This window comes from Pelophylax lessonae, assembly GCF_965119305.1.
Source record: "Pelophylax lessonae genome assembly, chromosome: 10".
Classification (NCBI taxonomy): Eukaryota; Metazoa; Chordata; class Amphibia; order Anura; family Ranidae; genus Pelophylax; species Pelophylax lessonae.
Genome location: NC_138777.1, coordinates 100,396,687 through 100,468,775, shown reverse-complemented (window position 1 = coordinate 100,468,775; position 72,089 = coordinate 100,396,687).

The window sequence follows — 72,089 nt, the reverse complement described above, 5'->3', positions numbered from 1 at the left end:
TTGAGATCTCTATTGACCGTAGTTTGTCGCCATCCCATGGGTTTGCGCAATTTTAAACTGTAACATATCTATTTACTCGGCGTGACGTCATCTTTCACAATATACAAAAAATTGGCTAACTTTACTGTTTAGTATTTTTTAAATGCAGTGAAATGTGATTTTTCAAAATTTTTCCAAAAAAATGGCGTTTTAAAGACCTCTGCGCAAATACTGCGTGACAAAAAATATTGCAATAACCGACATTTTATTCTCCAGAGTCTTTGCTAAAAAAATATATAATGTTTGGGGGTTCTACGTAGTTTTCTAGGAAAAAATACTGATTTTAACTTGTAAACAAAAAGTGTCCGAAATAGGGCTGGGGCTTAAGTGGTTAAAACACCTCAGTGTGTTCTGATTTTTAGGACACTGGCTGTTTAACAATGGAAATACTTAACATGTTTTTATTGACTGTGGTGTTGAAACATGACCGGATGAAGGATTTTGAGCTGTTTGGGCATTCAAAGTGTTTCTTTAATAAGAAAAAAGCACTAAGCAGTTTTGTTAATGTTGAAAATAAAACAAAACCTTTCCTGACCACTGACTTTTAGCTGATTTAAAACGGAGTTCCACCCTGGGAAATTTTTTTTTAATAAAAGTACCCCCGGGACAGTCAGGGCTAGTACATTCCACAATGGCTAGCCTCTGATCTGTCTGATCTGTCCCGGGTTGCACTTACCTTTTAGAAGAAATACTTACCTTGAAAATGTATTGTCCAGCGCTGCCATCTCAGGTGTGGGCAGCTTGAAGCCAGCGCGATCCTCTTCTGTGTCCTCTTCCGTCTTCTTCGGTCCCACGATGCACTGCACCGGCCCGCCATCACTTCCGGTGCCGCAGCGTCATCCCTGCACAGCTTCTGGGCATGCTCAGAAGCTGTTTAGCAAGGTATGACGGCGCCTGCACCGGAACTGACGTCGGGGCCGGTGCCGGGAGCGATGACGTTCAGTTCCCAGGAATCAATGCAAGCCAGGAAGTAACGAATCGCCGTGGCCGCCGAGGGGAGGAAGTAAGGTAAGTATATTTTCTTCTAAACCAGGTAAGTAAAAAAAAAAATTGTGATTATCCATTTGTTTTTCAGGTGACCCGGAGCGAGAAGATGGAGGTAAGTATAATTTTAGGGTGGAACTCCGCTTTAAAGGTGAAAATTGGGGTAGATCAGTATTTTGACTTGATTTGTGACTTGACCAAAATAAATGACTTGACTTGACTTGCTTGACTTCTAGCAGGGACTCGACTTGACTTGCTTGCTTTTCGCCACAGTAACTTGGGACTTGCTTGAGACTTGAAGGTTAAGACTTGAGACTTGCTTGGGACTTGCATGTGTGTGACTTACTCCCATGTCTGGTATTGGCTGCGCTTACCCACATGGATACCCAAGAACTATATATCATATTTAAAATTAAAACACCAAGCGAATATGCAAATATATCTAGTACCTACACATATATTCTCATCCCATACATAACAAACAACTCTTTACATATTTGCTATTTTATTTAGCAAAACTAATCAAGGGTATTCACAATAAAATTAATTAATTATTCTAAATACCTAAAATGAAAAACATACCCACACTAACAATAATATATAGATATATGTGTCAAAGAAACTCTTTGATCATTCACAGTGAGTGCAATGAAGTGTATATATACTTAATGAGCTAAAATTAACATATACATATTACCCCCACTCCTCACCCATATTGATGTCAATGGATGCAAATTGCATATATAATGATATGCAAATGCACATGATCACGATGACACAAATATTGTGGTGCGCATTCATTATACAAATCCTAATATCACATACATAGTATGTATTAAACATGTATTAAAAAATATACTTAAAATATTTTATTAATAGCATATGCAAACTATACACATCCTAGATCCCCTTTCCCATTATCAATAAAACAACCCAAATCAAAATCTTTGTTTAACCCCCCCGCCCCTAGGCGCCAAAGACCCCAGCTCATATATCCACCATAAATCCCTTTTACTGAGTTCCCGGATGAAATTACATCCCCTTCATTGTTTCTTGAGGGCTTCAAAACCCCAAAATTGCAATCCCTTGTGGTCTTTATCATGTACATCCCTGAAATTCACAGACTAATAGTGCTTCTCATTACCTTTGCTAATATTCCTTACATGTTTCTCTAACCTCTCCTTTAAGGGTCTTTTCGTCCTACCTACAGTATCTCACAAACGTAAGTACACCCTTCACATTTTTGTAAATATCTTTTCATGTGACAAAACTGATGAAATGACACTTTGCTACAATGTAAAGTAGTGAGGGTACAGCTTGTATAACAGTGTAAATTTGCTGTCCCCTCAAAATAACTCAACACACAGCCATTAACCACTTGCCAACCGCCGCATGACTATATACTGCGGCGGTCAGCCCCTCCTGGGCAAAGCGACGTACCCACGAGCCCACAAGCCTCTAGGGGGCGAGCGCGTGCCGTCGGAGGCACGCTCCCACCCCCGCTCGTTCCCTGACATCCCCGCGTGAGTGACCGGCGGATCCGATGTATGCCGGTCACTCGCGATCTCCCGCTGGAGAGGGAGAAAGGCAGACTGCTGATGTAAACACAGCCATCTGTCATTCTCCCTGATGTAACTGCAGAGATCATACGATCCTGCTATGTAGGATCATATGTCTCTGTGGTTACATCACAAGCCACACCCCCCCACAGTTAGAATCACGCCCCTAGGGATACATTTAACCCACTGATCACCAATAAAGTTAACCCCTTTCCTGCCAGTGTCATTTTTACAGTAACAGTGCATATGTATTGCACTGATTACTGTAGTAATATCACTGGTACCCCCAAAAGTGTCAAAAATGTCAGTCAAGGGTCTGATCTGTCCGCCGCAATGTCGCAGTCCCGCAAAAAAAATCGCAGATCGCCAACATTACTAGTTTAAAAAAAAACAATAAAAATTACATAAATCTTTCCCGCAGTTAGTAAACGCAATAACTTTTGCGCAAACCACTCAAAATCCGCTTATTGCGATTTTTTTCACCAAAAATATGTAGCAGAAAACAAATTGGCCTAAAATGTTAAAAAAATTAGATTTTTACATTTTTTTTTTTGTAATTTTATACAAAGAAATGTGAAAAATATTGTTTTTTTTTTAAATTGTCGCTCTTTTTTTGTTTATAGCGCAAAAAGTAAAAATCGCACAGGTGATCAAATACCACCAAAAGAAAGCTCTGTGGGAAAAAGGACGTCAATTTAATTTGGGTACATCGTCGCACGACCGCGCAATTGCCTGTTAAAGTCACGCAGTGCCGAATCGCAAAATAGGCCCTGGTCTTTGAGACGCCAAATCCTCCAGGGCTTAAGTAGTTAATGTCTAAACCATTGCCCACAAAAGAGAGTACACCCCTAAGTGAAAATGTCCAAACTGGGCCCAATTAGTAATTTTCCCTCCCCGGTGTCATGCGACTAGTTAATGTTACAAGGTCTCAGGTGTGAATGGGGAGCAGGTGTGTTAAATTTGGTGTTATCGTTCTCACTCTCTCATACTGGTCACTGAAAGTTCAACATGGCACCTCATGGCAAAGAACTCTCTGAGGATCTGAAAAAAAGCAGTGTTGCTCTACATAAAGATGGCCTAGAACAGTGTTTCTCAACTCTGGTCTAGTGATGTCGCGAACATAAAATTTGCCGTTCGCGAATGGCGAACGCGAACATCGGCGAATGTTCGCGAACCGGCGAACATTGCGAACCGCCATAGACTTTAATAGGCAGGCGAATTTTAAAACCCACAGAGACTCTTTCTGGCCACAATAGTAATGGAAAAGTTGTTTCAAGGGGACAAACACCTGGACTGTGGCATGCCGGAGGGGGATCCATGGCAAAACTCCCATGGAAAATTACGTAGTTGACGCAGTTGACGTAGTTGAGTCGGGTTTTATTCCATAAAGGGCATAAATCACCTAACATTCCTAAATTGTTTGGAATAACGTGCTTTAAAACATCCAGTGTGTGTATACGATCAGGTATGATGTTGTATCGATCAGGTAGTGTAAGTGTTACGCCCGCTTCACAGTGACAGACCAAATTCCCCATTTAATGCACCGCAAACAACCGCAAACAGACCAGAACTGACCAAAATGGGACAGGAACTGGGCTTTAAGGGTTAGGGTTAGGTTTAGTGTTAGGGGCTAGGGTTAGGGTTACGGTGAGATACTTAGGGTTAGAGTTAGTAACCCTACCCCTACGCCTCTAACCCTAACCGTCTAACCCTAAGCACTAAAAATAACCCTAACCCTAGCCCTAACCCTAACCCTAGCCCTAACCCTAATTCTAATTTTTTTTCTGGTTCTGGACATGCTACAGAGCTGAAACTTCACAGGTACACTTTTTAGACCCCCAGACACTGAATCACACAAAAAAAGTTCTTAAAAATTGTAATTTTTTGTTAGAGAGCCAATTATTGGAAAAATTAAAAAAAAATTAAAATAAAAAATTTCTTTGGATTTAGCATCTGGGGGGTCTAAAAAGTGTACCTGTGAAGTTTCAGCTCTGTAGCATGTCCAGAACAAGAAAAAAAAATATGAATTAGGGTTAGGGCTAGGGTTAGGCTTAGGGCTAGGGTTAGGGTTAGGGTTAGGGTTAGGGTTAGGGTTAGGTTTAGGGTTAGGTTTAGGGTTAGGGTTATTTTTATGGCTAGGCTTAGAGGGTTAGGGTTAAGGTTAGAGGGTTAGGGTTATGGTTAGAGGGTTAGGGTTAGGTTTAGTGTTAGGGGCTAGGGTTAGGGTTACGGTGAGATACTTAGGGTTAGAGTTAGTAGCCCTACCCCTACCCCTCTAACTCTAACCCTCTAACCCTAAGCACTAAAAATAACCCTAACCTTAGCCCTGACCCTAACCCTAGCCCTAACCCTAACCCTAGCCCTAACCCTAATTCTATTTTTTTCTGGTTCTGGACATGCTACAGAGCTGAAACTTCACATGTACACTTTTAGACCCCCTAGACAATAAATCCAAAGAATTTTTTTTTTTTAAGTTTTTTTTTTTTTTTAAGTTTTCCAATAATTGTCTCTCTATCAAAAATGACAATTTTTAAGAACTTTTTTGTGTGATTTAGTGTCTAGGGGGTCTAAAAGTGTACCTGTGAAGTTTCAGCTCTGTAGCATGTCCAGAACCAGAAAAAAAGATCATTTTTCAGTAGAGCAGGGATGGTGGGAACCCCTTTTACACCTATATGATCTTTTTTTTCTGGTTCTGGACATGCTACAGAGCTGAAACTTCACAGGTACGCTTTTTAGACCCCCCAGACAATAAATACAAATAATTTTTTTTTTTTAAGTTTTTTTTTTTTTTTTCCAATAACTGGCTCTCTATCAAAAATGACAATTTTTAAGAACTTTTTTGTGTGATTTAGTGTCTAGGGGGTCTAAAAAGTGTACCTGTGAAGAGTGTACCTGTGAAGTTTCAGCTCTGTAGCATGTCCAGAACCAGAAAAAAAGATAATTTTTCAGTAGAGCAGGGATGGTGGGAACCCCTTTTACACCTATATGATCTTTTTTTTCTGGTTCTGGACATGCTACAGAGCTGAAACTTCACAGGTACGCTTTTTAGACCCCCCCAGACACTAATCCAAAAAAAGTCATGCCTGCCACCGTATATATCAGTGGTGGGTGGGCAGTGGCACTGCAGTGGGCACAGTACACTCTGTGGACCTGACAGTCACTGGCACCCAGGCAACTGCAATTATAAAAAAAATATATATTTTTACTTTGCAAGCTGCTGTGCCACCGTATATATATCAGTGGTGGGTGGGGACGCAGTGGCACTACAGTGGGCACAGTACACTCTGTGGACCTGACAGTCACTGGCAGCCCAGGCAACTGCAATAATAAAAAATATTTTTTTTTTTCAATTTGCAACAAGATGCTGTGCCACCGTATATATATCAGTGGTGGGCAGTGCACTGCAGTGGGTACAGTACACTCTGTGGACCTGACACAGCACTCACTGCAATTATGACAGAGGAAAAAAAAAATATTTTTTAAAATGCAAGGTACTGTGCCTGTGCCACCCGAAATGAGTGTGGTGTGCACACAGTACAGTCTGTGGTGGGTCTGTGGCCTCTCACACACAGCGGGCAGGCAACTGCAGTGTACAATAGATATATATATATATAAAAAGAAAAAACTCAATTACCAGCCCTTAAAAGGGCTTTTGGGGACACTATATATATATATATATATATATATATATATAAAGAAAAAACTCAATTACCAGCCCTTAAAAGGGCTTTTGGGGACACTAGATATATATATATATATATAATTACACAAATACCAGCCCTTAGAAGGGCTTTTTGGGGTGCTGTCAGGATGCTGTCCTTACAGCAGTAGTGGACCAAGAACACTGACTAGCAAGACCAGGAACACTGACTAACAACTGTCCCTAGCTATTAACAGCAGCAGCAGCAGCTCTCCCTGCTCTCACTAACACACACTGCTTCAGAATGATCTAAGATGGATGCTGCCCTTGCTTATTTATAGGAGGTGGGAGGGTGTGGGAGGGAGGTATGCTGATTGGCTGGAAATGTGCCTGCTGACTGTGAAGTTCAGGGTCAAAGTTTGCCTTAATGATGTATTATAGGGGGCGGACCGAACATCGCATATGTTCGCCCGCAGCGGCGAACGCGAACATGCTAAGTTCGCCGGGAACTGTCCGCCGGCGAACAGTTCGGTACACCTCTACTCTGGTCCTCGGGGCACACTAACAGGCCAGGTTTTCAAGAAAACTTAAATACATCACATCATTTGCTGCTCAGTGATTGCAGTATTCTAGTCTGCATCTCCCCAAGGTAATATTTAAAATCTGGCCTGTTAGTGTGCCTTGAGGACCGGAGTTGAGAAACACTGGCCTAGAATTCCAAGACCCTGAAACTGAGTTGCAGCATGGTGGGCAAGACCATACAGCGGTTTAACAGGACAGGTTCCACTCAGAACAAGCCTTGCCATGGTCGACCAAAGAAGTTGAGTGCACATGCTCAGCGTCATATCCAGGGGTTGTCTTTGGGAAATAAACGTATGAGTGCAGCCAGCATTGCTGCAGAGGTTGAAGGGGTGGGGGGTCAGTCTGTCAGTGCCCAGACCATACGCCGCACACTGCATCAAATTGGTCTGCATGGCTGTCGTCCCAGAAGGAAGCCTCTTCTAAAGATGATGCACAAGAAAGCCCAAAAACAGTTTGCTGAAGACAAGCAGACTAAGGACATGGATTACTGGAACCATGTCCTGTGGTCTGATGGGACCCAGATAATCATATTTGGTTCAGGAGGTGTCAAACGCGTGTGGCGGCAACCAGGTGAGGAGTACAAAGACAAGTGTGTCTTGCCTACAGTCAAGCATGGTGGTGGGAGTGTCATGGTCTGGGGCTGCATAAGTGCTGCCGGACCATTAATGCCAACATGTACTGTGACATACTGCAGAGAATGATCCCCACCCTTTGGAGACTGGGCCACAGGGCAGTATTCTAACATGATAACGACCCCAAACACACCTCCAAGAAGAACACTGCTTTGCTAAAGAATCCGAGGGTAAAGGTGATGGACTGGCCAAGCATGTCTCCTGACCTAAACCCTATTGAGCATTTGTGGGGCATCCTCAAATGGAAGGTGGAGGAGCGCAAAGTCTCTAACATCCACCAGCTCTGTTATGTCACCATGGAGGAGTGGAAGAGGACTCCAGTGGCAACCTGTGAAGCTCTGGTAAACTTCATACCCAAGAGGGTTAAGGAAGTGCTGGAAAATAATGGTGGCCAAACAAAATATTGACACTTTGGGCCCAATTTGGACATTTTTACTTAGGGGTGTACTCACTTTTGTTGCCAGCAGTTTAGACATTAATGACTGTGTGTTGAGTTATTTTGAGGGGACAGCAAATGTACACTGTTATACAAGCTGTACACGCATTACTTTACATTGTAGCAAAATGTAATTTCTTCCGTTTTTGTCACAGGAAAAGATAGAATAAAAATATAATAAAATAAAATTTTACAAAAATGTGAGGCGTGTACTCACTTTTGTACGATACTGTATATACAATAAATTGCATGGGCATTTCAGGGCATATACAACCCCCTTATTGTCACATGGATTGAAATGCTTAATGGTGTAGGGTTTTCCTGTCATTGGGTTATCAAAGGTGTTCCTCTTTCTAATATTATTTGGAACCCTGATACAGCTGTAGCACCGACAACAACTGTGGAATCCCTAATATCCCAGAAACTAAGATTAATTATTTTTGGAGGCTCGATAATATTCCTACTAATCCTGTCCCTCAAATTCAGGGCCTTCTTATAAACAAACCTAGGTACAGGATGCAAGGTGTTCTGTGAATGGACAAGGGAAAAGGAGAGGTGGGTAAACAGCAGGATCCATTCCCTGTATGAGAGCCGCAGCTCCCATAGCACCCATACCTGCAGTGCGGGATGTACATAACTGGTTGTACTTTCTGGCATAAATAAAACCATGGTTTTTACCTAAAGCTGGCTATACACTAGTAGAATTCCATTCAAAATTTTTCATTTTGGTAATTTTCTAATAATTTGTGGGGTCAAATCAATGTTCATTTTTAACCTCAGTGTCTTGGGTGACTAGTCTTGTTTAAAAAAAAAAATAATAAAAAAATAACAAACACATTATACTTACCTGCTCTGTGCAGTTGGTTTTACACAGAGTGGCCCAGATCCTCCCCTTCTCAGGTCCCTTTTCTGTGCTCCGGGCCCCTTCCTTCTGTTGAGTATCCCCACAGCAAGCAGCTTGTTTTGGGGGGCACCCGAGCCGAGTCACAGCTTTCTGTGACCATTCAGACACAGAGCTGCGACCCCTCTCTCCTGATTGGCTGCCTGACTTTGATTGACAGCAGTAGAAGTAAACTGCACCACACTGCTATCTTAGCCAATGAAGTGGGGAGTCCCAGGGCAGCTGAGACACTCCTGCAACAACACTGGATAAAGATGGGATCAGGTAACTATTAGGGGGGCTGAGGGGGGCTGCTGCACACAGAAGGTTTTTTTTATCCTGAAATGGATGTAAATCCTATTAACGAAATTTGACATGGGCACAAATATCTATGGTGTATACTTACTGTATCTCTCTTCAAAGCATTAAGTACCGTGGCTTTCTCCTGCTCCGTTCTTCTGTTATCAGCACAATAACTTCTATAAAGTTCTCCATCAACTAAAACCAGGCTGAATTTTGTGTCGGGGTGGGTGCTATAAATAGATTAGCAGACAGCTGGTCTAGTCACAGCACACCTCTTCATGTGTATGCCTTTCCTCAAATCATCTGTCCCACAGTGTATGGCCACACCTCCCTCCCAAAGGTGAATCAGGAAGAGAAAATTCTAACAGGATGTGCACTTTCTAAACAGTGTAGAAAGCTGAAAACAGAACATATACAAATATAACGTATGTAGGGAGATTTGTTTCATCTCTGTGTATCATCTGAGGCTGTTAACTTCACTTGGTATATATGAGGGTTTACATCCACTTTAATGCATAGAATACATTAAGATAAAAAAAAAAAAAACCTTCTGCCTTTACAATCCCTTATGTGTGTCCTTTAGGAATCCATGAGTACAGTGCTGGTATTATTAATGAGGAGGAACCAATTAAATATCAGTTGCTATGGTAATATGGACCTTTTGCTTGATCTGCAAATGAAAAAAAAACAAACAACATAAGATTTGAGGTTATGCTCAACTACGTTGGTTAATTTGCTGGGTGAAAACAATGCCAATGTATATAATGTAAATATGACCTTTGCTAATTAATATTGATTCAGGACTTAGTTCCTAAACCATTTATACTGTTCTAAGGTGTATAATAATTTGATACCAATGGGAGCCCATCCTCAACAAAAAAAAAACACCTGAGTTAGGTCTCATTCACACAGGCATACTACAGCGTATGCTGGGACTAGAACATCCCCGTGTGAGTAAAAAGGGTCCTCGCACAGGTTTGCAGGCAGTCCTAGTCATGTCAGTTGAGACACAGCGCCTGCACTGACACAGCTGCTGCTTCTAATTTGATATCTGTGTGGGTGCGTGGTCCTGAACACACATTGTTGTGTACCTTCACAGATGTTAGGTTGGGTGCAGTAACTGTGTCCGTGCAACTCCTGCAACCTAATAACGTGAATGGGACTGCCTACACAGGGATGCATGTGTGCATTCCTCTGAGGATAAACACAGCTTCTGCAAGGACGTTACACTGTAGTATGTATATGAACAAGGCCTTAGAAGCATTAAAAAGCACCAGAAATTACTGCAAGCGCCCCAGGAGAAAGTTCCTGATGACGCGTTTGACGCGAAACAGCCGTAGAACAATTACCTCAATGCCTAAGGTCCAGGCATCACTCCATTTTAGAAGTGGTGGCTCTTGATGTGAGTCTTTTGTATTATTACTGCTTTTTATCTTATGTACACTGTACTGGCTTGTCAGTGTTGCAGCATCGTTTTATTAAATTAAATTTTGTACTACACAGCCTTTTCTTGTGGTGTGCTGAGCTATCTGCAGTGGTGGAAGGTGTTCTCGTGACTGAATGTTATCGTTTTTTCAGGCTTTCCAAGTTCTTGAGGTTTATGGATACATACCTTATTGCTGTCCTATAACATAGACAGCATTTGGCTCTGGTGAGTTTGAAATTCACTTATACGGTGGAGGATACAGCTGCACGTGTGATCATTACAGCTTATCATTGCACTGGGACACTTTAAACGAATACTTTAATAAACTTTTTTTCTCTGATTCTTTTTTAATTGTTTAATTGTATTTCATATCCCATCCATCACTGGGATACTCTATGCACTCTAACATGCACCTTATTGTATTTGAGCGCTGCAATTATTTTTATATTTGAAGATTTAGTGTATGTATACTTTGCACTTTTTTGCTTGCAGCTTTTTTCTCATATTTTAAGCGCTGATTCACTTTTTTTGTTTTGTTAGCAGATAGAACCACCTATAGCTTACTGTTGAGGAATCCTATACATGCGTTTAAAAGAGAGTTGGACAAATTCATTAAAAGAGAGGTGAAGAAAAAGATTCTGAATGACAAGGAAGAGGAATATTGGTTGTAAGATGCCTATCATTTTTTTTTTTTTTTTTACCAAAGATACATAAAGATGCCATTAGGCCACCTGGGAGACTAATTGTCAATGGTGTTGATTCACTGTCAGCCCGGTTAGGTCAATATATAGATATACATCTATAGCCGCTTGTGGTTAATACGAAAGTATACCTCAAAAATACAAAGCATATGCTGCAGATCATTGAAGAATTAATTGATTAACTGTCAATGTCACCTGGCACATCATTTTTAGGGCATCAAGATTTAAGGCATCAAGGGTGCCTTTAGCCAATCATGGCTAAGGGGCTAAGTCCACCCCCCCCCCCCCACACACACACACACACACACACACACTATATAAGGCTGCTGCAGAAACGGCAGCCATGTATAGTGTGTTATAATAGAGATTAGGCAGGAAGTTAGTGGATAGTGTGTTGAGTTAGTTTAGTGCAGTCAGTGTAGTGTACAGGCATACCCTACTTTTAAAAATGTATAGGTGAGTTTTAGTCCTGGTTCCCCTCTCAGTGCTCCCCAAGTTTTGTGTCCCTGTCACTTATAGTTCGTGAGCAGTGCCCAAGCTGGTCAGGATTTCCCATAGACGCCAATGTTGAAGACGGAGAGCAGTGCCATGCCAAGCTGACCAATATTTCCCATAGACACCAATGTTAACCACTTCCATATAGTGCAGTTACACCTCCTTCCTGCCAAGACCAATTTTCAGCTTTCAGCGCTCTCACACTTTGAATGCTAATTACTCAGTCATGCAACACTGTACCCATTCAAATTTTTTATCATTTTTTTCACACAAATAGAGCTTTCTTTTGGTAGTATTTAATCACCACTGGGTTTTTTTATTTCTTGCAATATAAGTTAAAAAAAAGTGAAAATTTTGAAAAAAAAAAAAAAACATTTTGTTTTAGTTTCTATTATAAAATTATGCAAATAAGTAATTTTCTTTTTCATAAATTTGGGCCAAAATTTATACTACTACATATCTTTGGTAAAAAAAAAAAAAACAACCCAAATTAGTGGTTATTATTAAGCCTGTGTGAAAGTTATAGAGTCTACAAGCTATGGTGCCAATCATTGAAAATTGATCACACCTAATCACACCTGATGTACCGACAGCCTTCTTGAGGCCCTGAAATGTCAGGACAGTACAAACAGTGGCGTAGCGTGGGGGGGTGCAGGGGGGTCCGGCCGCCCTGGGTGCAACATTTGGGGGGGTGCATCCCACGCTTCCTAGCGTGACACTTCAGCCGCCGCTATCTTCAGGCTAAACAATGGCCGGTCGGCGCCCTGTGATTGGGCCAACATTGTCATGTGTGGCAGCGGGGCTGGCCAGTGGCAGAGCCCCGTCTCGCTTCTGGAGCCCGCCTCGCCGTCTTCTAAGTCAGCCCTGCATGTGCCTCCGTCCCGCCTCCTCTAAGCTCTCACAATCCTCCCCGACCCGCCCCCTGTAAGTGCTCGATGACGCGGTGGTGTCCTCTATGTAGTGGGCAGTGTAGTGGGCAGTGTAGTGGGCAGTGTAGTGGTCAGGTAGGAATCAGGTAGGTCATTGTAAGGGTCAGTGTCGGGGACAGGTAGGTCAATGTAGTGGCCAGTACAGGAATCAGGTATGTTAGCGTAGTGGACTGGTAGGTCAGTATAGGAATCAGGCTGGTCAGCAGTGGCGGCTGGTGCTCAAAATTTTTGGGGGGGCGCAAAAAGAAAAATGTAATAGGTATTGCTTCGCGTCAAAAAACGCAGTAAAAAATTGCGTGACTTTGAAGTCATGATACAGGCATGGCACAGGTGATGGTATAGGCATGGCATAGGTGATGGTACAGGCATGGCACAGGTGATGGTACAGGAGATGGTATAGGCATGGCACAGATATGGTATAGGCATGGCACAGATATGGTATAGGCATGTCACAGGTCATGGTACAGGAGATGGTATATGCCCCCTTTCAATGCAGAGACCAGCGTACATGCCCCCTTTCAATGCAGTGACCAGCGTACATGCCCCCTTTCAATGCAGAGACCAGCGTACATGCCCCCTTTCAATGCAGAGACCTGCATACATGCCCCCTTTCAATGCAGAGACCAGCGTGCGTGCCACCTTTAATGCAGAGATCAGCGTGCGTGCCCCCTTCAATGCAATGAATATTGTGCTGTGCCCCCTTCAATGCAATGAACACTGTGCTGTGCCCCCTTCAATGCAATAAACACTGTGCTGTGCCCCTTCAATGCAATAAACACTGTGCTGTACCCCTTCAATGCAATAAACACTGTGCCACCTTCAATGCAATGAACACTGTGCTGTGCCCCCACAATGCACAGTTCAGCGTGCATGCCCTCTTCAATGCAACTGTGCTGTGCCCCCTTCAATGCAATGAACAATGTGCTGTGCCCCCTTCAATGCAATAAACACTGTGCTGTGCCCCCTTCAATGCAATAAACACTGTTCTGTGCCCCCTTCAATGCAATAAACACTGTTCTGTGTCCCCTTCAATGCAGTGAACACTGTGCTGTGCCCCCACAATGCAGAGTTCAGCGTGCGTGCCCCCTTCAATGCAATGAACACTGTTCAGTGCCCCCATCAATGCAGAGCGCCACAGCATTGTCCCCAATCACTGCAGAGCACCACAGCATTGTCCCCAATCACTGCAGGGCGCCACAGCATCGTCCCCAATCACTGCAGAGTGCCACAGCATTGTCCCCCAATGATTGCAGAGTGCCACAGCATTGTACCCCAATGATTGCAGAGTGCCCACAGCATTGTACCCCAATGATTGCAGAGTGCCCACAGCATTGTACTCCAATGATTGCAGAGTGCCCACAGCATTGTACCCCAATGATTGCAGAGTGCCCACAGCATTGTACCCCAATGATTGCAGAGTGCCACAGCATTGTACCCCAATGATTGCAGAGTGCCACAGCATTGTACCCCAATGATTGCAGAGTGCCACAGCATTGTCCCCCAATCAATGCAGAGACCAGCGTGTGTGCTCCCTTCAACCCAATGCACTTACCTGGCGGCGGCGGCTCGGCTATCGGCGGCAGCTTCTCCCCTCCTCGATCCTTCGTCCTCTTCTGCGGTGGCGGGAAGGTGAGCGGCTTCTCCCTCATCCTCTTCTGCTGCGTGAACCGGCGGGCGGCCTCTCCTCTTCTCTTTCTGGCGGGAACCGGCGGGAAGGTGAGCAGGCAGTGACGGTGAGTGACTGATGCACGCACCGGCACCGCCCCTATTGCGACCTCAGCGATCGGATGTCCTGGATGATGATTGGTCCAGGCTGGAGACTGGACCAATTACAGCCAGGACATCACGAAGGTGGGGGTGGCCAAGCGCTCTTTCCTGCGCCCAGGTTACGCCCCCAGAAGGCAGCCAATCGGCGCCTTTCTGGGTCGTAAACCCCACCCCCCCTTTAGCCACCACATAGGCCGGCGAACCGATTTTTTTTTTAACTTTATTGTTCTTTTTTGTCATTTTTTTTTCCTTTTGTTCAAGGGGGCGGCGCCCCGGCGCCCCCTATGCACGGGCCGCCACTGCTGGTCAGTACTTGTTAGCTCAATCTTGTCAGGAGGAAATTACAAAATGATATACAGCCCTTCAGTCCCAACTCCCCCTGTATAGTGAATTCTCCTTCCGCTGGCCAGGAGATGCGACGACACAGAGCACTTAAGCAAAGCGTAGACCCATCTAGTTTATTTCAAGTTTCACTCACACATTTAAAGGAAATTTGGGCGGCAAAACCCCTTTTAAACCAGTTACAATTCATGGGTCAACTTATCAATAGAACATATCTCACAGAAACAATACATGAAAAGGCCCTTGTGTTCCCATACATCTCTGTCAAAATTGTGTTTTGTGGGAAAGCCACTCCGTCTGTGTTCAGCTGTTGTCTGTCGTCTATATGCAAAATCTAACTTGTTAAGTGTCCAAATGAGTGAATGAAAAGGTGTTTAAAATGTAAACACCTATCAATGTCTTGTCGTCTATATACAAAATACAGCTGCCAAGGGACCAGGGTGTATGAATGAGGTGTGTCAAATGACTCGTCGTTAATGTAATTTGCAAGAGCCCACATTCCATCGTAGAATGGGCCCTAGCTGAAATGTATTATGAAATATAATATTTTAGTAAGGCACGTTGATACACTCTTTCAGTACTATTGTAGGAAGGGACTCGGGGAGTACTAAAAGTCCACAGGTTAGGGGGCGCAAATTACTTGCCTTGCCTCGGGCGCTGACAACCCACGCTACGCCACTGAGTACAAATACCCCCCAAATGACCCCTTTTTGGAAAGTAGACATGCCAGGGTATTTAGTAAGAGGCATTGAGTTTTTTGAAGTTGTAATTTTTCCCCACAATTCTTGGGGAAATTAAGAAATAATTTAGTTTTTTGCTTTTTTTTTTACACAAAATTGTCATGATAACAAGTTATTTCTCACACACTTTATTGGCATACTTGCAATTAGACCCCAAAATACATTCTGCTACTCCTCCTGAGCATGGCAATACCACATGTGTGAGACTTTTACACAGCCTGGCCACATACAGAGGCCCAACATTCAAGGAACACCGTTAGGTGTTCTAGAAACATAAATTACACATTTTGTAAATAAATATATTCAATAGAATATATTCCCCGCACCTAGGAGTGCCTGATCAGTTAAGCGGAATAGGTATAATAAATAGAATAAGTAAATGGATGAGCAGCTGCTATAAGGTGCAAAGTGAACATGTAAAAAAATCCCACAGTAGATGAGATATTATAGCGCTTGCTAATATATGGAGGGACTAAAGGGAATGTCTGTACTGTGTGAATGAGCTATAAAATCTCTGTAAAACATTAAAATGGGCTGTACCCCTAAAACATATACATAATGATAAACATTTCAATTCAAATAAATAATGTGACCAAAATCAAGTCCAACAGTACACAGTGTATATAAAGTGCTGGGTGACATAAATAATAGTTCATTGGTGACTCAGTGGCTGGTAATCCATAAAAGTGCCAATAATGTAAGAAAAAGTGCTGGTGCTTGGTGCTGTGTCCTCCAATGGATAGAGGTATCCAATCATGCAGATAATGGGAGCAAGATGTGAACTCACCAGATGTGTTGGGTCTCAACTACCATACGGCAAGGAGACCAATAGAGCTTGAGTGACCCTCCAGGTCAGAGTAATGGCATCTGCTGGGCTCCTATCCCTCTCGGCCAGAAATCCCCCAGATGTGGAAAAACGGGGCTCCTCATGGTTACTCCCGGTGTGGATTTTAGGGAACAAAAAAGGATAGGCTCCGCATGGTGTAGTACCATTAAACAAATTTATTGATAAAAATGTAGACAAAGCCGGTTAAAAATACAAAAACGCCGTACAAGACCCTATCGTGGATGTCAGTAGTGTGGAGAGCGGCTTGCGTTCCAGGCTGACTTCCGGGTATGACGGCGTGCGTTCCACCTAAGATTGTCAGGATGGCCGAGCGGTCTAAGGCGCCAGACTCAAGAAGTGTATTCTCTTCCCAACAGTTGGGTATTCTGGTCTCCAAATGGAGGAGTGGGTTCAAATCCCACTTCTGACAGTAGCCTTAGGTGGAACGCACGCCGTCATACCCGGAAGTCAGCCTGGAACGCAAGCCGCTCTCGACGCTACTGACATCCGGAGCCTATCCTTTTTTGTTCCCTAAAATCCACACCCCAAAATACCCTTTAAATTATATTACTGTATTCATTTCCCCCTTACATCACTGACCCCCACTCAGCCTGGTCTGGCGGAAGTGTCACTGACCTCCTCTCAGGGGGACCGTGCAGGGCTCAGTCAGTTGGCTCCAGCTTGTTGGCTCTGGGTTTATCCTATAGTCTTCTCTCCACAGTCCACAGTCATTTGACTTCTCCCGTGACCCCCATCCCGGTGGCACTCCCACTCCCGTCTCCTCTCCAGACTCCCCCTCAGAGACTGCAGACATCATAAAAGACAAGAGATGGTCATAGGCTGTGCGGACATGGTACAGGAGATGTCAGAGGTTGCAGACATGGTACAGGAGATGTCAGAGGTTGCAGACATGGTACAGGAAATGTCAGAGGTTGCAGACATGGTACAGGAGATGTCAGAGGTTGCAGACATGGTACAGGAGATGTCAGAGGTTGCAGACATGGTACAGGAGATGTCAGAGGCTGTGCGGACATGGTACAGGAGATGTCAGGGGCTGTGCGGACATGGTACAGGAGATGTCATAGGCTGTGCAGACATGGTACAGGAGATGTCATAGGCTGTGCGGACATGGTACAGGAGATGTCAGAGGCTATGTGGACATGGTACAGGAGATGTCAGAGGCTGTGTGGACATGGTACAGGAGATGTCAGAGGCTGTGTGGACATGGTACAGGAGATGTCAGAGGCTGGGCGGACATGGTACAGGAGATGTCAGAGGCTGGGCGGACATGGTACAGGAGATGTCAGAGGCTGGGCGGACATGGTACAGGAGATGTCAGAGGCTGGGCGGACATGGTACAGGAGATGTCAGAGGCTGGGCGGACATGGTACAGGAGATGTCAGAGGTTGCAGACATAGTACAGGAGATGTCAGAGGTTGCAGACATGATGAGGGGGGTGGGATGAGTGGCAGCAGGGGTGATGGTGAGGGTTGTGGAATCAGTGGAAGCAGTGGAGATAGTGAGGGGGGTGGGATCGTGGCAGTGGTGGTGGTGAGGGGGTGGGATCAGTGGCAGCGGTGATGGTGAGGGGGCGGTCGGGATCGGTGGCAGCAGGGGTGGTGGTGATGAGGGGGGTGGGATCGGTGGCAGCGGTGGTGGTGATGAGGGGGATGGGAACGGTGGCAGCGGTGGTGGTGATGAGGGGGTGCGATCGGTGGCATCGGTGGTGGTGATGAGGGGGGTGGGATCGGTGGCAGCGGTGGTGGTGATGAGGGGGGTGGGATCGATGGCAGTGATGAGGGGGGTGGGGTCGGTGGCAGTGGTGGTGGTGATGAGGAGGGTGCGATCGGTGGCAGCGGTGGTGGTGATGAGGGGGTGCGATCGGTGGCAGCGGTAGTGGTGATGAGGGGGTGGGGTCGGTGACAGTGATGAGGGGGGTGGGGTCGGTGGCAGCGGTGGTGGTGATGAGGGGGGTGGGGTTGGTGGCAGCGGTGGTGGTGATGAGGGGGGTGCGATCGGTGGCAGCGGTGGTGGTGATGAGGGGGGTGCGATCGTTGGCAGCGGTGGTGGTGATGAGGGGGTGGGGTCGGTGATGTGATGAGGGGGGTGGGGTCGGTGGCAGCGGTGGTGGTGATGAGGGGGGTGGGGTTGGTGGCAGCGGTGGTGTTGATAAGGGGGGTGGGATCGGTGGCAGCGGTGGTGGTGAGGGGGATGGGATCAGTGGCAGGGGTGGTGGGATCAGTGGCAGGGGTGGTGGGGGGGATCAGTAGTGGTGGTGAGATCAGTGGAAGCTATAGTGGTGAGGGGAGATTAGTGGCAGTGGTGATGGGGGGGTGCCATCCTCCCCACCGCCACTGCTCCCCCCCCCCATCCTATCAGGAATAAGATCTGTCTGTGGGGGTGGTGAGATCAGCAGGGGGCAGTGGTGGGTGGTTGTCTGGACTGGTGGAGGTTGGAGGATGGGATCACTAATTGCACTGTTGGTTTTTCTTACTAACTTGGTGGTCAGTCGGACTCGATTCCCCGGGTGAAATCATGCTGCTGGCTTCTGTGTAGTACACTGACTGTGTGTTGGCTACTCTCGGAGCAGTGACCGTCCATAATCCACCGCCGGCTCCGCGCAGCCGCTCCCGCCGGCGCCATGTGTGACGTCATGCCGCTCATAGCGGCTGACGTAGGAAAGACAGGGCTGCAGCGGCCATCACAGCGCGGCCGCGGCGCGGTAACCAATAGCGGCCGCGGCGCGGCAACCAATAGCGGCCGCGGCACGGCAACCAATAGCGCCTGCGGCGCGGCAACCTATAGCGGCCGCGGCGCGGCAACCAATAGCGGCCACGGCGCGGTAACCAATAGCGGCCGCGTCTTAAAGCGACCACGATCTTAAAGCGGCCCCAGGGCCGGCGGCCCACCGGGAAATTTCCCGGTATCCCGGTAGGCCAGTCCGGCCCTGGCTGGAGACAGGTATTCGGGTACTCTGATGACAGGTACTCAGGTACTCTGATGGGCTGGTGACAGGTACTCGGGTACTCTGATAACAGGTACTTGGGTACTCTGATGGGCTGGTGACAGGTACGTGGGTACGCTGATGACATGTTCTCGGGTACTCTGATGGGCTGCAGAGAGGTACTCGGGTACTCTGGGCTGGAGACAGGTACTCAGGTACTCTGATGGGATACAGAGATGGGATCGCAGCTATTACTAGTAAAAAAATAAATAAAAATGACATAAATCTTGCCCCTAGTTTGTAGATGCGATAACATTTGCGCAAACCAATCAAAATATGCTTATTTTGATTTTTTTTTTTTTTACCAAAAATATGTAGCTGAATACAAATTGGCCTAAAATGATGAAAACATTTGATTTTTACATTTCTTTTATTGGGAATGTTATATAGCAGAAAGTAAAAAATATTGTTTTGTTTTTTCAGGATTGTCGCTCTCTTTTGGTTTATAGCGCAAAAAAGTAAAATCGCAGAGGTGATCAAATATCACCAAAAGAAAGCTCTATTTGTGGGGGGAAAAAAGGACATCAATTTTATTAGGGTACATCGTTGCACGACCGCGCAATTGTCAAAGTATCGCAGTGCCGCATCGCAAAAAATGGCCTGGTTATTAGGGTGGTAAATCCTTCCGGTCCAGAAGTGGTTAATATTGCGCTGATTATATATTGTGTTTATATAAATGGGGAAAATACTGCATTAGGACCACCAGATGGAGCCGAGGAGTATACGTACTTCTATGATACACAGCACTAAATAGTGGTCATTCTACTGTATTTTTCTCATTCATACTTTTTTGTTTGTTTGTTTTGTTTTGTTTTTTTTTGTTTTTTTTTTTATGAATAACATTGGATCTGCAGACAATATAGCCTGAGAGCATGCAATTTTTTTCTATTCACACAGAACAAATTTACATGTGAACCCAATCACGAGAATATTACTATGTATTTTTTAACATGTTATTTTAATTTCAAAGGTCATTACCAATTTTTTTCAGTCTGTGGTTTTATTTACCTAATACTTGATATTTTTTTATTATTTTTCTTCATGATACACAATGCTTTAGCAAAATAAATGCCATTCAGTTATAATGTACATCTACTTTGAGGGCACTGTGTGTTTTTTGGGAACCTCTGTGACATCTTGCATGACTGACATACGTACATAAGGTCTTTAATAAATGATGATAAGTGACAGCAATCAATTATGAATCAGTTTTTGTTCCTCTCAATGGTGAAAGCTGTTTTATATCACACTTTAAAGGATACCATTGTTTTATTGAACCAGTATGATAAGCATATGTACAGTATCTCACAAAAGTGAGTACACCCCTCACATTTTTGTAAATATTTTAATATAGCTTTTCATGTGACAACACAGAAGAAATGAAACTTTGCTACAAAAGTGAGTACACCCCTAAGTGAAGATGTCCAAATTAGGCCCAATCAGCCATTTTCCCTCCCCGATGTCATGTGACTCGTTGGTGTTACAAAGTCTCAGGTGTGAATAGGGAGCAGGTGTGTTAAATTTGGTGTTATCGCTTTCACTCTCTCATATTGGTCAGTAGCTGCATATCGGGTTGTCACTAAAAATGGGACAACTCCCCCCCCCCCCATTCGGTTCAAGCGAAAGAACGAACCCCAATAAAGTCCAAAAATGGAAACAATTAAAAGTGCCTGTTTTGAAGGCTTATATGCAAGTTTTCGGGCATACAAAGGCTATTGAGGTCCAGGTACTGCCCTGGGGGACATGTATCAATGAAAAAAAAGTTTGTAAAAAACATCATTTTGATGACCACACTGCCTCAAGTGCCCTGTACATAATGCCACACAGAGTCTGCTCCAGCAGGAACACAACAGGGATTGTGTCACTGATGCATGCATTGTCATGGCTTACCATCCTTGTTGCCTCCTGAAATGGTGACAATACAGTGCATGCATTCTTTATCAGCAGCCATTGGCGTGGGGGAAAAAAAGCAGAGCCTCCCTGAGCCTGGTGTTGAGCCATACTCACAAAGGTACTCGTTGATGGCCCTCTGCTGCATGTCCAGCCGCTGCAGCATTGCCAAGGTTGAGTTCCACCTGGTAGGCATGTCAAAAATCAGGCGGTTTACAGGCAGGTGGAGTTCCCGCTGAATTTCAGCCAACCGAGCACTGTCTGTGTATGACCACCTGAAATGGCTACAGACAATTTTGGCCTGCTTTAGCAGATCTTCCAACCCTGGGTATTTGTTTAAGAAACACTGCACCATCAAATTGAGGACATGTGCCAGGCACGACACATGTGTCAACTTTCCCTGTCGAAGGGCGGACAGGAGGTTAGTGCCATTATCGCACACCACAATTCCTGGCTGACATGGCGTGAACCAAATCTGGGTCTGCCCCTGCAGAGCTGAAAGAATTTCTTCTGAAGCATTGCATGGCATTTTTTAGCCTGACACATTGAATAGTCCCTTGAACGCTTAGGGGGTACTAGTGGTTCATAGGACAATTTAACAGAGGAGGGCATAGAGGAGGAGGAGGGGGTGGAACTGACAAATCTCACATCATCATCACCAACTGTACAGAGACGTGGCGGCAAAACAAGCTGCAGCACTGAGCCCTGTCCTTCATCCTTCTGATTTGCAAGCAGAGTTACCCAGTGTGCTGTTAATTAAATAAATGGTCCCTGATAATGCTTGCTGGACCACGTGTCAGCAGTAACATGGACCTTGTGGCTGACTGCCTTGGCTAGTGATGCAACAGCATTGCCCTAGGAGCCTGACTAGGAGCCTGCCAATGTGGTACAGCATACTCTTCAAATTCACAGAAGGGGTCAGAATCCACCAGACCGAAAGGCAGAAGTTGTAAAGCCAGCTGCTTTGACAAGCTGGAATTTAGACGCTGGGCATGTGGGTGGCAATGATTTTTTTTTTTTTTCACTGCAGCAGCTGGGGCAGAGAAATGTGCCTGCTATACTCTACAGCTGGTCTACTGTTGGTAGTTGTGCTGCAAGGACCTGTGACACCCTTCGTACCATCATCCCTGCCAGTGAAGGCTGCTGAGAAGTCATGAAATATAGCGGGGGGTAGACCTGAAAGGTGAGGAGTGAGGAGGAGCAGAATTGCGTCCCATTTGTGTGGCTTTCAGGTGCTCTCACCAATGGGCACACAAATGCTTCTGGCCCCCTCACAGTGCCATGGGAACATCTACCTCTCATTGTTGGCCTCCCAGACATGATGGGGGGGCTTATTACTGAAATTGAAAGTAACGGGGAAATGTGTACTTGGATGCACTTTAATCAATGAAAACTGGTGTTTGGTGCACTTTATTTTGAGTACTCACAACACAGACACTCCACTGACACACTACGATATACTGCAGTAAAACTGCCCTTACGCACTTCAGTATACTGGAGTAGAACTTCACTAACGCACTTCAATAAACTGCAATAAAAGTGCATTAACACACATTTCAATATACTGCTGTAAAAGTGTAGCACGCAGTGCATTGTGGGGTGTTCAGCAGGCTGAACAAATGGTCAAGCGCCCTGACTATTTTGGGTGTTCGCCGAACGGGTGAACAGCTAATGTTTGGGCCAAACTTCTGCTCGGCTCAAACTGTTCACCCAACACTAGTTGTGACACCATTTCTCTGTGTGCCACTATTAGCCCCTTCCCTTTGAAAACAGCTCAGCCCATCTCAATCAAGGCTGATCAGTTTTGGAATGTTCCCTGATATGAACACTTATTCAGATCAATGATGTATCAAGTTTTTAAGCCAGTGCACCAATATAACAGCAATAAAACAAAAATGTATGTTATTCATTAATAAAAAAAGGACATTATACATGGTATTTAAGTGAATATTTTATTGATGGGATTTGTTACTTTGATGTTGTTTTTGTCACACGTTTTTGAGCACGTTTGATCACATATCATAAGACAGAGATAACGGTATAGAGTGAAATGCGTTGGGATATCTGAGATAACTGAGATATCAGAGAGTTCAATACATTTTGTACAAGGCTTCTAAACCACAAGCGGCTTTCCCATCTCTTTGTTAGTACTTTGGATGAATTCCTTGAATCCAGCATTCTGGGTCAGAGGATTTGTGAGTAGGTATGCCTTTAGTGGAACATTATTTATTGCACTATACTATTAATGTATAAATATTGGTTTAGTAGAAATTGTCTTAATTAAAGTGTATTCGATTTTAAAAGTTTTTTAATTTTGGATGGAGTGAGGAAGGGTTAAAATCTCTGGCAGGCTTTTATTGCTCTGTGTCCCCATTGGAGAAATTTTCTCTCCCTATTTGTCCTGGTGGTTATTGACATAGGTACAGAAAGTGAGGGAAAATCCTACATTTTGAGCTGTCATTAGGATAGGAAGAGAGGGCAAATCTTTCAGTGGGGACACCTGTTCTGGTGAGAACTGAGAGCAGATTTACCTCACTTCCTGTTAAGTGTATAAGACAGGGAGTGAAGAAAAATCACCCCAATTGGGACACAACTGGCAAATAAAACCTGACAGGTGTTTTAAACAATTCCCATTATATCCAAATTTAAAAAAAAAAAATTGGCTTTTGATCTACTTTAGGGTATTAACCTCAATGTACGTAGAACATTCACATTTTTTAGAAAGTTGTTTTATTTATTAACAAAGATATAGTATAATGTAAAATATACTGATGAAAATACTAAAATGTAAGTCAAATTAATTAAATTATTTTAACATTGCTTCTGAGAGGACTTTATGAACACTTCTTCTTAATGACCATACTTAGGGTTATATATTCACAACTATACATAGATAAGACAAATCTAATATGTAGACATTTCAAAACATGTAGGATAGAACTAATGAAAATCTATCTGTTCCATGAATGGAATATATCTTACATGCAAACTTAAACATGAATATTTTTCTTTTTAACTGTATATTATGCCTCCAAATTGGGTCAATTTTTGCTAGTAAATTATAGTTATTTTGACTCAGCTTCTGAACTGAAAGGGATTCATTAACAAAGAAAACATTGTAATGCCTAATCTTAGGGAAATGTTCTCATGATGAGATGATTATTTTTGAAACACAGTAGAAGTCATACAATCCCTGAAATAAAATGAATTGCCATACTCGTTCTGAGTTACATTTTCAATTGCATTGATTGTTCATTAAATTAAAAAAAAAACACACATCTAATACAAAATGATTACTGTATTTGTTTTATCTAATACAGGCAACATGGTGTGTTCAAATGCTCACAGTTAACTCCAGGCTGATAGACTGAAGGTACCCATCTGTTGCAATGTATGTACCATGTTCTCCCTTATATGAGAAAGTCCAACACAATGAATCATTCCTGCATGTGTCCTTCAGACAAACTCTTTTTATCTGTTGTAGGTCATCATGTTCTGGACATCTCGTCTTGATTAAAGAAAGTTCTGTCCAACTCCATGGAAGGATTCCTTAATTGAATGAGTGTCCCTGAGGGATGCAAGTGTTCCAAATCCTGGAGAATGTTTTTTGACTTTTCTCCAGCCTTCTTCCAGATGTTGTACATGGCACATTGTTCTTAATTGAATGGGTGAGAAGAAATCGCAAGGTATATTGATTGATCCAGAGAATAAATTAGGCCACATCGGTTTAAGCATTGCAGATTGTACACAGAGTCTTAGCTTTTCTTGCTGTCTCCATGATCATTTTCCGAGGGGCTTTGGGTAGCACCATGTGCCAGGTCAGTGCTATGCTCTTGGGCATCACCGTCTGCCTTTGATGGCTCTCCTGGTTTCTGAGAAGCATCCACCACTCCGGTGTCCTTGCTGGAATTGCAGCCCATGGCAATCGTCTGCTTAGATGGCTTTTGTGTGCACTGGTGTGAAGCAGAAGCAGAATGAGAATGTTGTACTTTCTCCCAAGTTAAATATCCCAGGAAAGTAGACTGTAAACAATAAAAGTGTGCCTGTTGTCCAGGTAACACTAACATACCTGCCCAGGCTGTGAGCCATGCAAAAGGCAGCACAATAGGACTAGCTGGTGGTTTCTGTTTTGTGTGCTGCTCTGATGACTTTCTGTATCCTGCCAAGAGAGTTTGGTTTAATTTTAACTTATTAGAGTTCTTAAGGCATGGAAAAAAAATCACGTCTAACCACATCAATAGAATGTACACAGGATTGCTCTGTGTTTACATTGCACAGTATTTCTTTATTGGTAAATATTTTACTTTTAAGCTTTTGTGACGGTATAAATTAAATCGTTAAATATTTTATTTAATGTAAAAGATTTTGATAATAGGTTTAGAAAATTGCTTCTCTTTTAGGCAAAATTATCAACTTCTTGCCGCCCTTGTAGTACACATACAGTATTACAGTACAGCAATCAAAGAAAGCACACAGTCGCTAGTAATGATTGGGGGCTGATGAGATGAGCTCCTGATCATGTGTCCACTGTAAACAACCAATCACATGATCGAGCAAATTTCCACAGCTCCCTGGACCAAAATACCTATTTAAAGTGGGACTAACTTTCCCCTTTTACATGTCGCGAACAGGCAGGCTTTTTATTGCAAAAGAGACATGCACTGTCTCTTCTGAAATAAACTACACCCACCTGCCTGCTTACTAAATGTAAACTGAGCTGCGCATGCACATCTCCACTTACAGCAGACAACCAGATTCCTGTGTGCCAGAATGACTAGCTCCTGTGCACGTGAAAGAATATTGTCATCCTGTGCCAGCCAATGAAGATGGCCGAAAACCATCACACAGGAGAAGATGCTAGCACCAGAGAGGGACCATTGGAAAGTTGAGTATTGATCCCTTTAGTTCCACTTCAAAGGCATACCCAGGTTGGGCAGGAAGAGAATAATGTTCAGAATAAAGAAACAATATTATTTTGGAAAGGATTGTTATGTAACATACAGTATCTAGTGAACACTAAAGAGTATCTAAACCCCAAAAAAAAAAATTTTATACACTGAAGCTTTTTTTTTCCCCTGGTAGCTGCATTAGTTTTCCTTGTTTTAATATTTTATTTATTTTCATCCTGCTATTAACACTTCCTGCCCCAAGGTGACAATGCTCACTCACACTCCTGTATTGTACCTTTGGAGGAGCAGCATTTTTACCCTAGGCTGCTATACTGATTTGGGCTACAAACACTTAACCCTTTCATAATTTCTATTAAAAAGGGAGGTAGGGTCATGTAGTTCATAGGAAACATAACACTTTTTGAGATTTCAATTCACATAGCAAATTGTTCTTAGCCTGAAAAAAGAAAACAAATGAAGCCTCTACATCTAAGGATTAATAAGCAGCAATATATTACATTATAACCGCTTGCCGACTGCTCACAGTACATTTACTGCGGCAGTCAGCCCCTCACAGGCAGAGCGACGTAGGTCTACGTCGCTATCCTGTGAGGCTCTGGGGAGTGAGCGCGCGCCGCCGGAGGCGCGCTCCCACTCCCGCGCTGTCACGGACCCCCCCGCGCGTGTGACCGGCGGACCCGATGTCCGCTGGTCACTCGGCGATCGTCGGGGGAGAGGGAGAAAGTCAGGCGGCTTATGTAAACAAGCCACCTGTCATTCTCCCCGGTGTAGAAACACTGATCACACAGTTCTACAATGTAGGACCGTTGATCAGTGTTCCTACAGTTCAAGCCACAGCCAATCACAGAAAGAATCACGCCCCTAGGGACACACACAGCCCCTCCCTCTCAAATAAAGTTAACCCCTTCACTACCAGTGTATTTTTACAGTAACAGTGCATATGTATAGCACTGATTACTGCGTGAATATGTCACTGGTAACCCCAAAAATGTCAGTCAAGGGTCCGATCTGAAATGTCGCAGTACCGCAAAAAAAAATCGCAGATCGCCGCCATTACGCGTTAAAAAAAAACAACAAAATGACAAAAATCTTTCCCTTTGTTAGTAAACGCGATAATTTTGCGCAAACCAATAAAAATACGCTTTGCAATTTTTTTTACCAAACATATGTAGCATAAAACAAATTGGGCGAAAATGTTAAAAAATTTTGATTTTTACATTTTTTTGGGGGGAATTTCATATAAAAAATGTGAAAAATATTGTTATTTTTGCAAAATTGACGCTCTTTTTTTGTTTATAGCGCATGATCAAAAAATCGCACAGGTGATCAAATACCACCAAAAGAAAGCTCTGTTTGTGGGAAAAAAAGGACGTCAAATTCGTTTAGGTACAGCGTCGCACGACCGCGCAATTGTCCGTTAAAGTCACGCAGTGCCGAATCGCAAAATACCCCCTGGTCTTTTAGCAGCCAAATCCTCCGGGGCTTAAGTGGTTAAATCTTGGGTAGAGATTGCCAGAACACCCCCCTTTTCAGTTCGCAGCAGAACTTCCGAACAGGGGAAAAGTTCTGCTCTGAACCACGAACTACATTGAAGTCTAGGGGAGCCTAACAAGAGAAATAAAAGTGCTCACTTTGAAGGCTTATATGCAAGTAATTGGTCATAAAATGGATAGGGGGGTCCACGTACTGCCCTGGGAGACATGTATCAATGCAAACATTTTTTTAAAATCTATTGTTTTTAAAGAAGCAGTGATTTTAATGATGCTTAAAGTGAAACAATAAAAATGAAAAATTCCTTTACATATATAGCCGGGGGGGGGGATCCCCTTAATCTGCCTATAAAGTGGCGCATCTGTACCATGTATAGAACATGCTGCAGCAAAAATGACATTGCCAAAGAAAAAAAGAAAGAAAAAAACAGCGGGGGTCCCCCCACAAAATCCATACCAGACCCTTATCCGAGCATGCAGTCTGGCAAGTCAGGAAAGAGGGGGGGAGAGCGAGCGCCCCCCCCTTCTGAACCATTCCAGGGCACATGCCCCCAACGTGGGGGGGGTGCTTTGAGGCAGGGGGTACTACCCATTCACTGAAAAAGTGTAAAAATAACTAAAAACAGTACACAGGTTTTTGAGAAATCCTTTATTAAAAATAGAAAAACAGTGCCCCCTGATGTAGATCCATCATCAATCATGAGGCCCGCTGCACCACCAGACCAGAAAAAGAAAAAAAATTGCTTGGCCCATAGTAAAGGCATACCGTCCAATGGCGGGGCCACCTGGTGGCAACCCATTGACAACTGATGACTCATCAGTTGTTATAGATGCCATGGACAGCTTTCCCGGCCCGCTCCTTAACCACTTCACGATTGCCCGCTGCAGTTCTACTGCGGCAGGCAGCCGCTCCTGCATGAACCTCTGTAACTATACGTCGGTCGCACGCAGGAGGCTAGGGGGCGAACAAGCGGCCCGCTCCCACCCCCGCTCATCAGCGGGAAGTCAATGCACCGGGCAGGGGGCTCCGATTGCCGCCTGACACTTGCGATGGTTCCCCCTGAGAAAGAAAAACGGTCAGCTGTTGTAAACACAGCTGACCGTTCTTCTCCCTGGAATGATCATAGAGCCCCTGTGATCCTTCTATATAGGAACACAGGTCTCTATGGTCATTTCACAAGCCACGCCCCCCACAGCTAGAATCACTCCCCTAGGCTCACATTTAACCCCTTGATCACCCACAATGGTAACCCCTTCCCTGCCAGTGTCATTATTACAGTAACAGTACATATTTTTAGCACTGATTACTGTAGTAATGTCACTGGTCCCCCCAAAAGTGTCAAATGTCAGTTAGGGGTTCGATATGTCCACCGCAATGTCGCAGTCCGGCAAAGAATCGCAGATCGCCGCCATTACTAGTAAAAAAAAAAAACACAACAATAAAAATGACATAAATCTTTCCCGTAGTTAGTAGGTGCAATAACTTTTGCGCAAACCAATCAAAATATGCTTATTGCGATTTTGTTTTCCAAAAATATGTAGCAGAAAACAAATTGGCCTAAAATGTTAAAAAAATTTTGATTTTTAAATTTTTTTTTTTTTTTTGGGAATGTCATATTGTTTTTTTTTTTTCAGAATTGTCGCTCTTTTTTTGTTTATAGCGCAAAAAATAAGAGTTGCACAGGTGATCAATTACCACCAAAAGAAAGCTCTATTTGTGGGAAAAAAAGGACTTAAATTTTGTTTAGGTACAGCATTGCATGACTGCGCAATTGTCAGTTCAAGTCACGCAGTGCCAAGTTGAAAAAAGGGGCCTGGTCATTATGGGGGCAAATCCTTCCGGTCTTAAAGTGGTTAACAAACAGCTTTTACTGCGCTCTTATTGGACAAAGCTTTGCCCAAACAGGGCTTCGAATGCATTGCAGGCAGTGGTGTATTTAGGTTTTGTGCTGCCCTAGGCCTGACTAAACTTGTGCACCCCCTAATTTACATATGACCCACCCCTTCCTGTAAAGGCCACGCCCTTTACTGTTTACAACCCACCCTGTCATCTGTGAACCACAGACCACAAGTCTTTCAGTGCCCATCAGCGTAGCCTCATCAGTTCCCATACGTTCAGCCTCATCAGTGCCCATCTGTGCAGCCTCATCACTGACCGCTTTATGGGGTTGCCAGACTGATTTGCATCCTAGACTCTGCCCTCTGGCCCAATTCACCCCATAAGACTGGCACTATATTAAAATTGTAGCGCAAGCCGACGAAGACCCTTTTCGTGTGGGACCCGGGTGGAGGCTGTTTTTTATTCATGCAGGTGCAGCTTTTTTGCTGCCCCCCTGCAAAGTGCCGCCCTAGGCCTGGGCCTTGTTGGCCTAGGCCAAGATACAGCACTGATTGCAGGGTGTTCTGCGGGGCGAACATCTGTCAAATGCCCTGCAAATTTGGGTGTTTGCTGTAAGGGGGAACAGCCAATGTAAGGCCTGAACTCATACTTGGGTAGAACCGTCCACCCAACACTATTCTTGGGTTTAGATATTATTTATACAAAAACTGTGTGAAGCACAATATGGCAATATGTGCATATAGAGACTGGTAGAATGTACATCTACTACAACTCTCCAGGCAAAAACACACATAATGGGAGTTCATAGCACCACAAGCTATAAATGAATAACGCCTACCTTACATTGGGCAGCTTCTCCTGTTCCAGGCAGCCAAAATAAGTGGCAGGGGAATGAAGGAAAGGTAAGTGCTGTTGGTAAGGGGGGGGGGGTTAAGGTGAAAAAGTTAATTTGCCCTGCATGAGAAAAACACAGAGCATACAAAAATTAACAAAAAAATAAAGTTGTTACCCGTATTTAACAATCAGATTTCCTGGTTTATTGGATGACCACTATGGGTGATAACTCGCAGATTGCGTTGCCATATACTTTTCTCCAGCTAGTTCATAAAAAACCCTAGGGGTATATTACCTTTATGATTTCCCAGTTGTATAGTGTTGTATCACACAAGCAAGATTGTCCCCCTGATAACCTCTGACTATTTATGGGTTTTGTAACCAGACGTAGCTAAATAACTCGCTGGACTGGTCATAGACTGCTTGTAGTGAACTGTAATGACATAGTTACATAGTTAGTCTGGTTGAAAAAAGACACAAGTCCATCCAGTTCAACCAATTAATAAATGACAGGGTGATGCCAAAACTGTTTACAACTAACTTTGCTGCCAATATAGAGATTTACTTAAACTGGAGCACTCATATGGTGTAGCTGTGCATGGTAGCCAATCAGCGTCTAACTTTCACTTATTCAGTTCAATTTTGACTATAAAACCTGGAAGTAGATTGGTTTCTATGCAGAGCTGTGCCAAAATTTTGCACTCTCCAGTTTTATTAAACTGCCCAAAATGTATGATCATTTGAAGGTTGGTAGGGGTGACTGGTTTTCACCTGGTCAACTAATCAAGTAAAATAGCTTTTTCTGTAAGGCCATGAATCAGCTAAATATTCAGGTCACATGGAGGGCAGTAGGGAGATCTTTATATATAAGCAGTTATAGTTGCAGTATAATCAGTGTTATTCTGCCCAACGCATTATGATTGGCTATTGATTATGATGGGCAAAATAACTTTGTTCCCCATATAAGAAGTTTATAGGAAGATCAGTGCCAAAATAAAGGTTAGTAAAGGTGATAATCTCTTAGTCTTCTATATGCCATGATAATATTAGCTCAATTTTATATACTGTACATTTACAGGGAAACTACGTCAGTAAACTGCTAAGGCTTCATGCACCCTAGCATTTGTCATAGGCCCAGACAAAGCATTAGATGATAAACTTCTTGGAGGAAATAAAAACAATTCGCAGTTTAACCACTTGTTTACTGGGCACCCCCTTCCTGCCCAGGACAATTTTCAGCTTACAGCACTGTCTCTCTTTAAATGACAATTGCGCAGTCATGCTACACTGTACCCATATTAAATTTTTATCTAATTTTTTCACACAAATAGAACTTTATTTTGGTGGTATTTTATCACTACTGGGGTTTATTTTTTGCCAAACAAAAAAAAACAGTTTTTATAGTTTGTTATAAAATTTTGCAAACAGGTAATTTTTCTCCTTCACTGATGTGCGCTGATGAGGCTGCATTGATGGGCACTGATAAGCTGCACTATAAAGCTGGCACTGATTGGCACTGATGAGGCAGCACTGGTGGGCACTGATAGCTGGCACTGATAGCTGGCACTGAAGGGCACTGATAGGCACTGGTAGGTGACACTGATAGGTGGCACTGAAGACGAGGCACTATTTTGGCAGCACTGATGGGCACTGATAGGTGGCACTGGTGGGCACTGCTTAGCAGTACAGATATGCACTGGTAGGTGGCATTGTTGGGCACTGTTGAGTGGCACTGCTGGGTACTGCTTAGCAGCAGTGGGTGTCCATGTGTGGGACCGATGTTCCATTAAGGCCCCTTTCACACATGCTGTCCGTTTGTCCGTTTTTTATCCATCCGTTGACGGATGAAAAACGGACATCAATGCATCTCTATGTAAAAACAGATGACAACTGATGATCATCAGTTAACATCCGTTTTCATCCACTTCCGTCAATGTCCGTTTTTTTGAACGGATGAATGCCCTATTTTTCATCCGTCAAAAGAACGGATCGGACGAAAAATGGATGACGACGGATGAAACACGGATGTCAACTGATGACAACGGATGAAAAACGGATGTCAACTGATGACAACAGATGAAAAACGGACGACAACGGATGAAAACGGACGACAATGGATGAAAAACGGATGAAAAACGGATAACAACTGATGAAAAATGGATGAAAAACGGATAACAACTGACGAAAAACGGATGACAACTGACGAAAAAGGGATGAAAAACGGATGAAAAACGGATACATTTGACGTGACTGAACTGATGAACTGAACGGACCATATGTGTGAAAGGGGCCTTACACAAGTCAATAATCGCCTTTTGTTTTCTCCTCACCCTGTCAACGTGAGGGGAAAAAAGCCGATTACCGTCTTCTGTTTACATGTTGTGATCAGCTGTCATTGGCTGATTCTAGTATCAACAATTTTTCTCCACCAAGTGTCTGTGGACATCCAACAAAGCAAACCATCATACTATCGACAAACAACTGTTACTATTACTTTATATTATTATATTATTATTAATATAAAGGATTTTTTTTTTGGTTTTCTTTCTTTGTTCTTTGTTCTTTTATTTTATTTTTCTATATTTCCTAGTAGATCTTCTATACAGATGAATTGGTTATATTATCAGTTAAATGCAAATCACTCATACCTCATACATGCTTCTACTATAAATTAATAATTTGGTAATAGTCACCTATTTACTGTTATATATGTTAATGTGATTAAAACTGCATGATATTAGGTACAAAGACATAATATCAATGCAGTAAAAGGAAACATTGGTAGTGGGTTAAATACAAGCTTTGTAAATCTACCCCTGATAATAGCATTTTTGTGCCAGCTTCTAGTAGCATTTTAGTAGCTGTTAGATGATTTTAAGAGCATTAGCAATTTATTAGCGTTTTTGCAGTACATGAAGAGAAAAAAACAAATAAAGGTTTGTTAGGAGCATTTTAATAGTGTTAGAAGCATTTAGGAGCATTTAGAAGCATTCGGCATTTTTTCATGGTGGAAAAACGCTCCAAAAAACATTTTTTTTTTCTGCTCCTAGACGCTGAAGCTCAAAAAATGCTAATAGACAAAAGTAGTGTGCATGGACACATAGGATAACACTATTTAGCTTCTAGGAGCAGAAAAATGCTAAAAACAGCTTGTAGGATCTTAAAGAAATGCTTGTGTTTGTGGAGCCTTAAGCCCCGTACACACGCGTCGAAAATTGGCAGGGAATTTTCGTCCGACGACCGACCTGCCGATTTTCGGCTTGTTAGTATGATGCTTCCGACAACCAACTCCGACTTTTCGGCCGAAAAAAATCTGGTGTGCAGGCTATATCATTTTTGTTGTCCGTCAACACAACGGCCCATTTACGTGCAGTCAGTACAGATTTCGACAGGGAAAAATCTGATGAGCAAGTCTGGGCATGCTCAAAAAAGAAAGAACACAAAGAAAGCAAACCAACACATGACATCACTTCTGAAGTAGAATTTTGTTGGGCGAGAAAATCCGTGTGCAGTCTAGGCACATTCCAACCAACAAAATACAACTCTGGACAAAAGACAGACGATCGGTCGGCCGATAATCGCTGCGTGCGTACGGGCTTAAGGCTAGAGTTTTCGGGAGCATTTTCCCATCAGAAAAAAATGCTGAATGCTCCTAAAAGCTACTTTTTTTTTTTAGCTTTTTTTTAGCTTTTTTTTTTTTTCTTACATGTACTGCAAAAATGCTAATACAATGCTAATGCTCCTAAATGCTCCTAAAAGCTTCTAAATGCTTCCAAAAGCTAAAAAAAATGCTACTAGAAGCTGGCTCCAAAATGCTTTTATCAGCATTTTTCATCCTGCGTTTCTTTTTTTCTAGCTTTTTTTGAGCTTATGAAAAACTCTAGTGTACATGGACCCAAGTAGAAACCAGAAAATAAAGAAACATTTCAACTTTGTTAAAGCCACAAAACCTACTATGTTTTTATGCTTTGCAAACAAAACAAACCAAAAAGCCACCGTGGGCATTTTCAAAACAGTTCCAAGAATTAGGATGATGATTACTGTACATCTTTACAACATGATATATAGATAGGTGTGTTATGATGGCAGTCCCTACTGATTTGTAAACAGATACAAATGCATTAAAATGAAAGAAAATCAAATAGGTGCAAAATTTGGGTCACTGCAAAAAACAAGCGGTTAGGTTTTACATTGTATGGAAAATGCCTAAAAGAATCTTAAATAGTTGCTATTGGCAACAACTTCAATGTTATGTTTATTTTCCTTTATCCAGTTTTATTCAATCAGCCCCACAAGATAAGAACTCATGAAAAAATAAGGCTAAAAAATAATGTTAAAATGCCCTCACAGGTGTTATCCTCTTGGCACCAAGCGCACGCAAATATGTGGCCTCTCAGGGCCAGGCCTTGGCGATGAGCAGCCGACAGTGACCAGCGTCTCACGGGAAGTAACAGATTGCTGTTTGCGATCTGGACTTTTCCGATCTTGCGACTGCCGTTACAGCCAATCACGAAGGTCATGTGGCCATAAGCCCCGCCCCACCTCGCGGCAGCTGGCACCAAGGGGTTAAGTTGCAGAAACCAGGCTAAACAGTCCCAGGACTGTTTGTGTAAATTGAGCTAGACTGAATGCACCTAGATGGAGCTGAATAAGAGGCAGATAAAGGTTCTTATACACACACCTTTAATCCATTTGGTGCAGTTCGTTGAAAGCCCACCAATCACACTGGATCTGCAATGTACAAATGGTTCCTTGGATCAGTAAACTCCACAACTCATTGGGATACAATCAGAGCTATTTATGTTGCGTTGTAAATAGATGGTCCTAAACTGGCAATACATGGATCGAAATTCAGCTGGCTCACCAGGGACTGGACAAATTTCGATCCATGTGTGGCCATTGTGGTTTAACAGAAGTCTATCGTTCAATCAGTGCCATAGGCAATAGGCTGCAGCACTGATCTGTGTATTCTGATGGTGGGGAAGTCTCCCCGCTTTCAGAATACAATAACACAGAGGATTTGATGTGGATGGGGAAACCTGCAGGCTGAATGAAAAAAGCTGACCCATGTATAGCCAGCTTTACACACCAAATAAGTAGCAAACATTACTGCCAATGCATACTCATATCCAGTAATGGTATGCTGTGTGTAATATTTCATCACACTTCATCTTATTACATAAGCCCTTCAATTCACTCATCGAATAGTATGGGGTTCAATTGATTCCTCTGTACTAGCACCAGTGAACTGGGTTCTGTACAAACAAGCATGCATTCTGCAACAGCACAAAGCAGAAAACAGTTTATGTAATTTATGAGAAATAAAATATGTAGCTGTTGCTTGCCACTCAATGCTCATACTGTTGCAAGAATTACAATTGTTAAAAAGATCAATTAATTCATAAAGATCCAGTAGTATTTTTGTTTTCTAAATAGCCATAATGAATGTCTCTAGTGGACAAAATAGCCAGGTTGGATATGAACATGAATGTATATCCAGCCATTTTTTTATATCTAATGCTGGTAGGCAGATGCCTACAGAGTATTGTGGCATATGTCTGTTTGTTATTTTTCATAAAAGTTATGGTTTTCCATGTATTGTTTAAGCACTGGTATGTGGTTGGTCCTGGGATTGATGGAGTTACAGGTTTTGCTGAGGCTCCATGCACACTAGATGCTCAAACAATGCTGGATAAAAAAAAAAAAGGTAAAATTTAGCATTTTTTGCCAATGTTTTTGCAGTGTTTAGGGCAACCCCGCTCCCTTGTGACATCATCGACCTAGCATTCCCCAGTTGGCAAGCACTCGTCAAAAAATATGTGTGTGTTTTTATTTGCTTTTTGACACTTCTTTGGTGACTCATTCACATGTGGGAGGCAGGATCTGAGGGCCCCGCTGCCCCAAATAACCCCCCCCCCATGTTGAGGGCATGTGGCCTGGTATGGTTTAGGAAGGAGGGGCGCTTGGTCGTTCCCCCTCTCCCAACCCATTTACTGGCCTGCCAGGCTGCAAGCTCAGATAAGGGTCTGGTATGGATTTTGGGGAGGACCCCAAGCCATTTTTAAAAAAAGTTTGGCGTGGGGTTCCCCATAATCTGTACCAGACCCGAAAGGGCCTGGTTTGAATTGGGGGGGGGGGGTGCTGTTTTTTTTTCAATTTTTATTTTCCATCAATTGTGTTTACATTCATCTGTTAGCAGAGAACCCCACTGACAGCTGATGAGTCATCCATTGTTAAGGACGCAGTGGCTGCCTTGACAGCCTGCTTGTTAAGGATGTAGGCAGGCCACTGGCTAGAAAAAAAAGCTGGAAACCAGTGCTTAGCAGCGGCGTTTAGGAGCGTTTAGGAGCTTCTAGGATCTGCCAGCTTTTTTTTTTTTACCACCAAATCGCTCCCACAAAACTAAAATAAAAGCATTTTTTCCTGCTCCTAGAGGCTGAAGCTGGAAAAATATTTCTAGCTTACATTACAATAACATATAGAATAACACTATTTGCTTCTAGGAGCAAAAATACAAAAGCTCAAACTAGCTTCTAGGAGCTTAAAGGATAAGTCCATCCTAAAACTAAAATCCCTGCATCCATAGATCTCCACATTCTAACACTAACCTATCTAGCCCTATAAAGAAAAAATCTGTATACTTACCTTTTTTTTAGCCGATCCGACCCCATCACACGCTGAGCTGTCAGCCGCGGCTTCGCTGTGGAGGCAGGTGCAGAAGACACTGCGGACAACGGAAGCCCCACAGTAGTTCTATGGGTGACGTCACATCCCATCCATTTCACAGCCCTTGTTGGCCCTGTCCTCTGTAGAGCTTTCACCGCTGGATACGTGGTCAAAAAAGGTAAGTACACTGATTTCTTCTTTACAGGGCTAAATAGGATAGTGTTAGAACGTGGAGTTCTATAGATGCAGGGATTTTCGTTTTAGGGTGGTTCTTTAAAAATAAGTTAGTGTGTATGGAGTCTTAAGTTGATCTCAGGTGTTCATATGTCTGTAGAGCATAACAAAATACAAAAGATTATCAGTCTATCTGAACTTGTCTGGGCTTGCTCCAGGATGGGAACTACAGAGGAGATTCTGTCTCTATGTGAATGAACTCTGTCTTAGTGTGCTCCCCTTGGCGGAAGCCCATTTGGGGTTGCCAGGACATGAACATTATGGACTTTAAAGGACTTTCTGCATTATGGAGGATAATTAATGGTACAGAGTTCTACCAGCAGACACCACAGTTAGAGAGTCTGATTCAGACTGTAAACCATTCTGGAAGAATTGTGACATTATGTGAGCTGTAATGGATGATGCTTTTATAAGTAAAAGAAAAGTTCTGTTGCCTTTGAGAATTGCCTGGGCTGAAGTTATTTCCACCATACAGAAAAGGGTGCATGCATGCATGGCATATCACAAAAACAGGGCTTATTGGAGGACAAAACAAGCTCTGGAAGATGCAGTACAAAGGTCTTATGTGCAGTGAAGCTATTTGAAGGAGGCTATATAACCGTTGCTAATGATTACAGTACTAGTGTTGGGTGCATAAGCAGCCAGCCAGTCAAAAAGCAGCGTGACTTAGCAAAGGTGACAAGGGCCTTGATAGTGAAGAAGTTTGTGTGCTTGGGCACCCTCCCTATCGATCGTAGCCCCCATTGCGGCACAAGGCATTCTAACCCAGCCTGGAAGTCACAGAAGACAGAGTAAGGTCTTGGGAGAAGTAGACACATGGGTCATGTACAAGAGTACAACTTCCTAGTATTCAAGTGTAATATACGAATGCATTTTACTGGGAGTAAGATGATGGGTTAATGGGCTGGTGCAGTTTTGTACAGGCTCAGCAGTACCATATCAGAAATGTTGTATAATAATGAGAGAAGAGCCATGAAGGGTGTGGAGTAACTGTTATTCATAGTGCACAGAGCGCAATGAGTTAAAGAACTGTGCCACAGATTGCAAGTGTTCTTTTGGAGAAGCATTGCTTTTAAGTTGGAGTGCCTCCTTAATTGGCAGCCTCAACCTGCCTTTGGGGGCACTAGCAAGCGCTTTCTCCCAGTCCCTACAAGGGCGCCGTAAGCCTTGCTCACATGCTGTTAGGGGATTTAACCTCATACTCTTGTGAGTTAGATTAAATTCAAACCATGGATGGCTTTGCCGACACCACCCAGCTTGACAAACTTCGATTGAGAAATCATAGGAGATGGGTGGAAGAAAGTCAGCCAATTCCCCACTGAGCAGGCAGATGGCAGCTATGTCTCTGTGCTGTGTGCGGAGACACAGCTGTCAGGTCCGGCTGTTCTCTATGGGGGAATTGGATGGGAACGGACCGTCTGTCCGTTCTCATCCGATCCCATCTAATCCGATCCACTGGATGTATGAAAAATAGGGTTTCCATCTGTCCAGATTTGACGGATTGGATCGGATGTCAGCAGACATGTCTCCGCTGACATCCGATGCCCCATAGAGATACATGAGTCATCCTTTCAGATCCGCCTGTTCATTTTTTTGGCGGATCAGGTCCGCCTGTGTGAAAGGGGCCTTTCTCTTCCCCACTTTATTCAAAACCAGACCTCCCAATTTTGTAGGTGGAAAAGAGGGACAACTATTTAGAAAACGTATTTAGGCAAAGGACACACTACTTTCACACTGTTACTGTACATAGAGAATTATTACACAAAAAATGATTCTCAAATTTTTTTTTATTATTATTATTATTATCGGAAAGCTGGCCTAAAACAGTAACAAAAAAAAAAAAAAAAATATATATATATATATATATATATATATATATATATATATATATATATATATATATATATATATATATATATATATTTAAAGGTAGCTGTTTTTGTTCTTGCTACTACCATAACCTATCACCAAAGAACAACCCAAAATACATTTTCATGCTCCTGGTGGTTGTAGGGATACGACATATGTGTAGGTTATTTGTTGTTTGAACCCATAGTAGGGCCCAGAAACAATAGTGCACATTTTGCTTTTTTTTATCATACCTAAAAAACACTGACACGAATATGAATTACAATTATCCTACCTAAATTATACTGAACATGACCTTTGACTATGATATGAAAAAGAAAGAATTGGCGGCACTCCAGATGAAGTCAAAATCCAGGTTTATTAACTGGACATCCCAACATGACAATTTGGTAATGATTAAGCACACAGTGTAGTGTGTGAAACGCGTCTACCTTGTCACTATTGTCACGTTGGGATGTCCAGCTATAAAACCTGGATTTTGACTTCATCTGGAGTGACGCCAATTCTTTCTTTTTCATTCGTATATCCTGAGGTGTCATCAGGCTTTTACACCACCTTGAGCAGTGAGTTTTTTTCCCTTGATTTGACTATGATATGACCTTTCACCCTAACACTGGCCCTAACTCTAACCTTGACAATGAACTAGATCAAACCTTGAACTATCTGTATCTTACTCTCTATTCAGAAGAGAAAGCATACACAGGAGTGGGCTTTACAGTGACTGTTCAATGTGATAATCAGAGGCTATCAGAGTGATCAGGTGATTGGGAACCAGGCTTTCTGTTTCCTGATCATTGTTTAGCAAAAACACAGTACCCATGTATGCAGCCTCCCAAAAGAATACCCACTTCAGTAAGGCCGCATATATACATCAGCAGGAAGGGGTTAACATAGTTTTCAGGTCCCAGGGAACACTTACTTAAACCATTTCATCAAGGGCTCAATGGGAAAAATGCCCCCTACAGTGAAGATCAGTAGGAATAATGCTACCCATATAAGGGTGGTCAGAATGCCACTGTTACACACAGTTACAGTAAATAGATCGTTGGTGTCATGCTGATGGCTTTGCCAAGTGGCGCTGGCCCTGGAACTACGCAGGTACTATCACATGGAAGGACAATCAGCCACAGCTCAAGGAACCCCTAGCAACCTCTGGAGAAAGGATAACTTGCCACAAATTAGTGGCAGTGTTGAATTGTAAGTCTATTAACTTGCTGCACATTTCCACTGGCAAGTTTTAGGCCTAATGCACACTGGACATTTTTACAGCTGCTGTTTCTGGTGTCAGATGTTTTTTTTTTTTTTTTTTATGCAGCTAGTAAACCCCCCAGCATGTTATCCTATGTGTTCATGCACACATAGGCTGTTATCAGCAGTTTTTGGCAGGGGCGTTTTCTGGCTGAAAACAAACCCAGAACTAATGGGTTTTAGGAGGAGTTTTTCAACTGAAAAACATGGCTATTCTGAATTTATCAGTGTTTTTGAGCCATAAGCTTTTATGGGAGTATAGTTTTGCTAAAAAATGCTACAGCTAAAAAAACACTAAAAACGCTGAAAAATGCTACAGCAAAAAAGCTGAAAAACTCACTTTATGGCTACAGATTTCTACAGCTAATCCTACTGGCTTTTTTAGAATGTCCAGTGTGCATGAGGCCTTAACACTTGCAGAGTACTTGAAGCACAAGTTCTAGTTGACACTTTTCCAACTTGTAGCAAATTTACGTGGCAAGTCTCTAGCAAGAGCAAAGTTGCAGTGATGAGTCTACAGCTTTGCAAGCAGCATGAAAATTCATCCATAGTGACCCCTGTGGTGGGATGACTATTGCACAACATTACTGAACCAGAACTTGCAGCAGACTTGCAGAATGTTTGCCTAGAAAGTTGATCTGTAGTCATGCAATGCGGACTTGCTGCAACTGTGCAACAAACTTGTGAAGCCTGGCAAGTCTAGCAATAGCTTAGCAAGTCATTTTCAATCTTGCAGCACAATTACTTGCTATCAGGGTGGTTCCACATTTGTAACCCTTGTTAAGAATGGCTGGGTTAAATCTACAGGTGCTTTTTTAACACTACTATTCCTTCATATTGGCTTTTGAAACTTACAAATGCAACAGTTTAGAATCAGGATTAAAGTTTTAGCACTGTAAAACTATTTTTGATAGATAAATGGTGCATTTTCTATAGAGGTATATATATATATATCAGACCAAAATGTGGGACAAATGAGGAGGAAAGAGGGACAGCGGGACTTTGTTCTAAAAGAGGGACAGTCCCCCCCCCAAATCAGGGACAGTTGAGTAGACTGTCCCTCTTTTAGAACAAGAGACTTTAAACATCTGAATGATTACAACGATCGTTCTGTTTATTTAACTGTCAGGTGACACACCGACATGTTAAAACAGATAAAAACAGATTGTAACTGACCATATTACGCAAATTATGAAAAACCAGATTAGGCTTATCTCGGCTGATTAAAGTAGTATAAATAAAGTCAAATTATATAGTCATGAGACACATGTAGCCTTGCAAAAAAAATAAAAAACACAACCTTGTAACTCGGTAGCCACTAACAATGCCTTTTGTTTGTTAGTTTTTTTTATATACTGTACCTAGAAACCTTTTCTGTCCCAACAAAAACTGTGGACAATGCTTGGAACTGGTTTGTTGTGTATTATAGCTTGCTCACATCGGCCAAACTGGATTGCTGACTCACATGGCTGGAAAGAATGTGTCCCTTATTAGGTGCATTGTTCATTTGCTGTGTACTGAGTTTATGGTAATGTAAGCAAGACCTAGGTGAAAGTGATTTAATCACAAAGGAATGTTTACCAGTATGGATTTCACTCTCCAGGAGGTACTAATGTGGTTTTGTGGATCAATGGCTACTGATTTACTTCCCCCTTTTAACTTAAAGTTCATCCGCAGGACTCTAGTGAAAGGAAAAGTCAGTATTAAATATAATAATCACATATAAATTTAAAACCTTGTTTACTTGTTGCTGGGATTTTGATACAATGTTTGGAAAAAAAATGTTTTCTAAGGCTACATTCACATGGTTGAAGAGGGACTGCTGTATTCAGAGGTGGCTTTACTCTGGACTCAGCAATACTCTGTGCTATGGCTACATACAAACTGGCTTATTAGCTGTGAACAGTTTCTGTACAGTGGCGGTGTCAGCCATCAATTTCTACAAAGTGCATAGTGTGTGCAGGCAGCGTTTAGAACCAACTGCAGAAATCTGATTCTTACGAGTGGTCGCCCCTGTATGCCCATATGGGTGTAGTCTTAAGCTAAAGTTGTGTATCAGGGGGCTTCAACATTTTGCTCTTGTGAGTTTCCATCACCATTACAAACAGCACAATTTTATTCAACTGCAAACTTCCTTTTCATTCACACAATGGCTTAGATAGTAATTTCTCCTCTGCTTTGGTGAACTGATTTGGGATTTTCTCTGTGTACATGGTTGCCACTGATAATCCTTTTCTTATCCTGGTTCTCCTTTGATGAGTCATATCACACATTACAAAGAAATACTTTCAAATATATAGGATGACCATCATTAGACTACACGTGCACAAAATACTGAGTTGGTGAGTAAGGGGGAATAGAAAGTATCATTTAACCCAGGGGTGTGAAACTCAATTTCATTGTGGGCTGCATCAGCATTAGTGTTGTCCTCAAAAAATGATGCATCTACTTAGATACTTAGAAGTATTCCGGGTTACTGAGTGTAGAGTTCACGAGTGCACTACATACAGATTGCAGAGTTCAGAGGTGCACTATGTACAGACTGCAGGGTTGAGGAGTGTATGACATACAGAGTTCAGGGTTTATAGGTGCGCTATGTACAGAGTGCAGAGATAAGAAGTATGCAGTGTATAGAGTTCAGGAGTGTGTGGAGTACAGAGTGCCCTCCCAACCCCCCATAAAGCTTCGTCACATCTCATTTGCCTGGCTCGAGTACCTCACGGCAGTTCCAGCTAAAAAAAGCCCTGGGTGTGAAGGCCACATGAAATGGCCTGGTGGGCCAGATTCGACTCACGGCCCTTGTTTTTGACACCTATGATTTAACCCTTCAGAACACATGTATTTTTAACAGTATCACAGATACAGGATTTTGATAACCGGGCCTGGGAATGAGGAACATGCACAGGGACATATTCCTTGTTCTGTGCTGCAATGTTAAAGTGTTTGTACCCTTTAAGAAAAAAAATAATAGATCCTGTTCCCTTAAAGCACATTTAGGCCCCCTATATCAGTGGTTCTCAACTCCGGTCCTCGGGACCCACTAACAGGCCAGATTTTAAGTATTACCTTGAGGGATGCAGACTAGAATACTGCAATCACTGAGAAGCAAATGAGATCACCTGTGATGCAATTTAGTTATCTTGCAAACCTGGCCTGTTGGTGGGTCCCGAGGACCGGATTTGAGAACCACTGCCCTATATAACCTGAAATACCTGGCTGATCCTGCCTGGTTCTGACTTCCCCCCTGTACACTGATCACGGTTTATCATGGCTGCTGAATCCTGACACGTGGTCAGTTTATGTGTCTCCATCATCCACAGCTCTCCTTTCTGTCCTCCTCCCCCTCCCCTCCTTGCCTGTCAGCTCAAGATAATGTCCGCCCCTCCGCTCCTGCTGCTATAAAAAATTATATTATATTTATACCATCCCATCTGTTATATAACGACATGTGTCCCAGTATCTGTGCTGTATAAAAACTATGCCGATTTCTACCTTATCTCAGAGCGTCTCATTCGCTCTTTGCTCCTCTCCTCCCCTCCTCCCCTCCTCCCAGGAGTTTTCGGCCCCTCCTGCTATAGCTGTCAGGGAGAGAGCCGAGGAGTCGCATGAGCACCGGGAGATGCTCTGAGATTTGGTAGAAATCTGCATTTTTTTTATACAGCACAGATACTGGGACACATATCATTAAATACCAGATGGGATGGTATAAATATAATATAATATAGTGGCTTAACAACCACTTTAATCAATATTCATATGGAAGGGGGCATCATGCTTGGGAACTCAAAGTGTAAGCCATCATTCATATGGGAGTACTTGCCTACCTGGATGCACAGGGTGCAGGATGCATTCAGGCAGTCCAATATATGTGTATTTGGGCACAAAGTGTACATGGACACAGCCGCTGGTCCCAATTTGACATTCGTGCCAGTGTGGGTGCGTGTCCCCAAACACACACTATCTGTGTCCGGATATGAATAGTTACACACGCGTGAATGAGGCCTAACTGTGGGGAGAGTTAAAAATAACATATGCTGAAGTTTGGCATTTACACGGCAGGTTTTGTTTTTCTGAGTCCTCCTTGTAACATAGGTGTATTACTTGTTGATCCTGCCAGGATTTAGGCTTTTTCCTCTGTTTCCCCTGGTGATCTGACCAGTAACACATTTCCATATTACAATGCCCCCACTCTGGATGAAGGAGAACAGGGAGCACCTTTGGACAGCAGCGTTGTCCGTCTGGGGAAGGGGATGGTTAGATGTACTAGCAGGTTTAAATACATTAACAAAGTGAAACCAAACTCCAGCTCACACTGCACACACAGTTACAGCCACTGTTTTATTCCTTTTGGGATAAAGGTTTTACATGAATAAATAAAAGTCTCATCTCTGTAACTGATACATCTGCTGGACAACTTGTTCTTTTAAGACTGGATTCACATATGTGCATCCGCGGTTTCCAGCCTGGGGTCCGGTGCATTTCTATTCACTCGTTCAGGTGCGATTCAAGTCCGAATTCTTGCCTGATTTCGCACCCGAACCAGACCTAAAAAACGCACAGGAGCCCATTGTTCTCACACACCTCATTTAAAGAGGTTGTAAACCCCTTTTGTTTACATTTACCTACAGGTAAGCCTACATAAAGGCTTACCTATAGGTGCTATAAATATCTTCTAAACTTGCACCGTTTAGGAGATATTTACAGTGCATGCAGCCGATGATGTCATCGGCGCATGCGCTCTGAAGGAACAGCCACCCATGCCGTTCCTTCAGATCCCAGTGCCGTGAACAGCGGCTCCCGCGCGCATGCGCGGGAGTGATGTAATCTCGCCCCCGGCCAATCAGATGGCCAGAGGACAAGATCCAGGAAGCGGGACGGCCGGACATGTCGGCCATCCTCTCGGCACTGAGGGGGCTTCGTTTTTAGGTAAGTACTTCATAATGAGCTAGTATGCGATGCATACTAGCTCATTATGCCTTTGTCTTTACAGGGGTTTTTTTTCACATTTTTTAAACGGGTTTACTTCCTTTTTAAAGTCCCAAACTTTTTTTCTCATTAACCATATACAGGGATGGAGACGCTGAGCCTTACCCGGCATATGTCTCATTTAACGTCCCAAATCTGCTTTTATTCTACATACAATAATGGATGGAGGTGTATGCTCCTCAGCTGGTCATTTTTGACCCTATGGCTATTACATAGCTATTAGATAATAATTGTAATGTAATTGTGATGTAATCACAGGCGATATTGCAATATACATTGAAGGCCAGTTATAGATGGGGGCAGGGGCCACTTAGGGGAGATTTGGGCTACCTCCAGACCCACCTGTCCCTCATCTATCCATTAGCTATCATGTGCTTCCACTGTGGAGACACTTATAAATTACTAGTGTTAGGACTGCAAGTAATACAGGGTGCTGTAAAGGGGCCTTGTAGCTTACGCATTAATTTGCAAATGTGTGTTTACTAAACCCCTGTTTTTAACATATATTGTTAGACAGGTCAATTCCGTTTGTAAGCAGACTGGTTGGTGAGTATATTTTACTAAGGACCGGCTGTTCTCACCCATCTCATTTAAGATCCCAACATTTTTTCCTCATTAGCCCTTTGGATACTGCACCACGGCTGCCTCACACATGTGTAAACCGACTCCATTAAGAGCCGGTCACCCTCGCATGTCATGCGAATTGGATGTGGTGAAAACTGTATGCAATTCACACATATGTGAACTAGGCCTGAAAAACAACAGACTTACTGGCCAGGTAACCAGATGAAAATAGCAGAAAGCCTAAAAATGAAAACTAATACAGCCATCACGTCTAAGAACTGGTAACCTGCAGTATAATACATTTTGGGTTAAATACCACTTTAAGGATTTGAAGCAAAAGTTTATTTTTTTAATTGAAATAAAGAAAGATTCAAGCTATCTGAATTAAAGATGACTAGTGTAAGCACCTCCAGTAGTGTTATATGGTTTGTTCCAATTATGACTTTGGCTGCACAGCTTGTCATGTTTTAGGAAGTAAAAAGTAACAGTTTTACTGGCAGGATGTAATTTAAGATTAATATTCTATATTTGTATCAATCTGTTAGCTTGGAATGCACTACATAAACAAAAAAGGGCAGTGCATATATAAACAATGTTCATAAAGATGTGATAATTAACTGTGTAACAACATTATTAAAAATCCAAACACACCGTGATATGTGTTAATAAGTGCATCTCCAACGAATGGAAGAAAAAAGTAAATACCGGAGCCACGTACACCCGCTACTGCGCATGCGCGGCCAAACGTTGGCCATTTTGGTTATTGGATGAAGGATCTGTCTTCTGGCATTTTACCTGCTGGTTACAAGATTATACCGTGTAAGTGCAATATTTTTTTAATATACAAAGGTGTTTTTTTTTTGGTATCACACTATGTTAAGCCCTTATTTTGCATATATTGTGGTCTGCTGAGAGTAAGCGTTGGTTCGTCTGAAGATCGCATATACTGTATCTATATTGCCACCGGGAGTTCCCTGTGCTGGTGTCCTTTTCTTCTTTGTGATCCATCCCATTGAAGCAAGTTTTGGCCACCTTGTATAAGGGGGTCACTGGCAATCCGGTAAGCCTCCTGTGTGGACTTTCTCTTGGGTGTCACCTTGACTGCTCCTAAATTTAGGTTAAAGCACACAAGGGGCTGTTTTATGGGACTTTTTATTTACTTTTTTCTTTCATTCTTTGGAGGAAGACTTATTAACACATATCACGTGGTTTTGTTTTTTAATAATGTTGTTACACAGTTAATTATCACATCTTTATGAACATATATATATATATATATATATATATATATTTATATACAGTATGTGCTGCACTTTATTGTTTATGAAACGTAATGTACCTGGCATCATAGGAATTGGTTTCCAGCTGCTTCACTAGATAAGAATCACTAGCGCAGATTTAATTTTTTCTTTTATTTATGCAATGCACTACAGTCAGAAAAATAATTTTCAGAGCCTGCCTACTATAGGAGTAAGGAAATTAGCTGCTGTGATGAATCAGCTCAGTGATATACATTAGGCTTTCCAGGAGTCAGCAACCTTTTTCAATAATAAGCCAATTTACAAGCATTTGTTAACTGCTGTGACAGTAAAAAACTGCACCATATTGGTATGGTTTGTTTTTCATTTTTGCACTTATGGACGTCATGTTTACTGCTGCTGATAAACAGATGTTTAGGAGCAGTTGGGCATTTTTTTCAGCAGCCCCTGAACTCTCCTCTATGTTCTCTTATCTGTCCATGTACACATGAACCCTTTATAGTCATTTAGAGGCATGTGAATGCCTCTAAACAATGTAAGTCGCGTTTATAAGCGTTTCATTTACAGATTTTTTTCAATGGGGATACATTTCTGACCAATTTACAATGTAAAAACGCATCTAAACGCAAACGCACATAAACGCAGCACAACAGACATTCCAGCGTTCAGGAGAGGTTTTAAACGTCCTATGTACATAAAGCCATAGTAGCACTGCTATTGCAATTTAAACTCAATTATAATGATATTCATTAGTGCATTGGCACAAATCATATTTACTATTAATGTTTAATAGTCCTGAATCCTAAAAACAGCTCCTAGTGTCTCTGTGTGATCTCCTGTGCCCCTGCCAGCCTGGTCTGTGCTGTTTACTAATTCGTGATCAACACATCTATGTGCTACAAGAGACTCTTCCTGCATAACTATCCTGCACTAAGTAACTACCTGCTCAGGTGTCAATGATTAACTGGAGGCCACTCCAGATGACTGAGTCCCCAGTTAATCCCCACTAGTGATGGGCTCAGGCGTGTTTGGGATCCCAGTCCCAACCCGCCTGCCCTATCCCACCAGGAAGCCGACATTGCACACCACCAATTATAGGCAGTGAGGCATTTCCCAGTCTGTGCAACTGCGGACCGTGAAATTAGGGTTGCTACCTCATCTCTTTAAACCAGGACACATGTGGGATGGCAGGCCGGAATAGTTGTAATAGTAATAATAAAAGATACCAACAATTTATTATAAAACCATAAATAATAACTCTAGACATTGAGTTGGATAAATAAGGCTTATTACTGGTTTCAACTTTTAGTAAATAACACACATCAAACATCATAACAAAACTTAAACAACCCAGTCACTACAACTCGGGTTGTATAAACAACAGATTTTGTTTAACTTTTCACCCAACATATATTATCAAAGATATCATACATTTCGTCCCCCTCTGCCAAAGCAGAGGTGACCCTACCACGTAATAATTTGACTGCTACAAACCAAGGGGATGGAGGAAGGGGAACACCACAGTCTATGATTCTGAAGTGATTGAGCTCTGATAGCTGGAATACCTGCTTAAATACCCCCAGAACCGGTTCTGGAACAAACTGGTGGGCATTTAGGCGGGTGAAAAGAGCGGGAAGGGGGCTTATCCCAAACTAAAACTAGGGTTAAGCCTAAACTTCCCAGATACCAGCCTAAAGAGCGGGAAATTTGAGTGGGAAGGGGGCTAACTTGAACTCAGAGCCAAAAGGTCAGCCTGACCCCTTACCTCAGAGCGACAGAGCTAAATCACTGACATAAATTAATCTTTATTGGATTCAAATTAAATTAATCTCTCTCCTACCACCATCCCATAAGAAAAGGGGGCAAAAAGCTCTCCTTTTCCCTCAATAATTGCACAGGTTCTGAGGCTAGTATAATGTGCATAAGACACTAAGTGAGTTTAATTACTACCTTAATCAGCCACAGAACCTGTGTAATTAATGTGTATCCTTGTTTAAAGGGATGAGGTGGCAACCTCATGTGAAATGCCTGACTCAGGTGGGTTGGCACTACGATCCAAACACGCCTGAGCCCATCACTAATACCCACACACACTAGCCAGGTTCTAGCCCAGCTCACATGCTGTGTATCATAAAGCAAATGATTCCGGATGGCTGCACTTCCAAAAATCCACTTTATTGAAGCTTCATGCGACAGGAGGTTAACAGATAGAGCAGGGGACAAGGATGGAGATGCATTTTGCATAATTGTTAGTGCTTTGTCGTTACCTTTTGGAACTAGTCACCATAATCACCTATATATACAGCTTTAATGTGTCACCATTGTAGGTTACAGGTGAACTAACCAATTAACCACTTTAGGACCGCGCGCGGTAATACTACTGCGGCAGAGCGGCACGATACCGCTCAGCCACGTAGTATTAACGTGATGCGCGATCACGGCTCCAGAGCGCGCTCCCGCGCGCCGCGGGTCCCGATCCCGATGTCATTCGGTAGGGAACCGATCAGTCATCAGATACTGACCAATGATTTTTGGTCAGTGTCTGTAGATCGGTCCCCACCAATGGCAATCTGTCCCCTGTCTGTGTAATGTAAACACAGACAGGGGAAGTGATGTCACTGTCCTTCCTGGAGTCCTTTCGGTTCCAGGAGAGAGACAGAGACACAGTAAAAACGTGAGTTCCACCAACACTACACTGACACACCTCACATAGGTACATTTAACCCCTTCATCACCTCTGATCACCCCCTGATCACCCCCAAAACCCCTCACAGTGAACACTATATACAGTGGTATACAGATATTTTACTGATCACTGTATAAGTGTCACTTGTGAGCGTAGTTTGCGCCTGCGTTAGGCCCAAATAGGGTTAGGGTACCCGCCACCTATCCCCTAATAAAGTTTTTACCCCTTGATCAGCCCCAGTTAACCCCTTCACTACCTATTACTCTGTGCACTAAATACAGTATATAGGTAAATACTGATCACTGTATTTAGTGTCACTAGTGACCCTAATTTGCGCTTGCGCTAAGCCCATATAGGGTTAGGGCACCCGCCACCTATTCCCTAATAAACTTTTAACCGCTTCACTCCATATAAAACAGTGCACTAATATATACAGTATATCAGATAACTACTGATCACTGTATTTAGTGTCACTGGTGACCCTAATTTGCGCTTGCGCTAGGCCCGAATAGGTTTAGGCCACCCGCCATCTATCCTCTATAAAGGTTTAACCCCTTGATCTCCCCCAGTTTAACCCCTTCACTTCCCTGTCACAGTGTTCACTATATACAGTGATTACCGATCACTGTATTAGCGTCACGGGTGACACAACTTAGGCTAGCTAGTTAGCGTCAGGGTCCCACTACACCACCGTTACTTAGCGTCAGTTAGAGTCAAGTACACTAACACACACACACCACCGTTACTAGTATAGTGTTTGAACAGATCAATATCTGATCTGATCAGAACTATACTAGCGTCCTCATAATTTAGTGTTCCCCAAACGCAGTGTTTGCACAATCAGCACTGATTCCTGCTAGCACCTGCGTTTAGCCCCCCTGCCCAGCCCACCTTACCCAGGCAAGTGTAGTAATCAATAGATTACTGACACTTCCAAAAAACACATCACACAAAACCGCTGCGTTAGCAGAGTCAGGCCTGATCTCTGTTAGCACTAGCAGTTTTTCTTTGTAGCGACCAAATAGTCCTCGACAACCAGGTGCTTTTATTACCTAGTAGTCGCATCACTGTACGAGTAAATTTAGCTACCAAAATGACAAAACGTTCGTTCAGTGATGATGCTATATACAGTATAATGACCATGTCAAGTGAGAGCGATGGGGAAGCCTCACCGGCAGAATCAGGGTCAATATACGAACCAGATGATGGCAGCGGCTCCCTGACAGATAGCTCCGACAGAGGGGTCCCTGCTAGGGTCAGGCGTACCCGACCCCATTCTGGAGTTGTTGACTTGCAAGAACTGGAGGTTTCTGGTATGCAGCAGAGTGCCAGTACTAGTGCCGCTCACACTTCTCGTGAACTGGCAAGCACGAGCGGCCTAGTACACCCTGGACCTTCAACCAGCACTGCAGTATCACCTGGTGACGTGGCGAGTCACCTGAGTGCAGTTGAAGCTGGTGCGGTGGCTAGCACGAGTAGTGGCCCGCAGCCACCGCGTATCCGAAGACAGGCCCGTAGAGCCCATAGTGTCCTCCCTGAAGCGCTGGCATATCCTAATTGGCAGCCCACAGATTCCACAGCGCCAGTACTTCCCCCATTCACCGCCCAACCCGGAATCCAAGTGGAAACAGCTGGTTTTAATCCCATAAACTTTTTTGAGCTGTTTTTCACTGAAGATCTTTTCAGATCTATTGTGGACCAATCAAATTTGTACGCTCAACAATTCATCGCCGCCAACCCAAATTCACCCCTTGCCAGACCATTCGCCTGGAATCCTATTACGATTCAGGAGTTTAAAACCTATCTGGGCCTTTCCTTCAACACGGGCATTACAAGAAAGAATGAATTGCGGTTATATTGGTCCACTGACCCAATTCATCAAATGTACGTGTTCTCTGCTGTTATGTCCAGGGCTCGATACCAACAAATATTTCGGTTCATGCATTTCAACGACAATGAACTCTGTCGTCCTCGGGGAGACCCTGAATATGATCGGCTCCACAAAATTCGGCCCCTCATAGACCACTTCAATCAGCGGTTCGCAGCCTTGTTTACCCCCCAACAAGATGTCTGCGTTGACGAGTCCCTGATTAAGTTTACTGGTCGCCTTGCTATCAAACAGTACCTCCCCAGCAAGCGTGCCAGATACGGGGTCAAGTTGTATAAGCTTTGTGACAGGGCCACAGGCTATACAGTTAATTTCCGTGTCTATGAGGGAAAAGATAGCACTGTGGAGCCCCCCGACTGCCCAGGCTACATAGGGAGCAGCGGCAAGATAGTTTGGGACTTGGTGTCACCCTTATTCGGAAAGGGGTACCACTTGTACGTGGACAATTTCTATTCAAGCGTGCCACTTTTTAGACACCTCTATCAATTGCAAATTGGCGCTTGTGGCACCGTGCGATCTAATCGCCGGGGCTTCCCCCAACGGCTAGTGAATGCCCCACTGTGCTCGGGGGAGAGAGCCTGCTTGAGGTGCGAGGAATTGCTTGCAGTGAAGTGGAGGGACAAACGAAACGTTTACGTGCTGTCCTCCATTCACCCAGACACGGCAGTCCAAATTACTACGGTCACCGGTGTTGTTGTTGAGAAACCCCTCTGTGTCCACGACTATAACCGTAAAATGGGAGGGGTGGACTTCAACGACCAGATGATGGGACCATACTTAATTGTCTTATACAAAGCGTCTGCTGGAACATTATCCTTCTTTCAATTCCAAGAAGAGATAATCAGAGCCCTTCTGTATTCAGCTGGTGCTCCTGCCCAACTTCCCCAACCAGATGCAGTGAGGCGGCTGCATGAGAGGCATTTTCCGCAATACCTCCCGAGTACCGATACCAAACGATACCCCCAAAAAAGATGCCGTGTCTGCAGCAAGCGCGGATTTAGGCGTGACACCCGGAATTATTGTCCCGACTGTCCTGACCGACCTGGTCTTTGCCACGGTGACTGTTTCCGTCGCTACCACACACTAGTGGATTATTAGCATAGGGTACAGCACGGCACAGTTTAGGGCACATTTACACAGGGTCTCAAAAGATGTTCGATGGCTATCGTCATTTTGAGAGACCCGAACCTGGAACCTGGAACTCGACGTTTGAAGAAAAAAAAAAAAATACATAAAAGCCAAAAATAGTTGTCGTCTCAGTCATTTTTTATGTTCTTCTACACTTCCTATGTACTTTTAATGTACTTTGTTTGTTTTTCATTCTTTTGTGACCTGTTTCTCTTGCAGGTACTCGTCGGCTACCACGCATTGATTTCATATATTCTGACACAAACAGTGTTTGCGCTCAGCATACATGGATACCTTTGCTGATAGCAGCTGTGGTGATTTTCTGATTTCAGCACTGCAGTTAAAATCCTATTTTGGTATACGTGGATAGTGCTGTGTATACCCATCATTAAATTCAGTGGGTGGTTGTTTGGGCGGTTAATGATGAGTAATACTACGCATTATTCCTGTGCTGATTTCTGATAGGTTCTCTTTTTTTTCGTTCAGCCCACAGGCTGCATGAAAAAAAAAAAACCTATATGCCAAACAAAGACCAGAAATGTACTGGTACGTTGCTGGACTTTGAGTGGTTATACCAGGATGATGCCTGCAGATTTAGGCATCATCTTGGTATCGTTTTTTACAACAAGCGGTCGGCTTACATGTAAAAGCAATCCTAGCGGATAATTGGCCGCTAGACTGCTTTTACATGCAGTGGGAGGGGACTCCCCCCCCCTCCTGCCGCCTTCCGCTGCCTTCCACGGTTTTTCTCGGGCTCTCCTGTCCCACCGGTTAACCCGAGAGTGCAGCCGGTGGTTCAATTATCTAACCATAGAGCTGATTGGAGATGAGAATGGCTCCAATCATCTCTATGGCCTAAGATGCCGGAGGCTACGAGCATTTCATGACTTCTGTTTCGCCAGAAATAAACAGCGCCATTGGGAAATTGGGAAAGTATTTTATCACACCAATTTTGGTATGGTCAGATGCGTTAAGGTCAGAGGAAAGATCTAGAGTATAAAAGACCCCAATTTTTTTTAAAAAGAGTACCTGTCACTACAGATTGCTATCATAGAGGAAATTTAAATTCACCGTGATAACAATAAAAATGATTAAAGAAAAAAAAATGAAAGAAAAGGTGTCAAAATAACATAAGAAAGCAAATTAAAAAAAAAAAAAACCAAAAAAAAAAATCAAGCCCCCCTGTCCCCCCGTGCTTGCGCGCAAATGCGCGCACAAGCGTTGGTCTAGTGTCATATGTAAACCGCAATTTCAGCATGCATGTGAGGTATCGCCGTGAACGCCAGGTCGAGGGCAGTAATTGTTGTGGTAGACCTCCTCTGTAAGTCCAAAGTGGTAACCTGTAAAGACTTTTAAAGGCTTTTAAAACCGTACGTAGTTTGTTGCCGCGGCACGGGCGTGCGCAATTTTTAAAGCATGTCATGTTAGGTGTCTATGAACTCGGCATAAGATCATCTTTTAAATTTTACCAAACAATTTGGAATTATATAGTGTATTTCTGCATTAAAAATAAAAAAAGTGTTTTTTTTACGCAAAAATTGCGTTTGGAAAATGTGTGCGCAAATACCGTGTAACAAAAAAAATTGCAACATCCACCATTTTGTTCTGTAGGGCCTCTGCTTTAAAAAAATATATAATGTTTGGGGGTTCAAAGTAATTTTCTTGTGAAAAAAAAATATTTTTTCATGTAAACAAAAACTCACAGAAAAGGCTTGGTTTTCAAGTGGTTAGAAGAGTGGGTGATGTGTTGCTAAAATTGAGCATAAAATGCCAGGACTGTTCAAACACCCCCCAAATTACCCCTTTTTGGAAAGTAGACACCCAAAGCTATTTGCTGAGAGGCATATTGAGTCCATGGAGTATTTTATATTTTGCCCTAAGTTTCAGGAAAATGACAATTTGTTTTTTTTTTTTTGTTTTTTTACACAAAGTTGTCACTAAATAATATATTGCTCACGCATGCCATGGGTATATGTGAAATGACACCCCAAAATACATTCTGCTGCTTCTCCGGAGTACAGGGATACCCCATGTGTGAGACTTTTTGTCAGTCTAGCCGCATACAGGACCCGGAAAACCAATCCGCACCTTCTGGCTTTCTAAGGGCGTAAATTGTTGATCTCACTCCTTACTACCTATCACACTTTTGAAGGCCATGAAATGCCAAAATGGCACAAAACCCCCCCAAATGACCCCATTTTGCAAAGTAGACACTCCAAGCTATTAGATGAGAGGCATGATGAGTCCATGGAATATGTTATATTTTGCCACAAGTTTCAGGAAAATTATTATTTTTTTTTTTTTTTTTTACACAAAGTTGTCAGTAAATGATATAATGCTCACACAAGCCATGGGTATATGTGAAATGACACCCCAAAATACATTCTGCTGCTTCTCCTGAGTACAAGGATACCCCATGTGTGAGACTTTTTTGCAGTCTAGCCCCGTACAGGACCCGGAAAACCACTCCCCACCTTCAGGCTTTCTAAGGGCGTAAATTGTTGATCTCACTCCTTACTACCTATCACACTTTTGAAGGCCATGAAATGCCAAAATGGCACAAAACCCCCCCAAATGACCCCATTTTGCAAAGTAGACACTCCAAGCTATTAGATGAGAGGCATGATGAGTCCATGGAATATTTTATATTTTGCCACAAGTTTCAGGAAAATTATTATTTTTTTTTTTTTTTTTACACAAAGTTGTCAGTAAATGATATAATGCTCACACATGCCATGGGTATATGTGAAATGACACCCCAAAATACATTCTGCTGCTTCTCCTGAGTACAAGGATACCCCATGTGTGAGACTTTTTTGCAGTCTAGCCGCGTACAGGACCCGGAAAACCACTCCCCACCTTCAGGCTTTCTAAGGGCGTAAATTGTTGATCTCACTCCTTACTACCTATCACACTTTTGAAGGCCATGAAACGCCAAGATGGCACAAAACCCCCCAAAATGACCCCATTTTGCAAAGTAGACACTCTAATCTATTTGCTGAGAGGCATGGTGAGTATTTTGCATCTCTCATTTTTTTTGGAAAATGAAGAAAAAACAGGAAAATGCATTTTTTTTCCTCTTTTTTCAATTTCCAAAACTTTGTGACAAAAAGTGAGATCTGCAAAACACCCAACATGCCTCTCTGCAAATAGCTTAGGGTGTCTACTTTCTGAAAAGGGGTAATTTGGAGGGGGGGTTGTGCTGTCTTGGCATTTCATGGCCTCCGAAACTGTGATAGGTAGTCAGGAGTGAAATCAACAATTTACGCCCTTGGAAAGCCTGAAAGTGGGGGTTGGCTTTCGAGGACCTGTACTCGGCTAGACTGCAAAAAAGTGTCACACATGTGGTATCCCTGTACTCAGGAGAAGCAGCAGAATGTATTTTGGGGTGTCATTTCACATATACCCATGGCATGTGTGAGCAATATATCATTTAGTGACAACTTTGTGTAAAAAAACAAAAAAAAAAAATAATAATAATATATTTCCCGGAACTTGTGGCAAAATATAAAATATTCCATGGACTCACCATGCCTCTCAGCAAATAGCTTGGGGTGTCTACTTTGCAAAATGGGGTCATTTGGGGGGGTTTTGTGCTATGTTGAAATTTCAGGGCCTCCGAAACTGTGATGGGTAGTCAGGAGTGAAATCAACAATTTACGCCATTAGAAAACCTAAAGATGGAGATTCATTTTCGGGGTCCCGTACACAGCTAGGCTCCCAAAAAGTCTCACACATGGGGTATCCCCATACTGAGGAGAAGTGGCAGAATGTATTTTGGGGTGTCATTCCACATATACCCATGTCATGTGTGAGAAATTTATCTTTTAGTGACAACTTTGTGTTAAAAAAAAAAAAAATAAATAAATTGTAATTTTCCCAAAACTTGTGGCAAAATATAAAATATTCCATGGACTCACCATGCCTCTCAGCAAATAGCTTGGGGTGTCTACTTTGCAAAATGGGGTCATTTGGGGGGTTTTGTGCTATCTTGAAATTTCAGGGCCTCCGAAACTGTGATGGGTAGTGAGTAGTAAAATCAGCAATTTACGCCATTAGAAAACCTAAAGATGGAGATTGATTTTCGGGGTCCCGTACACAGCTAGGCTCCCAAAAAGTCTCACATATGTGGTATCCCTGTACTCAGGAGAAGCAGCAGAATATATTTTGGGGTGTAATTACACATATACCCATGGCATGTGTGAGAAATTTATCTTTTAGTGACAACTTTGTGTTAAAAAAAAAAAAATTTTTTTTTTTATTCATTTTTCAAACACCTGTGACAAAAAAATTAAATATTCAATGAGCTCAACATGCGTCTCAGAACATTCCTTAGGATGTCTACTTTCCAAAAAGTGGTAATTTGGGGGGGTCTTGTACTGCCCTGCCATTTTAGCACTTCATGAATTGAGATAGGCAGTCAGAAATTAAAGCTGCGTAAAATTTCAGTATTTACACCATAGTTTGTAGACGCTATAACTTTTGCGCAAACCAATAAAAATACGCTCATTGAATTTTTTTTTGTCAAAGACATGTAGCTAAATATATTTTGGCCCAAAAAAATGACATAAATTGAGTATATTGGATATTTTTTAAAAGACAAAGTTGAAAATGTCATTTTTTTGCAAAATTTTCGCTCTTTTTTTATTAATATCGCAAAAAATAAAAAGCACAGAGGTGATCAAATACCACCAAAAGAAAGCTCTGTTTGTGGGAAAAAAAGGACGTAAATTTCGTTTGGGTACCACATTGCATGACCGCACAATTGTCAGTTAAAGTCGCACAGTGCCGAAGCACAAAAAGTGGTCTGGACGGAAGACAGCAAAATCCTCCGGTTGTAAAGTGGTTAAAAACAGTACTCAATATCACAAAGAAAACCTGACTGCTGTAAACAGAACATACACTCAAACCTTACGTGAAGAGTTTGGTCCAGATCTACTGCCAAAAAAAATCTGATTCACCAATTTAACTCGGATCAAACTCAACAAATCATTTAAAATAATTGTATAGTAACAACAACATGTTCAAAATAATAGGAAAAAAAATGTATATATATATACAGTATCTCTCAAAAGTGAGTATACCCCTCACATTTTTGTAAATTTTTGTTATATCTTTTCAACACTGAAGAAATGACACTTTGCTACAATGTAAAGTAGTGAGTGTACAGCTTGTATAACAGTGTAAATTTGCTGTCCCCTCAAAATAACTCAACACACAGCCATTAATGTCTAAACCGCTGGCAACAAAAGTGAGTACACCCCTAAATGAAAATGTCCACATTTGGCCCAAAGTGTCAATATTTTGTGTGGCCACCATTATTTTCCAGCACTGCCTTAACCTTCTTGGGCATGGAGTTCACCAGAGCTTCACAGGTTGCCACTGGAGTCCTTTTCCACTCCTCCATAAGGACATCATGGAGCTGGTGGATGTTAGAGACCTTGCGCTCTTCCATCTTCTGTTTGAGGATGCCCCACAGATGCTCAATAGGGTTTAGGTCTGAAGACATGCTTGGCCAGTCCATCACCTTTACCCACTGCTTCCTTACCAAATCAGTGGTCAGCTTGAAGGTGTGTTTGGGTCTTTATCATGTTCGAATACTGCCCTGTGACCAAGTCTCCAAAGGATGGGTATAATGCTCTGCTTCAGTATGTCACAGTACATGTTGGCATTCATGGATCCCTCAATGAACTGTAGCTCCCCAGTACCGGCAGCACTCATGCAGCCCTAGACCATGACACTCCCACCACCACTCTTTACTGTAGGCAAGACACACTTGTCTTTGGACTCCTGCTGCCACACACGATTGACACCATCTGAACCAAATAAGTTTATCTTGGTCCCATCAGACCACAGGACATGGTTACAGAAATCCATGTCCTTAGTCTGCTTGTCTTCAGCAAAATGTTTGCAGGCTTTCTTGTGCATCATTTTTAGAAGAGGCTTCCTTCTGGGATGACAGCCATGCAGACCAATTTGATGCAGTGTGCCGCATATAGCCTGAGCACTGACAGGCTGACCCCCCCTTCAACCTCTGCAGCAACGCTGGCAGCACTCCTAGGTCTATTTCCCAAAGACAGCCTCAGTATATGACACTGAATACGTGCACTCAACTACTTTGGTTGACCATGGTGAGGCCTGTTCTGAGTGGAACCTGACCTGTTAAACCACTGTATGGTCTTGGCCACCATGCTGCAACTCAGTTTCAGGGTCTTAGCAATCTTTTTATAGCCTAGGCCATCTTTATGTAGAGCAACAATTCTTTTTTTCAGATCCTCAGAGAGTTCTTTGCCATGAGGTGCCATGATGAATTTCCAGTGACCACTGACCAGTATGAGAGAGTGATAGCGATAACACCAAATTTAACACACCTGCTCCCCATTCACACCTGAGTGAGACCTTGTAACACTAAATGGCTAATGGGCCCGATTTGGACATTTTCACTTAGAGGTGTACTTACTTTTGTTGCCAGCAGTTTAGACATTAATGGCTGTGTGTTTAGTTATTTTGAGGGGACAGTACATTTACACTGTTATACAAGCTGTACACTTACTACTTTACATTGTAGCAAAGTGTCATTTCTTCAGTGCTGTCACATGAAAAGATATAATAAAATATTTTCAAAAATGTGAGGGGTGTACTCAGGTTTGTGAGATACTGTGTGTGTGTGTGTGTATATATATATATATATATATATATTTATTTATACAAACGCACACTCAAGTTGATGTTAAGGAGAAATTAAGTGTTGAACTTCATGAGGAGTCATGAGTAAAATCCATCACTCCTTGCCGGATGCTGTGGAGAAGCCCAGGTGGCTTCTTAGACTCTGCCCCTTCTGAGACTCTGGTCCTTTTAAGGCCTCCCATCTTCGTTAAATGAGTTGCCAAGCTGAGCTCTATTCCAATGGTTACAATGACTATCCTGCTCTTTCACATCTGCTGCATTCAAGTCTCCTTAAAAGCCAGTGCCCCCAGTGGAACCATCTCTACACCTTTGACCAAGTTCCTATTTCTCTAAAGACCCCAAGGCCTTCCATGGCTTGATTAAACAGTGTAACGCTCACTTTAAACATCATTTCAAAACTGACCGTCTTAAGGTAGCTTATGTTGTGTCTCTGCTCTCTAAGGATGCCTTGACATAGGCCAAGTCCCTTTGGGAGAAGTTGTATCCTGTTACCAACAGTATAGCAGCATTCCTTTAACTGTTTAGGAAAGTCTTCAATAAGCCCGCTCCAGCTTTCTCTGTAGAGGGACCTCCTCTTGGACTCTGTCAAGGCCTTATAGCAGTATAGCAGAATGCCATCCAGTATCACACATTAGCTTCAGAACTGTCCTAGAACAATGACTCTCTCATGCCTACCGTTTGGCAGAATGTATTAAATATTAGCTCGCATATCAATTCTACAGATTGCTATCATAGGGGATATTTAAATTCACTGTGATAACAATAAAAATGATTAAGAAAAAAAAATGAAAGGAAAGGTGTCAAAATAACGTAAAAAAGCAAAATAAAATAAAAAATCGCAATGGCGCACGCAAGCGTGGGTTTAGTGTCATATGTAAACCGCAATTGCAGCATGCATGTGAGGTATCGCCGCGAACGCCAGGTCGAGTACAGTAATTTTTGCAGTAGACCTCCTCTGTAAGTCTAAAGTGGTAACCTTTAAAGACTTTTAAAAGCTTTTAAAAATGTACGTACTTTGTTGCCGCTGCACAGGTGTGCGCAATTTGTAAAGCATGTCGTGTTTGGTATCTATGTACTCGGCATAAGATCATCTTTTAAATTTTACCAAACAAATTGGAATTATATAGTGTATCTGTGCAATAAATTAAAAAAAAAATTTGGAAAATCTGGGTGCAAATACCGTGTGACAAAAAAATTTGCAACATTCACCATTTTATTCTATAGGACCTCTGCTTTAAAGAAATATATAATGTTTGGGGGTTCAAAGTAATTTTCTAGTTAAAAAAAAAATATTTTTTCATGTAAACAAAAAGTCACAGAAAAGGCTTGGTTTTCAAGTGGTTAGAAGAGTGGTGATGTGTGGCTAAGATTGAGCATAAAATGCCAGGACTGTTCAAACACCCCTCAAATGACCCCTTTTTGAAAAGTAGACACCCAAAGCTATTTGCTGATAGGCATATTAAGTCCATGGAGTATTTTATATTTTGTCCTAAGATGACAATTTGTTTTTTTTTTTTGTTTTTTTTTTTTACAGAAAGTTGTCACTAAATGATATATCGCTCACGCATGCCATGGGAATATGTGAAATGACACCCCAAAATACATTCTTCTGGTTTTCTAAGGGCGTAAATTGATGATTTTACCACTGCGCTACCTGTCACAGTTTCAGAGGCCCTGAAATTTCAAGATAGCACAAAATCCCCTCCAAATGACTCCATTTTGCAAAGTAGACACTCCAAGAGAGGCATGGTGAGTCCATGGAATAGTTTATATTTTGCCACAAGTTTCGGGAAAATTATTATTTTTTTTTTTTGTTGTTTTTTTACACAAAGTTGTCAGTAAATGATATAATGCTCACACATGGCATGGGTATATGTGAAATGACACCCCAAAATACATTCTGCTGCTTCTCCTGAGTACAGGGATACCCCATGTGTGAGACTTTTTGGCAGTCTAACCGCGTACAGGTCCCGGAAAACCAATCCGCACCTTCTGGCTTTCTAAGGGCGTAAATTGTTGATCTCACTCCTTACTACCTATCACACTTTTGAAGTCCATGAAATGCCAAGATGGCACAAAACCCCACCAAATGACCCCATTTTGCAAAGTAGACACTCCAATCTATTTGCTGAGAGGCATGGTGAGTATTTTGCAGCTCTCATTTTTTTTTTGAAAATGAAGAAAAAACAGGAAAATGCTTTTTTTTTTTCCTCTTTTTTCAATTTCCAAAACTTTGTGACAAAAAGTGAGATCTGCAAAACACTCAACATGCCTCTCTGCAAATAGCTTAGGATGTCTACTTTCCGAAAAGGGGTCATTTGGGGGGATTTTGTGGTATCTTCACATTTCAAACCGTTATAGGTAGTGAGAAAATGCAATGAAAAATGTACGCCCTTCGAAATTCTGATGGTGGTGACTTGTTTTCGGGCTCCCGTACACTGCTAGGCTCCCACAAAAGTCTCACATATGTGGTATCCCTGTACTCAGGAGAAGCAGCAGAATATATTTTGGGGTGTAATTACACATATACCCATGGAATGTGTGAGCAATATATCATTTCAATGACCACTTTGTGTAAAAAAAAAAAAAAAAATTGTTTTTTTTAGTCATTTTTCAAACACCTGTGACAAAAAAATGAAATATTCAATGAGCTCAACATGCCTCTCAGGACATTCCTTAGGATGTCTACTTTCCAAAAAGTGGTAATTTGGGGGGGGGGGGTTGGACTGCCCTGCCATTTTAGCACTTCATGAAATGAGCTAGGCAGTCAGAAATTAAAGCTGCGTAAATTTCAGTATTTACACCATAGTTTGTAGACGCTATAACTTTTGCGCAAACCAATAAAAATACGCTCATTGAGATTTTTTTTGTCAAAGACATGTAGCTAAATACATTTTGGCCAAAAAATATTACATAAATTGAGTATATTGCATATTTTTGAAAAGACAAAGTTCAAAATGTAATTTTTTCTCAAACATTTTTTTTATTAATATCGCAAAAAATAAAAAGCGCAGAGGTGATCAAATGCCACCAAAAGAAAGCTCTGTTTGTGGGAAAAAAAGGACGTAAATTTTGTTTGGGTACCACATTGCATGACCGCACAATTGTCAGTTAAATGCACACAGTGCCGAAGCACAAAAAGTGGCCTGGAAGTAAGACAGCAAAATCCTCCGGTGGTAAAGTGGTTAAAGTGCACCTCAACCAGATCACATGGTGATCCAGTGCTGGGCAGGTGTAGGGCAAACACACTGCATTTGCAACCTGCTTTTGAGGTGTCATTACCTTTTTATTGACACCCGCTGCAGATTGCAAAAGCAGTGCGTTTTGCATGCGGATTGAATTGTGTAGGAATACACAGTGCATTCCTTTACAATTCGGATGCGGACATGCTGTGAACCGGCCCTTAGATATAAAATCACCATGTGATCTGGTTGCAGTGTACTTTGAAAATTATTGCATACACTGCTTTTGGTGTTTTAGCCCATTCAAAATGAACTCTCACTGCACAGACCCGCATGTGAATTGCAATGGAATGCACAGTGCGTTCCTGTGTAATTCAGCCCCAGGCATGGGGTGAACTGGCATTAAAAGTTTAGATAGAAGTAATAAAAAGTGCAGTTAGCTGACATAGCATCTCCTTTTTCATGTAGCAAAGGAAAAATAAACATACAATGTATCTATTACAACATATTCAAAGATAAGAACCTTTAATATTAGATCAGTCCAAAGAATAAACAAATAATCCTGCCACCTCTGTGTGAAATAATACATTTTGTCAGTCCAAAGGATCAATGGACAATCCTGCCACCTCTATGTGAGATAATTAACTCAAAACCAGGTGCTCAAAAACACTCCACCACCAGTGATTCCTAGCAGCTCATTTCCAGCTTTGACTCCTGTTTCACCAGAGAGTCAGAGAACGCTGTTCCCTATTAGGGATGGTCGAACTCTGAATGGATGGATGGATGTCTCTAGATGTATCAGGATCCCAATTATTCCTCATATGTAGTGATCCACCATATGGAATAAAAACAATAGTGCTCTCTGTAAAAACTTTTATTGTTACGCAAATGACAAGAGCTCACTCACATAATGGAGCACTAAGCCGTGCCAGCTGTAATCTGCTCATAATGTACATCCACTGGTTCTCAGCCGTAAATATCGGTGATGGTCGTGGGTATAGCCAAAAGCAGTATCACTAATTTCCTCTAGATGGCATTAACACAGATTTATAGTATTGGGAATGATGTCTATTCTGTTGCTAAACATACTAAAATGCCCACTAGATGGCGATGTGTTAAAGGCAGCTATCGGTAATTGGTATTAGGCAATCAGAACCCACAGCAGTGTCGTCTTGGGTCCTATGTAAGAAGGGACACAATTGAATAAATGGTCTGTACGATGCACATATAAACAAGGAACTGACGTAGTGAATTTACGTGACTCCTGATGACGTCAGACGCACACTGCCGAAACGCGTCGGGTCCCGTGATACGCCACTACGTCATTTCCGGTCTGTGAGCCGCAATTAGAACATGGAACGACATTCAGGAACTCTCACCGGTTTCTCAGTATTGACATATAATTTACTACTATTTTTAATAAAACGTGTTCGGAAATACTACACCATAAGCCTCCCTACATTCTATTTATTTATGTTGGATACTTGTTGACCACACCGATTATTGAGTGGACCATAGTGGACACCTAAAGGGCTATCTGGATCCTGGAACCACGCTCTCTTGTGAGGGGTCTACAGCGGGACACTATACAAACGCCAAACCCCAAGGGGGTATCTGGTAAGTGGGCTGTGCATGCGGTGGAGGTGGAAGAGAGCACATACCCACTGAATGGATGTCGATTTAATCTATCTACTCACCATTATCAATTACACTAAGCACTAAGAGCACTTTATTTTAGGAATCTGTCAGATACTATTGTAGTATTTAATACTTTTGATGTGTTCCCCACGGACTGTCACAGTCACCAAATATGAATTGATTATATTTATTTATGTATATACTATTTTTGAATTTCACTTATTGGAAAGATATTGATTTATAGTCACATTTTATCTATTTATTTTAAGTGCCGGTTCACACTATAGCGTGTGCGGCGTTCGCATGTAATATCGGAGCGCACTGCTCCTTTATTACATGCGATCGGATGTGCAGTGCGAATTCAGCCATACACTTTGTATGGCTAAATTCGCAGTGCACCCGCACAAAAGTCGCACATGAGCCTTTTTTTCCAGCCGCATCAGGATTGGATCGCACAGTGGTTCACACTTGTGTGATCCGACCCTGTGCGAACTGTCAGATCGTGTCGTTAACATTTAATTGACACCCCCTGCGTATCGCACATGGCAGTGTGAACTGCCAGATGTGCGTTTGCGATGCGGGAACAGGCTGCGAATTCGCAGCCTTCCCGCATCGCACAAGTGTGACCCGGGACTTAAAGTTCACTTATTGGAGAAATATTTACTTTTTTTGAGCGCGGTCCCCTATCAAACTAAATAGCCAAATGTCAGCCCCGCTGATTGATAGGGGCGAACGTCATGTGTAAACAAGGCAGAGTCCTGTCCTGTCCTGTCAGTGGGGAAGTAATAGATTTTCTTTTTTTGCTATGCAGGGGGAAAAAAATCTATTACTTCCCCCAGTTAAAAGAAGCACATAAAGTACACATAAACAGTACACGTAAACAGCTAGGCACATATTTAATCTTTGATTGCCCTAGATGTTTAACCCCTTCCTGCCCAGTGTCATTAGTACAGTAACAGTGCACATTTTTAGCGCTGATCACTGTATTAGTGTGACTGGTTCCCAAAAAGTGTCAGTTAGTGTCCGAATGTCTGTCGCAATATTACAGTCCCACTACAAGTCGCTGATTGCTGCCATTACTAGTAAAAAAATAATAATTAATTAATTAAATAATTAACATTTCAGTATATATCCCATAGTTTGCAGACACTATAAAACTTTTGTGTAAACCAGACGATATATGCTTAATGGGATTTTCTTTTTACCAAAAACATATAGTAGAATACATATTGGCCTAAATTTATCAAACTTTTTTTAAATGTATTGGATTGGATATGTTTTATAGCAGAAAGTAAAAAATATTGTTTTGTTTTTTCAAAATTGTCTGTCTTTTTGTGTTTAAAGCGCAAAAAATAAAAAACTTATTGGTGATCAAATATCCCCAAAAGAAAGCTCTATTTGTGGTAAAAAAAGGACATAACATTTGTTTTGAATGACCGTGCAATTGTCAGGTAAAGTAAAGCAGTGCCGTATCTCAAAAAAATGGCCTGGTCATGAAGGGAGGTAAAGTCATTGTAAAGTCTAGTTTTTTTTGTTTTTTTTTAATAACAAACATGTTATACCTACCTGCTCTGTGCAGTTGGTTTTGCACAGAGTGGCCTGGATCTCCCTCTTCTTGGGTCCCTCTTCTGTGCTCCTGGCCCCTCCCTCCTGTTGAGTGCCCCCACAGCAGGCAGCTTGCTATGGGCACCGAAGTTGAGTCACAGCTCCCTGTGTCCATTCAGACACGTAGCTGTGACCCGGCTCCGCCCTCTTTCCTTATTGGCTGACTGACTTTGACAGAAGCGGGAGCCAATCGTGCCACGCTGCTGTCTCAGCCAATGAGGAGGGAAGTCCCGGGCAGCTGAAAAACTCCTGCAACATCGCTGGCTAAAAATAGGCTCATGTAAGAATTAGGGGGCTGAGGGGGGCTGCTGCACACAGAAGGTTTTTTTTTTATCTTAATGCATATAGAATGCACCTTCTGCCTTTACAATCCCTTTTGGTGGTTAAAAATGTTGCACAAAAAAAAAAAAAAATCTTTGCCATTCAGGCACTAACTAAACAGGACAGATTACTCTCTGACAGGTGAAGGGAATCATCAAAAAAAAAAAAAAAAACCTATTGCTCCAGCTCTTCCCTATTTATCCCACCTGCTGCTGGTCAAAAGAGGGAAGCAAAACCCACCTCAGATTCCATACTGCCAAAGTGGCCCAGAAAACTGTAAGAATATTTAATAATAAATATCTTGCGCTCGTACTTATGTCAGAATATTTATACTGCTCTGAATATAGCAGTGTATTTATGGTTAATAAGCAAAGATCTATGAAAAAGGAGAGTCTTCACCTATTGCCATAAATCAATGTCGAGAATTCTTTTTAATTGATTAATTTCTTTTTAAAAGCATATACCAATCTTAGTGTGTACAGTCTACAGTGTGGAATATATATAAAAATATTTATTCGCCAGACATGTAAACACAATATATGATCAAACAGGAAGTGACACAAAACAAATAACTCTACATAAAATACTAACTTCAAATAATCAATGCAATGTGATGTTTAGCTCAATAATGAAAGTGAAACTGAAACAAAATGAAAGTGAAAGCAAAACGAAAGCAAGATTACCATTTCTTCCCAGGTATAGTATAAGCCATAAATTAATGTTCTATATAAACAGACTACAATGGTCTGCGAATCACAGGGCCCAAAGTCATTCCACTGCAGAAGGAATGAGAATAAGCCATGCAAAACGGAAGACTTAAAATTGCAAATAATGCACTGAATCTGATATTAATAAAAATGTATAAAAACAAAAATCAGCTTTTTAGAGAAAAATATACCATGGCTTATACGGCTGGGATTGTAATCTCATTACCCTTAAATATGCAATATAAAACATATAAGGAAAGAATAAACAATTGTTGAATAAAATCAAATAATACAGCAAGGCATAATTACCACACTTAAGATGGTGTTACCAGAGTCCTAAGATGGATGCCAGTGAGGGAGGAGTTTCCTCCAAGTTTCAGATGAATGATGTGGATCAGGGAGTATGTCTGCATGAGTCTATTGAAAAATGTAATAGCGTGTGTGGTGTAAGTGTGAGGTGTGTTGTCAGTAGTGTAAAGTGTAATCCCCCTCTCTCTCATCTGGGTTGGTCTTTTATATGGTAAGAACAAAGAGCTATAAAAATTACCATAAGTAAAACCCAGAGGGATGAAACATTATCCCAATTGGTTGGGATATTCTATACCTAAACTGGTGAGATCATAGACACCTCTTTTGATAATTAACCCCATACTTGGATAATAAAGTTAAATGATGATTTCTCTATATGTAAGATTAATCATAAAACACAACATAAAACTTTATCCAGATTCCCAGTACATACATAAATGTCCACCTGTATCTCCATAATTCACCTGGGCAAGTAATGCCATTCCAATAATTATATTTTTAAGACAATATAATATTTTTATATTGGAATATCTAAAATTATCTCAAGACTGCACCTGGTATTTCGTCTCCAGAGGGCAGTATTGTACCGTTCATTAGATTTTGTATTTAACATAATTAAAACAATTTGTTATCTGATGACCTATTGACCTGTCGGCTAGTGAAAAGCAATTACTTATTTGACCATGCCAAAGGGCTGTCAGATATAGTCTAGGTTTGGGAATATTTACGACACCTTGAGCACTAAACCAGTCCAAAGCAATCCTTATATAAACACTCCTACCACATGCCTTAACATGAAGTAATTTGTTTTTAAGACGCACAAGTCCTTACACATCATAGAAAAGTATACTTATATATATATATATATTATATATCTAATATTATATAAGTATCAAGTTCACACTTCTATATTAATAAGAATACAATGTATTATCGTAAATATACATCTTACATATGATGATGTTTTCTATAAAAACTTATATGGTTCATCTTTAAATGTCTGCTAGAATATACTGGGGTATTGTCCATTGTTATATACTTATAGACAGACTGAGATATCCCCCTTAACATAGCGTCAGACTGACTAAGTTTTATCTGATCGAGATGTCAAAAGGGATCTTATTTACGATTACATAGAAATACAAAGATCTCTGTTGAAACCATAGACCCTTTGTAAGCCTGCGAGAGACATTTTGTTTAACAAGTATATATGAACTTTGTTTCACCCTGAAAACAAGATGGACCCTGTCCTGTTCAGAACCTTTTATGCATAATATGAATATACATGGCTTTTAAATCATTTTTCTTTTTTTTCTATTATTATTTTAATCAACCCCCAATAACCCCGACATATCCCCCCCTTTCTTCCCAGTAGACAAGTGAGCAACTTAGGCCTATCTGGAAAGAAAGCTTTTTAAGGAGTAGTGGAAGAAAAAAAAAATGTCTTGTTCTCTTTTTGTAAGAGAATAGTTCATATTGGGAATTGTTCATAACTTTTAAGTAAAGCGGTAAAAAAAAAATTTGAGGAGAAAAAAAAAAATCCGTTCAAAATGTCAGTTCGTAGCGACTTTGCTGGTGTTAGCTATGTCACAAACTGTTCCTTGTTAGTCTCTTTAAATTCTGATCTCCTGGTAAAGAAACTCAAATGTTCCTTGAAATCTGCAACATCAGCTTGTACAGTCTTGATGGAGACAGAAATTAACTGCTGCAATGGCATTGGCAACTACCATTCAAAGCGCAGTAAAACAATGTTGGCAATCAGGAATCAGAGAAATCTGTTTGGACATTCAACCTTGGATGTTGGTTGGATAATGAATGGTTTCAGCATGGTCTAGAGTGTCATACACCCAGACTGAGGTTTGCTCACATGTGCAATGCACCATTCTCACATCTCCTTCAACTGAAAACAGGAGGTAGTGCGATTTCTCTCAATGGATTTCCTCGGATCAAATGCACAAAGATCTGTTGAAACAAATCTTCCTCTCCGTCAACAAGAATCTGTGGCGTCTCGCAGCTTGATTCCTGAAGAGGGACCTGATGCAATGAGGGGTTCCGTCCTGAGCTGTGCTCTAAGGAGAGATGACCCATCCGATCGCTGTGTCTTTTGGCAAACATCATCGTCTGTACCAATCAACGACCTGGCATGGAAGGTTAATCTCTTCCTATTGGATGAAACATATAGTATGAATATACATTCTTATCAATTGACATTTCAATGCGATGTTGGTACCCTAAGCTTTCTCAGAGTTCTCCTTTAGACCACCATGTGATCAGCCTTTTATATGAGCACCACGGAAGGTGAAACTATATATGCGACCTTTCCTAGGGGCGACTGACTTCTGGGGCTTATTAACATGGGAATGTATCCATCGCCATGGATACTACACATTGGACAATTGTATAGTAATACAATACTTTGTTTAAAGTTTACCTACTACTTAGGGAAAAAATATAATATCTCCCCCTTTGGGGCATCAATGCAATTTATTGTAGTCAACAAACTACCTGGCATTGAGGATTCCTTCTTGGTTACCGTATACAACCTTTAACCTCTTGACTGCATTACGTCATTAGGGTTTGATCCTCCTTGGTATCACCGTCATTGGCGATTTTTGAAAATATGTCCGCTTTGAGCGACCTGTTTGAGTCAGAGGGATGAAGTGACCACTGAAAAATAGGAGGGTAGTTAGTATCTAACAACCAAGATTCCCTGATAGGAATTTCAGGATCCTCAATGCTGTGACCTGGGATAAAATGGTGTTAGAACCTCTGTATCCTATACTTCTATTCAGTGTATCCCTTTGATTCCTGCCACTTGGGCATTTAAGGATTTTATGGCCTTTGGCTGGCCATTGGATTTGTTCCTAAAGATGAATTATTTTAGTTCTGGGCTGCAGTGCCCTGAGTGAACCAAGTGATCAGCTGATCAATTTGGCCTTTACTCAGCTGAAAACCTTTACAGAGTTAAATTATTGGCTCCACCTCCTGCGGTGCCTATATCTCTCGGGTACAGACATATGGGACAGATCCCCATCAGAACCATTTATTCGGTTCTGGCGTGAGGTCTGGGCCTTAATGTCACTCGATCTTCCCAAGGATTTTGGGGAACCCTAGGATGGGGCAAATCACTATTTATTTGTGGGTGTCCCCCCCCCCTTGTTAATGGGATGTCCGGTGTCCTCCTTAAGGTATCCGGTGTCCCCTTGGGGCCTAGGTGGCATATCTTCTTTGCTAAACTTATTATTATGTACATGGGCAATGCATCAAAACACAGGGATTTAAATTCCAGATGGTTGTACTCAGCTCCTTCATTGAAGGGTGTTAGGCACTTTTGAGTACAGCAAAAAAAAAAAAAATGAATTCAGTGGGGCCTTGGTGCTGTGTACATTTTAAATTGTAGATAACAGCTCTAGCAGCAGTGAGGTTTTTTATGTGGGCTTAATTTTAAATGACACCCTGCAGGCACAACACAGAAAGTTGTTTTCATAGGCCTCAGGGTAATCAATAATGTTTAAGGACCCTTTTTCATGACAAAAATCAGGACAATACTCTTTTTAAAACTTTTTTAAAAAAAAACTGGAGGTGCATGGTGTCTTTTTAGGGGTGCTAGTCTTTTTGCAGTGACCTGATATGACTCATACCTATTTATGCATGGCTGCCCAATTTCTGCCCTCCTATATTAGAAGATGGCTGGGGTAGGACATGGACTCTTTGCCTGACTCTCCCCCTTTGTCTGGGTCATAACCAACAGACTGGGAGTCATATCTGGGTCTGTGAATAATTACATCATATTTAAAGCAGGACTAATAAAGCATTGCCCTTTTGTATGGACACCATGACCTTATGGAACTCTGCTATGTATTTACTTATGAGTTCCTGTCATGACATGAACAGTTACATTTTTATTTATTTTTATTTTTTTTCAAAAGTTTCCACTGCTGATTACTCGGCAACTTTTTGCTAGAAAACATTTTTCCTTGCTCAAAACTTCCTAATTATTGCATTAATCATTAACATTTCACTTTCAATGGTTACTTTCATTACAGTTTACTTGATAAAACTTCTGCCACATTTCTACTTAATTTTACAGTTTCACGCTACATTCTCTTAACGTATGTGTCCCAATAGAGGTTACTTTCACCTGCTCAAGGAGGTTCCTTATCTCATACTCTCATTTATTTGGAGTTGAGATTGAAACTTTACTAAACTCCTTTTTGCTGAGCCTTCTGGTGCAGTTCCTCATAAAGATACAGTAAGATTGGCCATGACCAAAAAGTATGTGATCAAACTTCCTGACGTCTTTGGTGTTAGATAAGCTATTGGTGAGTTCATAAATACAGGTTGTCCTCTACCCATGTCAGATGCCCTTTATTGGCCCGACGTTCTGAGGATTTTGATATATGACTCTAACCAGCATTTACATATTACACCATTTCAGACTCAGAGAGGTGTTTCCACACATTTATGATCTGTGCCAAATCTACTGGAGTTGTGGCAGTACCACTAGGGACTTACACCTTGCCAGAGTTGGCAGCGTGAACATTACCTGCTGTAGACATTTTTAATGCATTTCTATCAACATTCATAATTATTAAAAAAAAAAAAATCCAAAAAAAAAATTTTTTTTTTTTTTTTTAAGTTATTGATTATGTCACCTGATCAATATTATGATTGGCATATGTAAGAAATCAATAATTATCTCAGCAGTGCCTCCATTATATGTAAGAATATTTAATAATAAATATCTTGCGCTCGTACTTATGTCAGAATATTTATACTGCTCTGAATATAGCAGTGTATTTATGGTTAATAAGCAAAGATCTATGAAAAAGGAGAGTCTTCACCTATTGCCATAAATCAATG